At 44.2% G+C, this 72089-nt stretch overlaps 1 protein-coding gene and 1 long non-coding RNA gene across 2 annotated transcripts; one reads left to right on the plus strand and one right to left on the minus strand.

The window, feature by feature from the left end:
* The first annotated feature begins 2268 nt into the window (after positions 1-2268).
* On the plus strand, positions 2269-40722 carry LOC147442897 (uncharacterized). The gene is made up of 3 exons (XR_015190216.1): positions 2269-2384; positions 2457-2527; positions 40605-40722. It is a non-coding gene; the product is annotated as an uncharacterized LOC147442897 (long non-coding RNA).
* On the minus strand, positions 38845-42113 carry LOC147442898 (putative protein phosphatase 2C 66). Its single transcript, XM_086528894.1, has 6 exons — positions 41460-42113; positions 41115-41349; positions 40850-40992; positions 40626-40743; positions 40010-40233; positions 38845-39523 (listed from the first exon to the last, which is right to left on the minus strand). Exons 1-6 carry the CDS (start codon positions 41664-41666, stop codon positions 39143-39145), a joined length of 1308 nt encoding a protein of 435 aa, XP_086385020.1. The 5' UTR covers positions 41667-42113; the 3' UTR covers positions 38845-39142.
* Positions 42114-72089: the final 29976 nt, after the last annotated feature.

A 72089-nucleotide genomic window follows, 5' to 3' on the forward strand; every position in this document is an offset into this window, starting at 1 on the left:
TTTTTGCTTTTATTTTTATTTCATAAAAAAATTAAATAGTTTTATTTTTTTGAATACAATAACTAACCTATAGCTAAAATAAATACAGATTACTTTCTTGCACATAAACTAACATGCAATCAAAAAACTAAAATAGCTTTTAACTAATAAGTAAACTCTTCTGTGTAGCATTTATTTAATTAAACTATCTAAAATTGACTCAATTAACATTATCATATACACAGAAATACATGCAAATACACTAAAATCATTTAAACAAACAGCCAATTCAATTCACTTAATTTTAAACAAACAAAATTTAATCTAATTTTTGTAGTGTGAGAGTGTGTGAACATGCATGTGTAAGTGTGTATGATGTAGGTAATGCATTCACATGCACTCTCCACAATGTGGAGCTCTTCTCCCCACTTGCAAAACTCACATCAAATCTGCAACCCCTCCCCCCCCCCAAAAAAAAGTCAATTACTTGTATATATACATGCACAAATCAACAAATCAGAACAAACCCTAAGCCTACCTAGCACAATGATGCCACAAAATCAGTGTGTGTATGTAAGAGAGAGAGAGAGAGAGAGAGAGAGAGAGAGAGAGAGAGAGAGGGTGCAGATTCGAAAAGAAGAAGAAGAGCAGGGCGCAAGCAACAATCGAAAAGAAAAGGGACAATTCTATTAGGTGCTTAATTTTTGGCAAGGCACCAATATTTTTGCTGGTATTATCGTCGGTATTTACACTGAAATAACAGTAAGTATCTTTTGTGTCAAAAATAACTTCTTCAAAAAAAAAAACCTCCTCTTTTGAACTCACTCTTCGTCGAACATACCGACGCTATGATTCGATTGTTGATAATCAAAGCGTCAATATTTGAGCAACCTCTTGTTGTAGTGCGAATATGCGATCAATCATAAAAAAAGCATTGGGCAAGATACATGTCAACTCAAAAAAGGATGGCATGTCTCATGGTCCTAACTAACCCGGGGTATAAACTAAGGGTTACCATATGGTATCACATAAGTGTACAATAGGGGGGTTTTATAAGGAAAAAATGATAAATTTTACAAACGAGGGTCCTATAAATAGGGGTCAAAACGGCAATTTTGGTGCACAAAAGAGACATCTCCTTAATACTACTAGTGATTCCCTCGTGTAAGGATTTAGAGATAACATGCGGCCTAAGTGCCACAAACTGAAGTGTCTCTCACCCATCTACTCTTTAATTGTTTTGCTTACTCAAAATTATTGGGTCTACTACATCAAGCTGAACCCTTCACCTGGTAGGAAGTCCCTCTTGGGGAGTGTAATGGCTTGGACATCCCCTTATGAAACATCATTAGCTGTCACTGGCTTTGGGCCATATGGAACCTTTACGGGTCCAACAGTCCACCTTCTCTCTCATTTTAGAACCCTATATTCCCATATCTATTCAAATTGAGGTATGGGATCAAAGATACTGCAAGTGATAACTTATATAAGTCTCTGTCTCATCCATACAATTTTCCCATAGGTTATAGACTGGAACATGAAGATTATAGAAATTTAGTCCACTAGAAGGATAGAGTTGGTGGCTACTCTTTTCCATCTACTTAATGGCTCCTAGATTGTAGAGTATTACCCTTGCTATCTTTCTCATGTCGAGTGCACTCCTTTGTATCCTCCTAGTTTTTGGTCTTTATCTTAGTTGCTATAGGTTTCTGCTTGGTCCTTTGACAACTAACTATATAGAATGGTTCATCACCTCCCCCTTTTTTTTATACTCTTTTCTTTTAATCTACAACTTATTCAACAAATTTCTCTAGAGAAACTACCAAAATGCCCATGAAATTTGGGAAAATCCCAAAATACCCCGCAAATTTCAAAAATAGCCTTATCCATTTTGGATGGATTGCTTCAAATTAGCATAATTCAGTCTTTCGACAATAGAGATATATCTTTAAGTGTCTTATATATTAATTTTATCACCAATGAGCTCTCAAATAGAGGCCTTTGTGTCTAACAATAATAAGTCATTTCAGCTTAATAGCCCACAATGCCATCCATAATCCTAGTTCTATCATCTATGGTTGAGTGAGATCAAGGGAGAACTAATGTTCCTATGAAAAATTGGAAAAAGGAAAGTGTATGGAGATGTTTGCCAAAATGGCAAGGGATATTTTGGTAAATTTAAGGGCATTTTGTGATTTTTTTAATAAAATTCCCCAAATTTCAGGGGTATTTTGGTAAATTCCCCCTTATTTTTTCAAAAAAAGAAAGGAAATACTCTTCCCTCGCTCTTCAGAACGTACAAAGCTTGTCATCCAACACCGAAGCAACACACGTGCGCGCGCAGTGGGTAGATCCAAAACATTTCTACCGATTGAGGTGCTATGACAGGGAAACCACAGCCATGTGTGAGCGACTTTCGTTTATGCACCCACATTCATTCCTGCAGCTATGGGACCTAACTCACTTACTGGTTGCAGGGGTTGTTGTTCTGTTAAATAAGGATGTTCCAAGACGGTGTGCCTCTACAGCTTCCTCACGCTTTCTACAGGTATTTGTATATTAGAGCTCTTAAAATTGTGCTGTTGCTTCATGATCATCTGAATATGACCTAGAACAATGGCCCTTTATGTGCCAAAGTCAAGCAAGGAAATGGTGGGACTTAGGTGCCTCCAGGGGTTACGAACCTTCCAATTTGTGTATGTGTGCATGCAGTGAGGTGAGGCTCCATGACCATTAGAATTTTTTTTTTCGACACACCATAGGGCCCACAGGGGGAGGTGCTTATCCCTTCCAAATATTAGCCATGTTACATGGTCGGGCAAGGGCCGCGTACCATCGGGCAAGAGCCACGCGTAGGCTCCATAACCATTAGAATTTTCTCAAGTGACATTTGTGAACTGCGTCCGTCCTACTGACAAGGTCTTGATAATCGCATGATCAATTTTTGTTTTATGTGGGAGGGCTCTGAGTGCGAGACTCATCTCTACCATTCATGTGTGGGTGAGGGCAATGAAGCAAGCCTCCCCAAAGCTTGGTGAAGGGGTAACAAGCACATTTTGGCCATATCCAAGCAGATATGTATGACGTTGTGAGCGGGATGAAAACACACACAACGCCTCTATAACGACTCGACACACTCTTGGAATGATATACACACACACTATGGGGCACCACTCGGCTTACACAACTAGCCTGGCCGAGACAGGAAACACACAGACGGAGTGAGAAGAGAGAGATTTTCCACTTGCCCACTCAACACTCACACACACACTCTCAATTCAGCTCAAAGGAGACAAATTTCTGTTGTTTAGACTCAATGAAGCTCAGCCCAACACCAATGGGGCAAATAGTTTACACAGTATTGAGGAAATACACCAAATACAACCACAAAGTTAAGCAGAGGCTTCACTCACCGGAGAAGATTACACAGAAAAACAGCAGAAAATCTGTGAGGAATTTGGCAAAATGGACAGCGCCATTGTGTCCGGAACGCCCAAAAACCCCAGTCTACAATGTCAAAGTGCTCAAATCCGACCGCAGATGAGCAGTTTAGGACCAAAAAATGCTCTAAAAACAGCAAAAACACACTTGCGGCTGTTCCTCCTCTCTTCTCCACGTTTTTCCTGGTCTTCTCTCAGTTTTTTCAGTTCCCATACTTAGCTTTTTTAGTTGGGCACCCTTGGCCTTTTAGATGACCTCAAACGGATCCCGAACAGGCCAAAAACTGACCTCGCAGTGCATAGTTGTCACCTTTTTGCATCATCCGCACACCTGGCACTCAGTTTTTCCAAATAATGCATCCCGCAACCACGTGAAGTGGCCCCAAAAAGTGGTCCTTATGATGACCTTTTTGCATAAGTATCACAAGAAAACACCCACGCCGTGTCCATACTTCTCCGCGTGCAAGTATTGTCCCCATTCGCCGTCCTGACGCCACTAGATGCCATATGACGCACCTGCTTACCTCATGTCGTCGGCCCGCGGATAGCTTCCTCGTGAAGTTTTACGCGCTACCAACTCCTCATTATTATAGAAAAAACACACTGGTACTAGTAATAGTGAAAATCGATGCACTATGTACATGCTGCCCTACCTGTACACATGTGGGCCCCACGTAACCACCTGGCTCTGGAAAATGGGCAATCCTTTATTCGATGCACCATGCATGGATATGTACATATGTGCAATTCCTTGCTCCAAAAAACTCCTGACATAATTTGCCCACCCCCTAGTCTGCTAGAGCATTCATGCTCAGCAGCAGCACTAGTAGATGCTCATTCCACCTGGATCAAAAGGCCAAAGGCATATCGCCTGATTCACAAGAAGCATCATAACACCACACCTACATTTGTCAACAATCAACCAAAATGCACCATAGGAATATCCAACTAACACATCCGCCTTGTCTGGAGTTCCAAAAGCATAAATATTGCATGCCACATTCAACCCAACCGATAGAGACAACTCAAGTGACTCATCACCTGGCATCTTGGCTTCACCAGCCATAGCAACAACCTGCAAATCATGCACCCAAGTAGCTAAAAGCATTGTGTGAAGGTAAATTTGTTGATATCCAAAGCACAAAAGTATCCCCGCAGCACACATATCCCTAGCATAGGCATCCACATAGCTGAGATTGGACTCATATATGCCAAACCCCTTCTCATCATCATAAGCATACTCATCATCACACATAACTTCATCCACATCATAATCATGGCTATCACCACTATCCATAGCTTCTAGCATGGGTTCATCAGTCTCCAAGAATACAGATCCCTGCTCTAAACCACAATCATGGTCACAAATCGATTCAATCACTGTACATCCATCAACATATGGCTTCAAAACAGGCTCCACATCCAACAAATCCACAAAATGGCTCTCAACCTTGCCCTCTTCCCTAATTTCCAAGGAACTAGTATCCAAAGATACGTGCTCATCATCAATAACCTCAACCTCACACTCACACTCAGAATCACAAGGTACACAAGTAGCCAATGCATCCTCTTCAAGACTTTTCAATCCTGTACCCAAAGCATTACTCACCTCTTTAGGCTCTTCCAGAAACCTGTCAACCTGCAAGACCTCTTTACGCTTCACAATAGACCTTGGGAAGAAACGAGAAACATCATAGAATAAGCTACTTTTCACCTGCTTAGGCTTAACTTCATCTTCCATGTCAAATCCATCTTGCACATGCATACCTGTACGGATACCATGTTCCTCAAGACGCTCAAACTCCCATTCCTTGTGCTTTGCAATGCATACCGCATCTTTAAAAGACTCGGGCGTTTTCAACTCAACTTCGAACCACAACCAAGGTGAAACCATCAACAAAAGAACTTTTCTTCAATGAACAAGGGGGGGTCTCATGCTTAAGAGCAACACACCGACGAGTCCATAAATCTGTAAAACCTTGTACATAGGCATCAACACCTTGACAAGAACCTTGCTTAAGAGTATTGAGCTCATTCCATACTGCATTTGCATCTTCAAAAACCTGGAAACGCTCTAAAAAAGCTTCTATAAACTTGTCAAGACTCAAACTATAAGAAGAAGCCACTGCTTCTTTAGCTTCCAAATCCATGAACCAAACACGGGCCTCATCTTTCAAAAGCAATCCAAATAGCCTCAAAATCTTGTCCTCATCACACATATTGTTGCTTATGCATGCCACCTCGACTTGCTCCAGAAAGTCTTCCGCATCTTCACCACTTCTTCCATGAAATTCTGGATAAGAGAAAGCCATGGCTACCCAAGTTACAATGCTTTGAGAACCCCTTCGAACACACGTGCAAGAACCCAAGACTTTTGACTACCCAATCCCGAGAAACTTCAATGGAGCTCAGCTTTAGATAAGGACAAACACATGCACATCAAATGAGTTTTCATAATTAATCATCGGAATTACAACAGGCAAAGGACATTCGAGGATCTCTCGTAATCTTCTTGGCCCAAACATAAAGACTATGCGCTGTTGGAAAAAGATCTTCCTGGACACATGAATATTAATCTGGATTCTTTGAGTTAAATGAAAAGGAGTGAACTGAGGTCCATTTTGATCATCCATTAAAGTCAACCATGCAACTCCCAAGAAAGCACACTTGACTTATCCTTTGATTTTGCCAAAATTTCAGCAGCATAACAGCATAAATGGCTCAAAAGACCAAAAACCAGCCATCATAACTTGGAAAAATTTTGACAGAGTTTTCCCAGAAATAGAGCAGTAGGAACCCAAAATATAGACTGTATATGTATGCATAAACTGTCAACAATAGAACACGAGCATCAAATAGGACTCACTAATACATAGCCTATGGCGAGGTCACGAAAAGGGTGCTCCAGCTACCTGTATCACCGAAAGGATCTCCACATTTGAGAATCCCCCAGCTCAATAAAACCTCACGCTATCGACCCTCACACGAAGGCTAATGCAAATCGCGTATAGTCAAGTCTCAGAAATGACTATCTTCCAGACCAAGTCTCAGAAATGGTTGGGACTGCCAAATAAAACCCAAGTATGGCTCCACAAATACGTACAATGGCAGTTTCCACAAGTAACGTACAATCCAGCAGACAATGCGCTCAAACAGGCGCCAAGTGATGCATACCCACAACAACTGCAAGTGACACCAATGCTAGTATATCACTGTACTCCAGCTACCTGTACCTGTACCTGTCCCTGTAACCCCGAATCTCGAAGCTCGAAGCTCGAAGCAGAAGGTACTCGAAGAAGATCCTCCGTGGGGGCGCCAAAAGAATGTGAGCGAGATGAAAACACACACAGCGCCTCTATAACGACCCGACACACACTCTTGGAATGATACACACACACTATGGGGCACCACTCGGCTTACACAACCAGCCTGGCCGAGACAGGAAATACATAGACGGAGTGAGAAGAGAGAGATTTCCCACTTGCCCACTCAACACTCACACATACACACTCACACACACTCTCAATTCAGCTCAAAGGAGGCAAATTTGTGTTGTTTAGACTCAATGAAGCTCAGCCCAATACCAATGGGGCAAATAGTTTACACAGTATTGAGGAAATACACCAAATACAACCACAAAGTTAAGCAGAGGCTTCACTCACCGGAGAAGATTACACAGAAAAACAGCAGAAAATTTGTGAGGAACTTGGCAAAATGGATAGCGCCATTGCGTCCGGAACGCCCAAAACCCCAGTCTACAATGTCAAAGTGCTCAAATCCGACCGCGGATGAGCAGTTTAGGGCCAAAAAATGCTCCAAAAACAGCAAAAACACACTTGCGGCTGTTCCTCCTCTCTTCTCCACGTTTTTTCTGGTCTTCTCTCAGTTTTTTCAGTTCCCATACTTAGCTTTTTTAGTTGGGCACCCTTCGCCTTTTAGATGACCTCAAACGGACCCCGAACAGGCCAAAAACTGACCTCGCAGTGCATAGTTGTCACCTTTTTGCATCATCCGCACACCTGGCACTCAGTTTTTCCAAATAATGCATCCCGCAACCACGTGAAGTGGTCCTCATGATGACCTTTCTGCATAAGTATCACAAGAAAACACCCACGCCGTGTCCATACTTCTCCGCGTGCAAGTATTGACCCCATTCGCCGTCCTGACGCCACTAGATGCCATATGACGCACCTGCTTACCTCATGTCGTCGGCCCGCGGATAGCTTCCTCGTGAAGTTTTACGCGCTACCAACTCCTCATTATTATAGAAAAAACACACTGGTACTAGTAATAGTGAAAATCGATGCACTATGTACATGCTGCCCTACCTGTACACATGTGGGCCCCACGTAACCACCTGGCTCTGGAAAATGGGCAATCCTTTATTCGATGCACCATGCATGGATATGTACATATGTGCAATTCCTTGCTCCAAAAAACTCCTGACAACGTGTGGAGTGCAAAATGCCAAAAAATTTATTGAATGAAATATATTAAGATACATTTTGGCATGTGGAGGGAGCACACATAGTGAAGGTAGAAAGGGGCAACAGTGGGGCAAGAGGACCCAGGAGCTGCAGTCAGCAAGGCTACAAGCCTGAAGAAGTAGGTAGGGCTTGGATTGTTTGTTGCAAACGAGGACTTGAAGGGTGGAGATAACTGTTCTTTTCAAGCACAGTACATGGTGTGCTTGGTGGTATGGAGGAGGACAGCTGTAGGAAGGGGCATAGATGGAGTCTGAAGGGTCAACAAGAATCATCTATGTTGAGGAGGTGGATGCTTGTATGGCTGGCTTTAATGTGAAAGAGAAGATTGAGGTAGACAAGTTGTTGTTGTGAGAAGCAACAACAGTGGAGCAATAATAGTGGAACAATTGTAGCCAGAAACAATATCCAAGGAAGGGAAACAATATCCAAGGAAGGGGCTGGGGATCGGTAGAATCAAGGGAGTCTTCATCATTGATTAGTCTACAATTGAAGAAGAAATGTCGATCAAGTGTACAACCGGTACCCCTTTACATCTTACTTGGTTTTAAACTCTTCTTTGTGGGTATGGGATATATGCATACAAAGGGGAGCCAGAGACCCTCGTGTTGGACTACTTTGGAAGGTGATTAAATTGCATATATGGGGCATGGCATCAGAACTCTGGTGATTAATTCTGGCCTCCTATAGGCTAAGCTGGGTACAGCAACTATGTATAGCAGTTTTTAAGAAGAGCATGATTGTACGTGAAGCAAACCCATTTTGTTGGAATAGAGAGAACAATATCAAACCATTTGGTTCTGTCCAATCTCAATAAGAGCGGAAACATGCGCTGTCCCTTTTGATGATTGTGATGCAGTTATTTTTGAGATCTACTCGTGTTTCTACTGGCTCACGATATGCTTGAAAGGCTTGAAGGATGGTATGGCCTCATATATTATAAAAGAGCTTGACAACGGTAAAACAGATTTTAGTTGTCAATTTAAATAGTAGATGTGATTGCTGTTGATACAGGAGATAATAGAAAGAGGCCAACAGAGGTCAGCTTGGATTAATTGCGGAGGCTTAAAATTGGTTCATGAGCTTTGACAAACTTTATCTGACTTTCATCTGAGCAAGCTTTTCCTAAATGCATTCTTGATGACCAGGATGATTGATTGGCTGAACCCTGAGTTGGGATATTGAGATGCCCTGAAAAATCATGGATAGCAATGTAGACCTCATCTAATGAGGGTGTTTGGCCAAGGACAGCACAAGAATGACCAATAGGTAGTGTGCGTTTCACGAGGCAGTGATCAAGAAAAACCTCAAAATGTGGTAATTAGCAGAAGTTGGCAGAGAGAATATTTTTTGCAGCAATGGGTGCATAATGAGTAACTCTGAATTGTGGTAGAAAATCAGTTTGTTGGTTTTATAGATTTAAGTTCGTATCATAGACTAATGATAGACAGAAATTCGAATGATAAGGCTATGAATATATGTTTCCGGGGTACAATTTAGAAAGCAAGGTTTAAAGATTGTATCATCTGCAACCAAAGCATATGTGATTTGTTTAGATGCAACCATTGTGGAAAATGGTGTGCACCCTTTGTTATCACGTATCAAAGAGATAGGTGTAAGTAAGATGACTGAACATTCTTGATATGCTTTAGCCTTTGCTCAATGTTCAGAATTCAAATGTACGTCTCAATGAGGCAGATGAGCAGCCTATGCAGAGTGCACAGATCAGCGTTTTACAGATGCTGATGTTTAAGAATTATCGAATGAGGGCAGAGCAAATAATGGGGCTTTAGGTCAATGCCAAAACGGTTGGTGCAAACTGTGTGTGAAAACAAATTGTATGTTCCTTTGTCTACACGTTTTTGTTTTGGCTCTCAACATGCTTTACGTGTATTGGGTTGTCTTGCGATGATTGTTTCAAACCTATTGAATGTCCAAGAACTTATTTCTTTTGATGATGCACATAGCTCAAGAAATTGGCAAGTTGAGTATGGTGCAATTGTCAAGAATGGCACTTTGTATTTATGTGACATGTTCTTGTAAAAAAGCCATTGGTACAAAGCGTGCTTATAAGCTGAAACATAAGCCAGATGGTAGCGTTGATCTTGTGTCATGTGCACATCTAACCCTATGTGCATGTGGACAAGCTAACTTCTACTTCTAGGGTCTAGGAAAACCTAAGAAGTGTTCTGGCATCCTTGTGAGCCTGTACGCACGACGTGCATGCCTAGACCCTTTAGAGTAGTTGCATACCCTCTGATTGCACATGAGTACAGCCAGTGTGTGCTAAGTGTAGGCATTGGGGCGTGTTCCCATATAGACCGTTAGTACCCAGCTTAGGTATTTCATTGCATATGAAGCACCGCTTATAATAGGATTTTAGCTTATTAATAAGTGACATTTAGCCCAATTATTAGAAGTCGTGGGTTTTGTTATTGGCATTGCCCGACCGAGCTATAATTCCCTGTAAAAGTGACCCAAAGTGACCCTATGGGTCACTTCTCAAGTATAAGTCAAGTACCCGCAGTAGAAGCACCATCAACACCATGCCCTGGCGTTTTCCCCGGCAGTACCATCATCATCTTCTGGCGTTTTTGCCTTCATCAGCCCGTAGTACCATATCAGCCCTAGCGTTAAGCAGTTCCCAATCCTTTAGCAACAGGTTCGACCAAGGTTCCTAGATTCAGCCCAAGGCCATTGGATCAGCCAGCGTTTTCAGATTTCAGCCCTTCCCACCATTGTCATTAGCACCCTCCACATTGTCATCAGCAGATCACCCCATAGCCTCGTCATCGTCATTAGCATCCTCGACATCATCATTAGCAGATCAGCCCATAGCCTCGTCAAGTTGCAGATACCCAGCAGATTCCCTAGCGTACTGCATTTTCATCCTTAAGTCGCGCAGATCCAAGCATCCACCGCAAGATCCCATGAGCATCTCAACATCCATGATCATTGTAGTAGCATTTGTGCAATCTAAAGCAAATACCTCTCTAGCGATAGAGAGGGACCGCCCTTGGAGGGGGGTTTCGGATCTCATCCAGTGTTAGTCTTTTTCTCTCTCTATCACTCACAAAACTTTCACTCACATCATCTTCTCTCTTGTCTTTCTAGTCTTTTTGCACATTCCTCACATGAAGTATAAGGAACTCTCATGGAGTAAAAGGAACCTTGAATACACATCAATTACTCATCCTGAGCATTCACCATAAATCACTTCCGTTGCACATAACATCTTGCAAAAGGTTATGCTCAAAAGATGGGCATGATTTCGAAGAGACTTTTAATCCCACTTACTTTATGACAACAATCCATGCTATTTTTGCTTTGGTAGTGTAGAGTTGTTGGAATTCATCTACGTGAGATATTGTATGCAATGCCATCTTCTCATTTTGTTGAGAAAGGGAAGGCTGAAGAAAGTATTGTTTGCACTTAAAGAAAGCAGCACACTTACTATGAGAAGATTTATGCATCCCTGATTTCTCATGGTTTTTGCAACAATCTGACTAAAGCGCCTTCTATAAAATGAATAGGGATGTAGTTCTACATTTAGTTGTATGGAATGAATGCTGCTCACGTGTGCAAATGAGACACATCATATGAAATCTAAGAGTCATCAGAACACATTTTTCGAGATGTCAAATTTGGGTCTGATGCATTATTTAAGGATTAAGTTTGAGCATCGTGTGGAGGTATTGTTTTGTGTCAGACAAAGTATATTTAGGCGGAGATTGGATTTTGTTGATTGCAAACATGTCACAAAATGGTGACATTCACTACTGAGCCGACAGGAAGAGGGAGAAGCAAATCAAAAGCTGTTGACATAACAATTTGAACTCTAGAGATTCTTTCGGACGAGTTATTGATAGCAGCTTTTAAGCACTTATAACTTTGGAAATTGAGTTGCTTTTGAGGCCAAGGAGCCATTGTTAGAGTTTGTCACGGTTCACCTCTTCGGCCAGGCCTGGCGGAGCAGCTAGTGCCTCAGTATTTGTTTTGTGGTTATATCTGGCCTATGTGAGGTAGTTTTCTCACTATTGGCTTGTTTTTGCCATTGTTTTATCCAACCTGTACTCAGTACTGCTGGCAGTGTCATATAGTTTGCCTCTTGGCATCCCAGGCTTAGGGCATTTATCCATGAGCCGTGTTCCACTAGTTTTCACCTACAAACAAGTTTTCTGTTTTTCCCAGTTTTTTTCCTACTAGGGTTGTGGGGTTTTTAAGGGAGATAGGGCAATTTGGCTGCCTCCCTATATAGGGAGGAGGTGTGCCCACCCCTTGGTTAATCCACCTGCATCATCAATTGTTGCATTAGCAGAGTTGGCTAGCGTTTTGGTTCTCTCCCTCTCTAGCAACATTTTCTTTGTCTAGCATCTTCTCTCTCCAGTGTTTTTGTTCAAAATCTCCCTCTCCTCTCTCTTCTGCCTTTGCGTTTTTTGCGAGTACCACTCCTATTGTATCCTTGGTTGCCCTAGGCGATCTCCTTTTACTAGGTACCCTACACATCTAGGAGATTATCACGACAGGGTGCTATCGGAGGTTCCATATTTGAAGGTTTGTGCTGTCCATCATGAGAGATTAGAGGTTGTGTATATGTTTCCCGTTGTTTTTAGCCATGTTCACCCATCCTCCGCTGCCACTCTTGACATGGTATCAGAGCTTCGGTATTGAGATCCGACCTTGAGGTGTTTTTGTGGCGTGTTTGATGCTTTTCTTGAGTTTTTGGAGAGGAGTTAGCATTAGGAAGTAAATGGGTATAGGAGGGCTTCTTTATTTGATACTCTAAAGAAATACTCACAGCTTAAGTTAGCTTTGATCAAGCTTAGAAGAGTGGGGAAAAAGGTCTATGGTGGCCTTATCAAAAAAGCTTTCCCTATATTTTTGCTTTTAAAATAGGTAGGTTTTATGAAAAAGAGAGATGAACAATTTAATTTTAAAACATATGTATTTCAATTTTAGATTGTCTTTGTCCCACCATGCTCTTCTCTCTTTTACATTGAAACCTCTCTCACTTGGAGGTTATGAAAAGTAGTACTTTTCAGCCCTCTACTTGTCACAAAGGTTTTTGACATTCTCTCTCCGCATTCTCTCTAAACGTGAGCTAACATACTCTCTCTCTCTCTCTCTCTCTCTCTCTCTCTCTCTCTCTCTTTCATATCAAAGTTGCTTCTCTCTTCCAATCATTGAAAGAACATTCTTTGCTATTTAGATCTGTAGATCTCCTAAGGTTGTAGATCTGCTCACTCTCTCCTACTCTCTCGTTCTTTATTATCTCACTCCCTTTCCCCCCCCCTCTCTCTCTCTCTCTCTCTCTCTCTCTCATGCTTCTCCATCTCCAACTTAGAGCAATGGGAGTCTCTATTCTACTTATTTAGATTTGACAGAAAGTGGAGATCTCCTACGGTTGTAGATCTGCTCACTCTCTCCCACTCTCATCCTTTATCGTCTCTCTCTCCCTCATGCTTCTCCATCTCTAACTTAAACTTAAAGCAATGGGAGCCTCTATTCTACTCATGTGTAGCAACATTTCTCTGTCTTGTACAACTTTGAGCAACCATTTGAATTCAAAGGAGGCTACTCAACATTCCCTCCCTTTCTTTCCTTCACAACATCATCTAAATCTTCTATCTTTGAGTTCTCTCTGATTGTTCCCTCCATAGCCAACATCTTCTGGTTGTAGTTGCTATATTGTGAATCACAATTACACGTTGTTTCTCTAATTAGCTTGATGAAGCTCACTTTGAATGTCAGTCAATCCACTTTCATTTCAAGACATTACTGTTAGGCCAAAACGGTATCATCTTAAGGGCAAGAATATGCAACCTTGCTGCAGATTAACTACAGAGCTTGAGTACAAAGCAATCAATTTATGAGTTGATGGTCATAGAAAGCTTGGAAGAAAGCTTGAAAAATGACTGGCGAGCAAGGTGGAACCAAACGTAAAATATTGTACGTATTCGGTACGTAAGGTACGCAGTCTGTATGAATTGAGGGTTAAGGTACGTAAAAATACGCACTATTGGTAAAAAACTCTTAAAAATTAGATTTGTTTTTTGAAATTTCACAAGAGAAGCCTATAAATATATAAACTATCAATCTATATGGCTAAATGAAAAGGCTTACTTGCATTAAACATCAATCAAGTGAACTACCATGGTCCATGATACGAACATGGGACACAATACCAGATTTCAGTAATAGCATGACAGACTCAATACCATAAGCTTAAAAGCAACATAGCATTGTAAGGTAAGAGACAATGTACATCATACAAGAGTGAAGATCCAAAGATTGACTAATGATTATCAAAATACTGCAAATACAAAACTCAACACTACAATCATCCCGACACGAGAATGACTTATCAATCATGACCAATGTCTGATGCCAACTGCAAAAGATCATAAACTAGCAAGCTACAAATGCCAAAAGTTAAAACTAATACATAGCATGAATAATACTGGAACAAACCCAACGGAGTCCTCGGTCAAGAGACTCAAGCCTCTCTCTCTCCCAAGACAACTAGCCTAGAACTCATAATCGGATGAAGATGAGCTCTCTGCAGAGGAGAGAATGTCTCATGTGTCAAGACATTGCCCTCGTCATCGTACTCTGGCTCCACAACCATAGATACCTGTGGCTGCTGTGAAACATCCTCAAGATCCTCCTTCTTTGTAGCGTGAATGAGACGTATAGCCTCATTTGCACGGCCCCATGCTTTGCAGAAGCTTTCCTTTGCGAATGCTCTCCCGTCGTGCAATATCTGGATCTGGAACTTGCTCTAGGAGTGGAATGCTGTATTCCCGTGCTCGCGATTTGGTCACATGTCGATCCACACCCTCCAGCTCTCTATGAAGGAGTCGAAGAATCTCCTGCTCATCTCTCGGTTAAAGTTTTGGCATCTCAAGTGAACTGCCCAATGTGATCCCATTATTTAGTTTGGCTTTTAGGTATTTATTTTACTTATTTGTCAAAGTCTTGGATAGGGCAATTTACTAGGATTGCTATATAAGCAACCCCTTGTCTCCTTTGTATACATATTTAGTTATTCATTGCCAAGGTTGATTGGTTCAGGAGACTCTCTCTCTCTCTCTCTCTCTCTCTCTCTCTCTCTCTCTCTCTCTCTCTCTCTCACTCCACTTGGTCTCTACGCTTCCGCATCGTCGATTTTGACATGGTATCAGAGCATCTTGGTGAAGCTCGTGCCTGAAGGCCTTGGCGTGGAGGAGTAGCCCAGAGAAGAGGAGCGGAAGAAGAAGCAGCAGCGTTTTAAAACGCTGCCCCCCCTCCCAGCCCGCCTCCCTCCCTTGCCGGAAATCCACAGGCTCCATTTTAGAACGTTGCACCCAAAAGGCGGCCCTCTACACTTACCCCCCCTGCAGTTGCACGTTGTGCGTTTTAAAACGCAGACAGCGTTGCCCGCTTCCACTCCCTTGCCGGCAGTCACCGAGTCCCCACCCCCTGTCCCTTGTGTTTCAGAACGTTGCCTTATCGACGGCGGGAGGGTAGCGTCCAAACCCTTGCGCCAGCAGCTCCACTTCTCCCTGGTTCAATGTTTTGAAACACCAAGATGGGACCCATTAATTGTGGCTCCTTCCACCGTGCATAGCGTTTTAAAACGTTGTATGCAACGGTGTATTGGAGCACTCCTTGGGCTGCTGAAAGCGAGAAGGTGGCACTGAAAAGGCAAAGATTGGAACTCTTGGGAGGGGCAGAAAAGTGCTTTTCGACGAGCAGCTTGGGAGAAGCAGAGTTTGCGGAGCCCACTTCGTGGGGAGCTCTCTGTAGAGAGGGTGTGGAGCGGCTTGGCAGAGATGAGGAGCTTGGATCTTTTTCGGCTTGGTTTGTACGGCCATTTTTTGGAGTGCGAGAAGGTACCCGCTTACCAGATCCTGTAACTTCAATATGTCCCTACCTTGCTCGAGGCACAACGACATCGACCAAAGACAACCAAAAGCTATGGATAACGGATCGTCAACCATTCATTAAGCAGCCCATGCATTGGCACAATTCTCAAGGAACTCGGAAATTTGTTTGCCTCGAGTTTGTGAATTCAAAAGCAAATGGAGGAGTTTGCTAGAGGACAGCGACAAAGGTGAGTTGGACAAGGATGGCAGTACCAATACTCAGTTAGTTGCCTCGTCGAGAGGTACGACTACAGTCATGAATGTGATTCAACGCTTTGTTTGGCTCGAGAGTTTGAAGCCAAAGGCAAAAGCAGGAACTCACGGACAGACAAGGACAAAGGCAAGCTGGACAGAGATTACGGTAATAAAGATTTGGCAGAGGAGATCGACATGGCACTCGTGGCGGTGGCCAGAGTGGCCTCGACGTCAGATTTCTAGTCAAATGACAAGTGTCACCACTAGCTTCAGCCAGAGAGAGGCTTTTGAGTGGCAGAGAGGGGCAAGCACTGCTCCCTATAAATAATTTGGACCCTTGTGTTGGAGTTCAAGTTATTGGTGTTTGGACCCGTAGGTCGGAGTTCAATGCACATGCATCTGGCAGGGAACCAATCAGACGTCTAAAACACTATGGATGGGCGCGCCAATTCATTGTTGTTGGTCAGATTATGGACAAGATGTGTTCCAACAGTTCATCATTATGTTGGAGTCTTATATTTTCGACGTGATGTGTTCACAGTTCACGAATGGGGATTATTGGATGTGGTGTGGTCTACAGTTCAAAGTTTCTACAAAGGCAACCGATGCTCAAGATGGCATTACTTTCCGGTACAAAGTTGAGGAGAGCAACACCGAGGTGTATCCAGTTGGTGGCCACCACTGGGGTGTCCATGATAGCTTCTTCATCGACTTGGTCTCACTATTGATGTCCACTATGAGCTGCAGAGAGGATGTTAAAGTTTTGGCATCTCAAGTGAACTGCCCAATGTGATCCCATTATTTAGTATGGCTTTTAGGTATTTATTTTACTTATTTGTCAAAGTCTTGGGTAGGGCAATTTACCAGGATTGCTATATAAGCAACCCCTTGCCTCCATTGTATACATATTCAGTTATTCATTGCCAAGGTTGATTGGTTTAGGAGTCTCTCTCTCTCTCTCTCTCTCTCTCTCTCTCTCTCTCTCTCGTGCTCACTCCCCTTGGTCTCTACGCTTTCGCATCGTCGACTTTGACACTCGTCTACTGCTCAATGTATTTTGTAGTGGGATCATGCACCATCTTAACCTGTGTGGGATCTACCTGCTCATAGACAAAACCAAACGTACCTTACAAAGAGTTTGATCATAGAGTAAAATCGGCGAGTTAACAGAACCACATATTTAATATTACCTGCTTTGGTGTCCCTAAAGCATGGTAGGCTCGCATAAGCTTCATGTTGGCTCTACAGTAAACCAACCTCTCTAGTTGTGCAGTGCTCAGCAATGAGTAGGCACTCTAGTTGCACTCACAAGCACCCGCAGAGCAATCCTTCAATTAGGAAATTACAATGATTTAGGGTTTAGTATTTCACCTACAAAAGTGGCAATGGTTTAGGGTTTAGTATTTACCTGCGAAAGTAAGCATAACACAAGATCTGTAAGCTTTGGAAGACCCTGTCTCCCATAGCTCTGCCACCAAGTCAGAGGAAACTTGGTGGCCTCTTGTCTCAGTGCCACTGGCCGCACAAAGGAAGGGCCTAAGCTGTTGATGAAGCTCGTCATCTCAGCATCAATCTCCAGTTTTGTGTCCTTGTCATACCTCAAGGGGATGTATGAATCGCGTAGTGCAAGCAAATCTCTTATCATGGAATAGTTTTGGCTTTTTGTAGAGAGGATGGAGACATGCAGCCATTCCATGTATAGGACGGTTCATGAATGTCCACCGACTCTCCACAATAGCTAATATGCTATCTCGTTTGCACACAGTCATAAAAAAACAAGCATCTCAATGTAGTAGCTCTGAGCTACCTAAAAAAAAACAATTGCCAACAATTGTCAATGATGCAATCAAGGAAACGTACCGCTGCTGAGACAAAGATGGACACTCTGCAATGTGGCTCTTCATTTGCAGAACAGATGGTAAACCAACCCCAGTGTGGACCCCTCCATATCCGTGACACGCAACAACACGTGAACAGGCTACAAAGCCAATGTGAGAGATTGCACCTCTGTCCAAAAGCTCTCATCAAAACACGTCTCTGGATGTACTTAGTGTTCTCCGCTAGGAATTGTGCATGTCTCTCCATTTGGGATCCACCACAATTTGCATAAGGGAATCCCTCAACTCGAAGAGCCTATGGAGCACCAAATACATATAGGCAAACCTGGTTGTTGAAGGCCGTACCATATCCAACTGGCTCTGGCTCCTGAAGATGGCAAGTGCTTGGTGCTTCTTGCGGGAGAAAGTGGTGATCTTATCATCTTTGTTGCATCAGACACAATAGCAGCACCCAAGGGAGTTCCCCTATCCCCTCCATGAGTAAATCAAGGCAATGTGCAACACAAGGGGTCCAAACTATGGATGGAAACTCTGCTGAAATCAAGTTACCCATTGCTTTGCAATTTGATGTATTATCAGTGACAACTTGTACCACATTCTCTGTGCCAACGTCTTTAATGGCGTGCCGAATGTGCGTGTAAATGAACTGACCTATGATATGTTCCCTTGCCTTCCCTGCATCCACGGCTCGCAAAAAATAAGTGCCAAGGCAAGATGACACAAGAATGTTGATGATGTGTCGTCGACGTATGTCACTCCAACCATCTGAAATGATTGTGCACCCAAATTGTTTCCTGTTGGAATTAGGGTTGCAGAGAAACGCACACAGCTTGGAGAAGACGAAGGAAGCTCAAGGCACACAATAGAAAGTGTGTTACTTAGTGTGCAATGGAAAGATAGATAGCCCTAGAGTGATGGGCGTATATACAATGCTCGGGGGAAAAAACCTACTAAAGAGGGAAAAAATGCCCCGGTGGTCCTAATGTGTTCACACACATCACTACCACATGTATATGGTAACAAATCCTCCCTGGAGTGATGCGGTGAACGAGAGCTGGCACATGAGTAAAGGGAAGTGCCATGCCCTAAGGACATGATCAATCCACAAAGGAGAGTAAGCCTAAAGCTTTGCGGAAAGCTTCAAGCTTCTCAAGAGACAATGCCTTTGTGAAAAGATCTGCAAGGTTGTCCTGTGTTGGCACATAAGCCAAGCTGATCTCTCCTGCTGAGAGCCTCTCCCTGACATAGTGGTAATGCACCTCAATGTGCTTTGTGCGAGCATGAAAAACTGGGTTCCTCGCAACTGCCAATGCACTCTGACTGTCAGTGTAGATAGTGTTGGCAGTGTCTTGTCCAACACCCAAATCAGCCATAAGGCGTCTGAGCCATACACATCCAACCGTAGCTGTGAAGATTGCCCTGTACTCAGCCTCACAACTCGAAGTGGCCACAGTAGGTTGCTTCTTGCTCAACCATGATATACATGAACTGCCAAGCATGAAACAAAAACCACTTGTGGACACTCGCGTGTCAAAACAACCAGCCCAATCTGAGTCCGAAAAAGCATGTAAGTCTGGCGGCAATGATCCCCCCTTGGGATAAAACAAGCCAAGATGTAAAGTGCCACTAAGGTAGCGGAAAATCCTCTTGACAGCCTGCCAATGCTTAGACCCTGGGCTATGCCTAAATCTGTTGACCTGTGAGATTGCAAACTGAATATCCGGCCTCGTGTTGCATACATAAATGAGGCAGTCAACAGCAGTTTGATAAAGAGTGACATCAGCAGGATCACCAGCATCATGTAGACTCAACTTCAAACCTGTTTCCATGGGAGTGGCAATAGGTTTGCAATCCTCAAGTCCAAACTTACATAGCAATGTCTCTATTTAACTTTTCTGACACAAGGCAATACCACCATCACACTGCTTAAACTGTATTCCCAAGTAATGATGCAACAGCCCCAAATCTTCATCTTGAAAGTAGCATTCAAATCAGCCTTAAATTCAGCAATATGTCTCTCATTTGGTCCAGTGATCAGCAAATCATCGACATAAAGAACCACAATGAGAAGTACATCATCCTCACGCTTTACATACAATGTGCTTTCTGTTGGACTGTTATGAAAGCCTCGTTTGACCAAATGAGTGGCAGCTTTCTCATACCAAGCACGAGGAGATTGCTTCAACCCATACAAAGCCTTCTTACATTTGCACACTTTGTCCTCTTGTCCTTTTATGACAAAAATATGTCACCATTCAAGAAAGCAGTAACAATGTTTGATTGATGTACATCCCAACCAAAATGAGCTGCCAATGCACATAGAAAACGCACAGTAGTCATATGACAAGTGGGAGCAAAGGTCTCTTCATAATCTATGCCTTTTTGCTGTGCATAACCCTTTGCAACAAGTCGAGCCTTATGGCGATCGATCTCACCATCCGGCTTGCGTTTCAACTTGTAAATCCACTTCGTAACAATGGCCTTTTTGCCAGGAGCCAAATCACATAAAGTCCATGTGTCATTTTCTATAAGTGCATCATATTCTGATTGCATGGCAGCCATCCAATTTTGTGAATTCTGTGCTTCATCAAAAGACAGAGGCTCCTCAACATCATGTAAGCTAGACACAACCAAAGCATAACAATCTGATGCATAAGATGCATGGCGAGAGCCTGAACGAGTACAACTAGACAAAGGTGCATCCAATTTACTATCACGCAAAGTGTTCACGAGCCATTTTGGCATACTTCTAGCCTGCTCATTTTCAGCCCTTTCCTCATCAAGTACATCATGTACATCTGCATCAGTAATAGGCTGATCTGTAACATCTTCAAAAACCCCCATAGGCTGTACATTTGCCTCATTGGAACTTACATTCGTATTTCCACCACTGAAAAGAGGCAACAAAGTGTCATAAATGTCCTGTGAGCTTACATTACTGTCTCTAGTACATGACAGCAAGGGCTGAACAGAATCTTCCACAAACACTACATCCCGTGGAACCAGAATACGTTTTGGTTGCGGATGATACAATCTGTAACCTTTGCTTTCAGCACTATAATCAACAAAAATACATTTGACAGTCTTACTGTGCCTCTTGCCATGCGTGGTACCAATTGATGGCATCACCTGCAAGGTACATAGCTACTGTCAAAACCCTGCTATTGCTTGTCTTCTTAGTTGTCGCAAAATGAGCATTAAATTGATGCAACTAAGAATAAATAACCGTAGCATCCATGTTACCATCATACTTATTGAACTGGATCTTCTCTGTGACTGGGTTGTTGGAGTCGAATCACGGCTTGTGCCACTTGAGGAACTACCAACATCTTTGGTTGGTTCGGACTTCGGAGCAAGAACTTGTCGAACCAATTCTTGAGTGCGGAGGTCCCTTTGAACCTCACGATCGGCCTCCAAGGCCGCTCGTCTTGCTTCGACTTTCTCCTTTCTTTGTGCTTTTCTTTCTTTTCGTGCATCGCGCCCACGTTCCAAAGCAATGCGAGTCGCTTCTTGTTGTTCTGCTTTTCTTTCTAGTTGTGCCATCGCAACACGAGTCGTTTCTTGTTGTTGTGCCATCATCTCCAACATTGACTTGACCATCGCCTCCATAGGATTTGGTACAACTCGTGGCGTAGATGGGGAAGGGGGAGGGTCAGAAAACCTCCTGGTGGGGAAAATTCTTCGTCGCCTCTCTCGTGCTCATTACCTCCATGCGAAGTATCCATGCCGCTTTGAGTGATGACCATACACTGTGATCTTGGGTTCTTAAGTTCACGAGGAACTTGGGTTCTTCGGTTCTTGAGGGTCTTGAGTTCTTGAGGTTCTTCTTTCGCTTGCAATCTGTGTTCAAGAAGGATCTTCTCTTCACCCGAGATCTGCTCTTTTCCGCGGGCGCCTTGGCGGCCTTGCGCTCACACCAAGGTTTCTTTTTCCTACCTCATGTCGATTGGCCGGTCCCTAAGTGCATGGTCCTGTCTCAATGAGTGAAAAGAGGCACAAGGGGAGGCTGGACAAGCCCTTCTTTCTTGGGTTTCCTGTCACTCTTCAAAAACACGATTAGGAATCGACACGCCTAAGTGAACTTGGGTTCGTGCGACCTCAAAAAGAAAAAAAAATATTGAGGTTCTTGTGGTTCTTTCCTTGAGTGATACAGAACACTGCTAAAGCTCTGATACCAATGTAAGGTGTAGCGGAATGAATGTTGAACTTTGCTCAAGATAGTGCTCCGAACTGTGCTCAAGGTTCCTTTTACTTATGGAAGGGAGAGCCTTCCGTTCTTAATGAGAGAGTGCAATGGACACAAACAAAGTGAATGGACACCGTGAATGGAAGTGCATGAGATTGAGAGATAGAGAGAGAAGAGAATACGACACCAGAGACGTTGTAAAACCCTCCTCCGAAGGCCCCACTTTCTATGGCGAGAGCGGTCTACTTATGATTGCACAAATCTCTACAATGCTTGGACTTGCCGACGATGTCGACGACGACGAGACGAGCTGAAATCTGAAAACGCTAAGGGCTGAAATCTGTAAATCTTTATCTGCTGATTTCCGAGTCTATATCGGTGACGATGTCGATGGCGACGATGCGACGATGACGCGCTGAAAATGTAGATGCTGAAATCTGCGTTTTCCGGGCTGAAACTGCAAACTTTGCGAGATCTGACCGTGCGGCGAGGATCTGCTGCGGGAAGGTGAGATCTGCGAGGTTCGGGACTTGTTCTGTGACGTCTAAGTGCTGAAAACTGAAAACGCTGGTGCTTCTGCTGCTTCCGTCGCGGAGGAACTGCAAAACGCTAGGTGCTCTGCTGTCCCAAAAACGCTAGGGCTGAAATTGGTCCTGTTGCTGCCGGTTGTTCTGCAAATGCAAAACGCTAGGTTGATCTGTTGTGTCGTGATGACGCCAGGCTGATTTGCTGAACAAAACCGCCACGGCTGGTCTATTGATGCAAAAACGCTAGGGTAGTTGCTGTGAGGCAAAAATGTTAGGCTATTTGGGGGTGTCCTATTGCGAAGTTGCCTGTTGAGCAAGGTGCTCCTGCTGCCTCTTCTGCGAGAAAGTGCTAGCGCTAGGTTTTTATTATACAAACTTAGCAAAATTGCCCTACCTACTTTTCAACAAAAGTCACTTAAAAATAATAAGTGAAAAATGTCAAAAATAGGGAAAATAAGTCTATGCACTTGTAAAAATGCTACTGATGGGATCTGATGGGAATCTGATGGTCATGCTGTGTGCAACCAGAGGATATGCATCTAATCTAAGTGTCTGGACATGCACGGTCTGCGAACAGACTCATAAAAGTGCCAGATCACTTCCTATTCTAGACTGACTTGACGGAACTGAACCTTGGTCATGCTGTAGCTTGTCCACGGACACATAGGGTTGGATGTGTCACATGACAATACTAGAATCCACACACTTTTTGTAGACATGGTATTAAAGAACCTTGTTAAATAGTGATTCTCAAAACAACTTTGTAGTGTTTTTCTTATGTAGTATACCCATGGGGCAAGTCACACATTATGTAAGTTGGTAGATATTCATTATAATTTTGCCTTGGTATTTTTTACAAAATGATCCAAAAAGGACACTATAATATTTGGTTGTGGTACCAAAGTAGTGTTAAAAGGTGTAAGATTCGAGTCGAAAGAAACGGTCTTTGCCCCTAGTGCTCTTTGCTGCTGTTCATCCCTCCGCCCCCTTGCTTGCCATTGTGCCCCCCTGCCCCCCTGCTCGCCATCGCCCCCCCTACCTGTTCACTGCCTGCCTTCCTGCCCGCTGTCTGCGTACCTGCCTGTTGCTCTGCCCGCTTGTCGTGTCCGCTTCCCGCCCGCCAGCCCGCCCGCCTGCCCACTGTCTCGCCCCCTTCCCACTACCCCTAGTCCACCTCGTCCATTCCCAATCCTGCTTGACTTGTCTCGACAGCACCTTCGACGTGCTCGGTCCAGCAGGAGGTCTTCGTTCGCCGACGCCTCTTCACCCTTTTTCCACAGCAGTAGACACAGATGGAGGCTCAAGCTCTACCATAGAGGGACTCCGATGAAGTGCCCTCGCTTGACCCCGCTGAGCCCACCATTCGACTTGCTCTCACAACGACAGAGCAAGCCAGCCTAGCCGCAAAGGTGGAACGCCTTCAGGCGACTTCTGTCATCTGCAAGATTCTCGGCACCAGACCCAGCACAGGAGAGCTGCGTGATCTTCTCCAGCCTAGCCGCAAAGGTGGAACGCCTTCAGGCGACTTCCGTCATCTGCAAGATTCTCGGCACCAGACCCAGCACAGGAGAGCTGCGTGATCTTCTCCAGGCCCACCTTCTTGCAGAGGTGGGCGAGATCTTGGATGTTCAGTTCCTTGGACGCGGCTACTATCAGATAGAGTTTGAGACCTCCGAGATGGTGTCCAAGGTCATCGCGATGAGCCCCTTGGCCATCCGAGCAGTTCGAGCCCACTTTCGACAGTGGAGGCATGGTTTTGATCCAGCTACAGATGTTCTGGTAGAGGAGGTAGACCTTCCCATCTCCGTCTGCTTTCCTGGTTTGAAGAGGGAGTACCTGCCACTCTTGTCCAGGATAGGCTCAAACATTGGGACTGTCCTGGAGACACCTCGCACGGCAGCCTCTGTAGCTGCCAGGGCGGTCGGCATCCTCTTAGTACGTGTTCTGGTTCGGGACACCCACACTCTCCCGAAGGTCATCCTACTTTCTCGGGTGAGTGGAGGTTGGTTCCGACAGAGCGTGGAGTATTCGGGGCTCCCGAATCAATGTTTCATTTGTCGACAGATGGGCGATCTTATGAAGGCTTGTCCACAGAGGAGACCCCGATCTACAACCCAGCCCCAGCCCCAGCCCCAGCCCCAGCCTTAAGGGCTGGCCAGAAGCAGCAAACAGAGTCACAAAGTACGCAGGCAGAGCCATGCTCCGAGCCTAGGGCTCAGCGGAGGAGGGGTTGGCAGCAAGTTCGTGGTCTACGTCGACAGGGGCCATCGCACCAGCTTGGCACTCAGAGTGGTCCCCAGGCTCTTGCCTAGCAGCAGTGGGTTCCCACAGGGAACCGATTCAACCCTCTTCAGCAGGACGAGGTCCCTGCTCCAGCCTCCACCTCAGCCTCACCCTCGACAGCCCCTTCTCCCCCTGAGTTCCCCTCTTCCGTCCCTCCCCCTCCACCTTCTCCCTCTGCCTCTCCATCTCGCCCTCCTCCCTCTGCCGCTCCCCCTCGCCCCCCCTCTCCCCCTTCTCCCTCAAGCCCCCCTGCTCCCACATCTCCTCCCACTTCATCCCCGCAGCCGTCCCAAGGGGCAGGACCTTCCTTGGTTGCTAGGAGATCTCTTGGCAACGCTTTTGCCACAAGTCGCTTGGCGAGAGAGGGACAACCTTTCTTGCGACTCTCTCTTCTGGTGTCGAGGTCCCCCTTTGCAGCAGTTCCTCGTGGTCTGACGTGCTTCGACATTCGTCGTCGTTGGGATTTCTTTGCCTACGAACTTTACACGGTTTCTCGGCGATCCCTCACCAGACCTTGAGACAACTTGCTTCACAGTGCATGTACTGTTCCTTGCAGTTAGGGGGATAGAGGCCTTGGACTCAACGGTTGGATTCTCTTTTCCCTATGCGGTAGGGATCAGTTTGAGTGGACTCTAGACTCAGTGTTGGAGTGGCTGCAGGCACAGGCCCTAGAGTTCTCTTATCACATGGGAGACCTAGGGGTTACAGACTTGGTTTAGACTCTGTGGCCATTGGCCAAGGTTTCTGTGACACCTCCAGACTCAACAGGATGTAGACACATTGTGGTTTACTTCTTTGTTGACACGCAGAGCCCGCCATGTTATGTACACATACATGAGGACTCCTGGACAGAGGAGGTTGCTTTGCGCACGGCTCGTTCTACTTGGGCTTGGGCTAGACACTTTTGCAGTCACGCCTATCTCGGGGACACTCGGATGCGGATTACTCCCCATCCAAGCTTGCCTTGAAGATAGCACGGTTAGCTGCTGCTGCAGCATCAGTTCCCTCTCGCTCCCCATGAGGATCGTCTCATGCAACGTGTAGGGATTAGGTGGGTCCCAGTTTCAGCGTCAGAGGGGCGTGAGGAGCTTCAACGATGCCTTGTGGGAGGAGAGATTAACCTTCTTATGCTACAAGAGCATCATCTGTATGAGAGCCGCATCAGACGTTGTGGTCAGCTTTACAATATGAGTCTTTTTCGTCAGCTGCATTTGGACCTGGAGGCGTGCAGGTCCCTGGAGGTGTCCAGGGAGGGGTATCTATGACTATTGCCGATTCTTTGCAGCAGGCCATTGTGGGCAGAGAGATTATTGTGCCAGACAGGGCTCAGTGGATCACTATGCAGGTTCAAGGTTGCCTCGTGGGCTTCCTGAACATCCATGCGCCCAATGTGGCGAGTGCACGTGCAGAGTTTTGGTCTCAGATTGTTCAGTCTCTGCTGCAGGCAGAGCAATGGTGCATTGGGGGTGACTTCAACATGTTGGAGGATCCCTTTGACAAGATTGGAGGTAGCCATACTACTGTGCATGGAGTTTGGCAGCTTGGGGGAGGTTTTGTATGACTTTGCGGGTTTCAGATGTGTGGCAACATTCTAGCTTTGTGAGGCCCCCAGGCAGCCTGGCCTTCTCTCGTTCGGACCGCAGAGTGGGAGGAGTGAATCTATCTCGGATAGATCGCTTCTACACTAGTAACCACTTGTGTGACTTGGGTGGGACAGTTTGCATTCTAGCTGGGACTTCCTTTTCGGACCATGCACCAAAATCCTCATAGTGACTGATAGACAGAGGAGGGGGAGCACGATGCTACGCATCCCTGAGAGGGTCTTGCTGGACTCTGCGCTTAGAGAGCGAGTGGTGGCTCTTTGGACAGAGAGCTTAGACATGCAGGACTCTCCTGCTGGCAGAGTGGCCTCAGGACTTGCTTAGCTTAGTCGTTTCTTCATACAAGAGTCTTCGGCCCGCCTGGTTGCAGTGAGAGAGAAGCAGCAGCGTCTCCGATGAGGCGCTGCTTCCTTGCAGAGGATGCAGGAGCAACATCCAGACAGTCCTTGGTTGGAGGAGCAGTTGCAGTAGGCTTGCCAGGAGCTCGTCAGCACAGAGGAGAGGCGCCATGAGTTTGCTTTCCATCGACAGACATCTCATTGGACCCAGGTGGGTGACAGAGTGAAAGGGGCTTTCTTTGAGGCAGTGGGACTCTGGCATATGCATGCCAAGTTCAGGCAGTTGAGGAGGCCCGACGGGCAAGCTGCTTCAGAGCCAGAGGACATGCGTGCAGTTGCTACTGACTTTTACCGGGACCTACTGTCTGCAGAGCTGCAGTCAGGATTCACGCAGAGAGCAGGTGTGGGCACAGATGCCTTGTCTTGTGACTGAGGAGATGCGCCAGAGGCTTGAGTTGCCTCTTCAGCTAGCGGAGCTGCACGTGGCCCTCAGAATACTTCCCCGAGGTAGCTGTCTAGGTGAGGATGGTTTGACTCCTGATTTTTTCTTAGAGTACTGGGACTTGCTTAGCTAAGAGCTCTGTAGCACTTTTCAGTACATCCTGCACACAGGAGAGATGCCTAACATCATGAGTGAGGGCTTGATTTACCCCATTCCCAAGAAGGGTGGCTCCTTGGATGAGATTCGACAGTAGCGGCCCATCACCATCCTTAACTCATCCTACAAAATGCTTGCCAAGGCTTTGAGTTTGAGGATTCAGCCACTTCTAGAGAGCATTATACATGGGACACGGAAAGGAGCGTAGTATCCTTGACAACATCTTTACTATTCGGGGGCATTTGCCCTTGCGCGTCTTCATGGTGAGGATCTGGTGATACTTCTTTTCGATTTTGACAAGGCCTACGATAGAGTTGACTGGGACTTCTTGGAGGGCACTCTACGCAGGATCCGCTTCTCAGATGCTTGGATTAGAGATGTGTCAGCTCTGTAGAAACGGGCACACAATCAATTACTTTTGTCAGGAGGTAGAGGTGATCGTTTCATGCTCACACGTTGGGTCAAACAAGGCTGCCCTCTTTCCGCCTTTCTTTTTCTGTTCTATGCTGAGGCGATGAGCAGGGTTTTGGTTTCACAGCAGGTTGATTTACGTGGCTTAGCGCTCCCTATTCGGGGAGATGAGCTACTGGATGCTGAGTTTGCAGACGACTCAGCCTTGTACTTGCATGGCCAAGAGGCCAACCTTCAAAGGTGTGAGCAGGCTCTTGAGACCTTTTGCTGTGCAGCAGGCGCACTGATGAACTGGAGAAAGACAGTGGCTTTCTCAGTTGGTAGTGTTCCTACGCCTGATTGGCTGCCACGTGAGGGTTTCAGATGGATTTCCCCAGGGACTGCAGTTTGATACTTGGGCTGTTAGGTTGGCTTGGACTTGTCTCCTGAGCAACAGATTGCTCCCCTCCTCCTGTCCATCAGGAGGAAGTTGTTACATTGGAGCTCCGCACGACTTCCTCCGGCAAGCAGAGTTGTAGTGGCCAACCAGGTGTTGTTGGCTACTATGTGGTACATCACTTCTTGTTGGACCTTTTCGAGTTCTTGCATCAGCCAGGTAGAGATGCTGATCAAGAACTTCCTTTGGTCAGGGTGTGACACTCAGATAGCCCGGGCCAAAGTGGCATGGTAGGTCATCATTCTTCCTTGTTCTTAGGGAGGGTTGGGGATCATAGACCCAACACAACAGAGCAGAGCCCTTCTAGGGAAGTTTTTTGTCAGAGGACTTCTTCCAGGGAAGGAGCCCTGGAAGGAGTTTTTGCTTTAGCGGCTTAGTGCTACAGTGCCTCAGGCTGGAGGCCCCTGGTGACCTTCGACCAGATGGATTTTCACAGAGATGCGTAGAGTTGGCCTGAGCAGGAGACTGGAGGACCGCTTCGCTGTGAGTTTGCTCCTATCCTGGGAGCGGAGAGACCTGGAGCAGCGTCGGCCTACTTGCACGGAGGAGCGTCTGAGACAGCCCCTTGTTTGGAACCCCATGGTTAGTACTCAGAGAGGCCACTTGGTTGGTGGTAGGCCTCATGTTTCTTGGGGTCCCATGGCAGAGGGTCCAACACGCACTTTAGGTGACTGGCTACAGTTCTCAAGCTTGTCAGAGGAGCTTTAGGACATCCAGCTACAAGGCATGAGAGGGTGCAGAGCATGTGTCAGGACATCTCAGAGGCAGTACCAACTGAGTGGCTCACACCTCTCAAGTCAGCAACGCCCAGATGGATGGGGACCTTCACGCGACTAGAGGTTCTCATCTTAGTTCGGGTTCGCTCAAAGACTGTACCCTCCATGTTTTTCGAGCTACAGGGTGAGAGACGCTTACGAGTTTCAGTAGAGGCCCCACAAGTGGCAGAGTGCTGTTTTCAGAGGATCTGAGAGGATCCGAGTTGTGGGCATCTGCGGGATCACTTGTGTCATAGATCCTGACCTAGCAACTCTTGAGACTGGGCCATTGGAGGCTGTGGGCTTGGGAGAGCTGTCCACTGGCACGAGTGCAATGGGATCCTAGAGAGTGGTTTTGGAGGGACCTTTTCTCCTCATCAGACCATCCAGGTGTCCCTTTCTTTTAGTACACTGTTCAACTGGGACGTAACATACTGGCAGCACTGAGAGAGGCTCATCCTGCTGTAGCACCTCATTGGCAGGAGGAGGGTCGCACAGCTGAGTTCTTGTCAGCTTTTTGAGAGAGGTTGTGGGACCCAGACAGCCGAGGCGAGTCACTTTGTTCCAGTGGCTGGTTGCACATCGAGCTATAGCAGTTGGGAGTTGGCTAGTATGTAGTGGTCTCTCGGCAGCATGCGCAGCCTGTGACCATCTTGAGGAGAGTCAGCGCCACTGTCTTTGGGAATGTCCTTTGGCACAGCAGGTTTGGCTTTGTGTTCTTTGATTGATGCCATCTCTTTCCACAGCTCGGCAGTACACTTGGGAGGCAGTTGCTTGGTCCACTCTCACGGGCCCGACACTTCAATTTGAGCTATCCCCCACGAGCAGATTGATAGTGATGCAAGGGGGTCGACCTACACTCCAGCCTGCTATAAAGCTTACTCCACAGGAGGGGTGCAGTGAGAGAGAGGAGTGTTGGGAGTTCATCTACGGCCTGACACTCTAGTTCATTTGGCGGGCCCGCTGCTTTCGCATCTTCGAGGCTCGCCCTGTACCACCGGTAGAGGCAGTTTGGGATCTTTGGCTAGAGCTGATCCATACTCTTAGAGGATAGTTAGATAGACTCCAGGGCAGCTCCGACCACATGCGGGAGCATAGAGAGGCTTTCCTTCGACTCTAGTGCCCTGGCCCTTTCTTCACTATGGTCCAGGGGGTGCTCAGATGGCACTACCATCCACCTGTGTGGCTTTTCCCTCCTCCCATCTCTTGATTTAGCCTCATTGTACATATGCTGTTTTTTCCATTGGGAGAGTCTCCCCCTCATGATTGTTGTAGTCCTCTCTTGCAGAGGTGGTTGTAGCCCTATGGGTAGTTTCATTAACTAATAGAAGGATCTTTCTCTCGGAAAAAAAAAAACTAGTGTTAGAAGAAGAAAACAAACTCTCTCTCTCTCTCTCTCTCTCTCTCTCTCTCTCTCTCTCTCTCTCTCTCTCTCTCTCTCTCTCTCTCTCTCTCGCGCGCGCGCGCGTGCGCGTGCGCCAGGAAAGCAAGGTGCCTCCTTGTGCCCCTATTTTGGGCAGCCAGCCTCTCTCTATTCTTGCTGGGCCCTATGCCTATAAAAGCAACCTAGCGCCCCAACTTTAAGAGGTTGCAGAATCAGTAAAGCCAGTGCCAGAGTTCAGTCCATGCTGTTGCAGATTTCAGCCAAGATGATGATGTCGCCAGAGTAAGAAAGCAAGGTGCCAATGTTTCCCCATGTTGCTGCAGATTTCAGTTGCTAGGATGATGATGCCGATGACTCCTACGGCTGTCCCAAGTGTTTCAAATATCGCTAGGATCAAGTAGGCACGAAGAAATACCTTCCCAGATTGTTTCCATCGCAACAAGCTGCTGTTTTTCTCTACTTTCAACCCATAGACGTCGTAGATGGGGCTGATTTTATGAGAAGAAACCCGAGAGAACACCTCTTATGTGTGTAGGATTGAAAGAGGGTTGCTTACCGATAACTGAGTTGCGTTCTGAGTTTGAAGCCTTCAGAAGTGATGTTTTTCCTATTTTGAGCTATGAGTGTTTTGTCTGCGAGTGCACTTCCTCTGCACGAGGAATTAGGAGCAGAGGAAGACATGAGCCTATGCAGGAGAAAAGCACTCTGTGGAAACAAAGCCAGATCAGCCCAATGGTTTTGCACTTTAAGTTTGGGAGTAGATCCACAAATCTAAAAGTGGTAGATTCTCGAATTGGGATCTGGGAGTAGAGATTCCCGAGAAGGGACTTCGTGTCTAGGATAGCAAAGCTGATGCTAAGATCTCTATGGAAGAGGACCCTGAGAGTAGAATCGGAATAGAGTTTATAGGGATGTTTTGAGTTTGGAAGGTTCCAGAGGCGAGAACCTTGGTTCTTGAGGATTCTGAGTGAACTAGAGAGGTTTCTAGGAATAGTGTTTTGCCTTGAGATTGGGAAGCCGAGGATTCCGAGTAACATCGAGTCTGATCTAGAACGGCGATGTGATAATACGTTTAGTTCAAGTGCTTGTAGCAAGACTTTTTCCTAGTAATAAAGATACTCTTATTGGGGGGACGGAGAAGTGGGGACTAGCCCATCTTTTGGTCCTAGTACTGTTTTGTTAGGTGCAGCGGAATGAATGTTTGAACTTTGCTCAAGATGAGTGCTCCGAACTGTGCTCAATGTTCCTTTTACTTACGGAAGGGAGAGCTCAGAGCCTTCTGTTCCATTAGTGAGAGAGTGCAATGGACACAAACAAAGTGAATGGATGTTGTGAATGGAAGTGTATGAGACCGAGAGATAGAGAAGAGAATACGACACCAGAGACCTTGTAAAAGCCTCCCCGAAGGCCCCACTCTCTATGGCGAGAGCGGTCTACTTATGATTGCACAAATCTCTACAATGCTTGGACTTGCCGACGATGTCGACGGTGGTGGGGACGACGACGAGACTGGCTGAAATCTGAAAACGCTAAGGGCTGAAATCTGCAAATCTTTATCTACTGAATTCTGACTCTATGTCGATGACGACGATGCAACAACGACGCACTGAAAACGCAGATGGTGAAATCTGCAAATCTTTATCTGCTGAATTCTGACTCTATGTCGGTGACGATGTCGATGATGACGATGTGACGATGACGCGCGGAAAACGCAGATGTTGAAATCTGCATTTTCCGGGCTGAAACTGCAAACTTCGCGGGATCTGACCGTGTGGCGAGGATCTGCTGCGGGAAGGTGAGGTCTGCGAGGTTCGGACTTCTTCTACGAGTGCTAGCTGCTGAAAACTGAAAACGCTGATGTTCCGTCGCGGTAAATCTGCAAAACGCCGGGGTTGATCTGCAAATCGAAAATGCTAGGGCTAAAAATGGTTCTGCTGTCGTCGGATGTTCTGCAAATGCAAAACGCTAGGCTGATTTGCTATGTTGTGATGACGCCGGGGCTGATCTGCTGTGCACAAATCGCCAAGGTTGATCTGTAGATGAAAAACGCTAGGGCTGTATTGCTGATACAGAAAACGCTAGGCCTCTTGGGTTTTGCTGAGAAGTTGCCTGTTGAGCGAGTGCTCGTGCTGCCTCTTTTGCCAATTAGTGCTAGTCTAGGTTTGCTTATATACAAACTTACTCAATTTGCCCTACCTCCTTTCCAACAAAAGTCACTTAAAAATAATAAGTGAAAAATGTAAAAAATAGGGAAAATAGGCTAAATGCACTGGAAAATTTCCCTGAATGATTCTGATGGATTCTGATGGGAATGCTTATGATCATGCTGTGTGCAACCAGAGGATATGCATCTACACTAAGCGTCTGGTCATGCACGGTCTGCGAACATACTCACAAAAGTGCGAGATCACTTCTTGAAAGACTGTGCATGCAATATAGATGAACAAAGAGACGGAGTGCCAAACCGTTCACCACACACACGCAAACAATGAGAGCGAATCTTTCTCTTCTGATCTAAATCAATCAACTGTGGCAATTCACAACGGAAATGCCCATGCTTGGTGCTCATTCTTTCTTGTGCTCTTTTTACAATTGTGTCGTGCCAAGGAAGAGACATGGAATTGTGTCGTGCATTTCATCTTTTCATGAACAATCCGCATACATTCGTGCTCATTCATGAGTGAAACGTGCTCAACGTACAATATGTCATGCCTAGGAAAAGGGATCACATAAAGACGCTGACTAAAATATAGGAAACAATCACGAATGAAACACCCGTACAATGCATGCGTATGAATCATGCAAACACATAATACTTCTCGTAAGGGTTCTTTGGACCTAGGCTCGAGAGCCAAGATCGATCCTTCGTCGGGATCGATAGAATCTCCTTGTGGGGGTTCTGTGGACCTAGGCTCGAGAGCCAAGATCGGTTCTTCCTGATGGGGTTCTTTGGACCTAGGCTCGAGAGCCAAGATCAATCCTTCGTGATTGATCGTATCTGCAACGAGGTTAGCTTCGCTAGAAAAAGCATCAACTAACACATCATCCTTGTGAACAATCACATTATCTTCATGCAACTCATCATGCTTGTGAGAAATCACATCTTGATCATACAAATCATCATGCTTGTCAGTGTTATCCAAATCATCATGCTCATCATTATCATTCAAATCATCATGCAAATCATTGTCATTCAAATCATCATGCAAATCATGTCTGTCATGCTTGGGAGAAGTAGAGACTGAGAGAATCTCCTTTTCCTGATTCTGTGCAAAGTGCGCCTACACTTGAGAAAAGAGTCCCAAGAACTTTGTCATGTGTTGGTCGCTCTTCTCTTGTCTTGCTTTGTTCTCGCGGTGATATTCTGCTTGTCTTTCGTTGTTCTCACAATCAAATTGTGCTTCTCTTTCTTTGTTCTCGCGATCCAATTTGGCTTGACTTTCTTTTTCTTCCAAGTCGTATTGACGCTCTATAGCTGCTATTTCTTCTTCGTAGGCCTTTCTGTCTGCTTCTCTTTCTGCTTTTCGTGCTTCGCGGTCTAACTTCATGTCCATCACCATCTTGTCGAAAGCCTCCATAGGAGTTAGTGCAATCCTTGACATAGATGGGGAAGGGGGAGGGTCGGAAAAACCTCCTGGTGGGGAAAATTCTTCTTCGCCTCTCTCATGCTTATCCCCTCCAAGCGAAGTATCCATTCCGCTTCGAGTGATGACCATTCCGAAGTCGTGGGTTCTTGTGGGTCTTGAGTTCTTAAGTTCACGAGGAACTTGGGTTCTTGGGGGTCTTGAGGTTCTTGGGTTCTTGAGGTTCTTGAGTTCTTGCGGTTCTTCTTTCGCTTGCAATCTGTGTTAGAGAAGGATCTTCTCTTCATCCGAGTTCTACTCTTTTTTGCGGGCGCACCTCTTGGCGGCCTTGCGCTCACACCAAGGTTGCTTTTTCCCACCTCACGTCGATTGGCCGGCCGCTAAGTGCACGGTCCGCTCTCAATGAGTGAAAAGAGGCACAAGGGGAGGTTGGACAAGCCCTTCTTTCTTGGGTTTCCTGTCACTCTTCAAAAACACGATTAGGAATCGACAGGCCCAAGTGAACTTGGGTTCGTGCAACTGCAACAAGCAAAAAAGAATTCTTGTGATTCTTGTGGTTCTTTCCTCGAGTGATACAGAAAACTGCCAAAGCTTTGATACCAATGTAAGGTGCAGCGGAATGAATGTTTGAACTTTGCTCAAGATGAGTGCTCCGAACTGTGCTCAAGGTTCCTTTTACTTACAGAAGGGAGAGCCTTCCGTTCCTTTAGTGAGAGAGTGCAATGGACACAAACAAAGTGAATGGACACTGTGAATGGAAGTGTATGAGACCGAGAGATAGAGAAGAGAATATGACACCAGAGACGTTGTAAAACCCTCCCGGAAGGCCCCACTCTCTATGGCGAGAGCGGTCTACTTATGATTGCACAAATCTCTACAATGCTTGGACTTGCTGACGATGTCGACGATGATGAGGACTAGACGAGACGGGCTGAAATCTGAAAAAGCTAAGGGCTGAATCTGCAAATCTTTATCTACTGAATTCTGACTCTATGTTGATGACGACGGCGATGACGACAATGCAACGATGACGCGCTGAAAACGCAGATGCTGAAATCTGCAAATCTTCATCTGCTGAATTTTGACTTCTCTCTCTTCTCTATGAGCAGTATGTTATGCCCCTCTAGTGGGCTTTTCATTTGACCAATGTACAGTTATGTGGGTTCATGTGCGATTGCCGAGGCAAGAGCCTCTTGCACAAGTACTGGATTAGCTAGCTGCTAATCCCCCGCAGGTACAGGTGAACTCGGAGAGGTTTCTTGTGAGAAATCTCGTCTGATGCAAAGGGCAAGTAGGCCCTATAGCTGTGGGAGCTCGAGGTCTTGCTACAGATGCAACCGGCACGTGAAACAGAGCCCAAAACAGGGAATTACAGCTTGCTGTGTATTTTTGCAGGTTTAGGGTTTTGGCCCTAAACGGACCCTAATACCCCCAAGAGGTTTGGGGACGTGAAGGGACTGTTGTAAGGTGATCTGGCGCATTTTCGGGGCAAAAAACAGAGAATTCAGCGTGCTGCAGATTCTCGCCAGGTTTTGCAAAGTGTCCGTATGCGTCGGGAAAGTCATCTACTGCGTGGGGATATTGACTGTGAAGCGTCCTAGTGCAGTTATGTTGCCGAAATCGGGCCAAAACAGGTGTTTCTTCGCTTGGATTGTGCGGGGCAGCTCGTAGGAGATCAGAGGTTTTATTTCCTCTGTTAAAGAATAAAGAAATACCGAAAGGGGCGCTAATTTTGGGGCCTACAGGTTGTCGGCGTCTGCTCGGAGCATTCTAGCTTCCGAGCCGTGTGTGTACTTAGGTGTTAATCCCCGTTACAGGTTACCTTTGCAGAGTGCTCTGTGTGTGTCTAAAGTAAAGAATTTCGGGTGAAAGCCAACGCCTACCGCCCTACGGGCCGGTTTCAGGTACAAAAATAAAATGAAGTTAAGTGAGACTAAACGACTAAAACTGAAAGACTGAAATCGTCATGTATCTCCACGAGAGAGAGAGAGAGAGAGAGAGAGAGAGAGAGAGAGAGAGAGAGAGAGAGAGAGAGAGAGAGAGAGAGAGAGAGAGAGAGAGAGAGAGAGATGAAAATATAATGAAATATTTTATTAACGTCTTCTAGAGGCCAAAATGACATATGAGACCAAGAGTTACATCATGGTGAATCTGATACAAGGTTTAGATAAAAAGAAGGAAACTAAAGAGAAACACTACTAGAACTGTAAAAGATGGGTATCAAGAGCTTGAGGGGTACCTATACAAAAGTTGGGTGTGTATCTCAAAGAATAGACACAAAATGGTGGATGTATGTATGCGAATCGTAGGTGGCTCGCATCGGTTGGTGCATGATTGTGTCAATGTCCTCCATGGTGAGAGTCTGCACAAGGTGTCTCCCTTGTCTCGCCAACATAGATTTGATCCTCTGTTGCAACCTCCTTCGGAGAGAGAGAGAGAGAGAGAGAGAGAGAGAGAGAGAGAGAGAGAGAGAGAGGGATTTTTTTACGTCAGGCCGAAATCGGCCTATGAGACAAAACAATGTACATGATAGGGTATCATCTATGTATTGGCAAAAGGGTAAAGGTACAAATAAAATGTAACTGTACTACTGATAGGAAACTGCTAAGGGTAGTGATCCATGGGTGTCCAATACAAGTTATATTGGGGGGGGGGGGAGCTCTATCTCTAAAGGAGAAAAAGGTGTAAGATCTATATGCTTAGGGAAGAACAATCATGAGATGCATCAATCTATCTAGCTCCATCCAGTGCCATAATATGGCTGTAATATATGGTGCATGGGAGGGTCGGGGATGAGAAGCCCTCTGAGTATGGCTGTAGGATTTGCTACCACTCTCTCCATGTCGCCGCTATGGCTTGATAGTGCCGAGTTTGGATCTCGTGGATCTCTTGGAAGTTGGAACTCTTGGTGGTGATTGTTGCAGACCCTGAGCGTGCCTGAGGTCCTTGTCTAGTAGGTGTACAGGTGGCCAACCACAACCAAGGGCCAATGCATGTGCAATGAGAAGCCTGTAGGCAAGAGGAAACGGATCTTAGATGCCTGTAGACCACTCCAACTATTTGATTCTGGGAAGTTGATCTCCTAACAAAGTTCAAACATTTGTATAGAGTTAGCACAACACAATATGAGGAGACGTTGAAAAGCGCATTCTGGTGAGATCCCTTGAATGCAAAAAGGATCTAATGGTTGAGATTGAAGCCCACTCCCCCTTACCCCCTTCCTCAAATTTAAAGTATCTTGTACCATCATGTTGTTCTCTATTGTCCAGCTGTCACCTCACTGTCACACTCCCTTTTCCACATCTTAAAGGCTTGTAAGAGCATGGTATTCTCCTTTAAAAGGTTGTTTCGACCTAGGCAAACCAAGGGAAGAAGGGGACAAACAATGACACACCTAGCTCCTCCTAGTTGTAGAGTGTGGCTACCACCCTCTTCCTATTGGCTGGCCTCTAATTAACCCTATTCGCAAAGGCCCCCTAGAGGGGCTCATATTTTTCCTAGTGTGAAGCACTCGTTCTGGAGTTGAGTACTCCGCACTTTGGCGGATCCAACCACCATTCACCCTAGGAAGAAAGACCACCTATGGGAGAGTGGGTGTTTCGAACCAAAATGCGTACTCTAGGTATACTTGTTGCCTTGGCTTGGCAGCAACTGAAGCTGTCGTGCGAGGGGTCTTCAAGACTGTCCCAACCTCGGAACCAATCTTTGATAAAAGTAGGAGGAACTCTCTCCTTAGGTTGGGGAAGCAGACTTGAATGGGTGAATTTGCTTCCTCGACAAGAACATTAGAAGCTATTGTCGAAAATGAGCCTTGGCTGCTCGGATGGCGACAACGCGCTCATTAAAATGACCTTGCAAGCCATCTCGGGAGTCTCAAACTCAATATGGTAATAGCCACACCTGAGGAGCTATATGTTGATGATCTTTCCCACCTCCTCGAGAAAGCGGGCGTGTAGGAGATCGCACACCTCGCCCTTGCTGACCAGGTGTATAATCTTGTAGCTGACAGAGGTGGCCTTAAGGCAATCTGCCTCTGCTGCAAGGCTCGCTTGCTCTGTTGGCGATAGAGCAATTCAGATGGTGGACTTTGCAGGGTCTGGTGAGGGGGCTTCGTGTGAGTCCCGATTCCCTCTAGGACAGAGCCGGAGCCTCCATCAATGTATGTTGCTGTGGAAGAAAGAGAGGATGGGTCGAAGGCGAAGGAGGCGGGTCGAAGACGAAACCGCTTGAATGGATGGTCAACAAGGGGGGGGGGATAGTGCGAGAAGGGAGGAAGGCAATAGGGAGAGCAGCAGCAGTGAGCAACGCATCGCTTTATAGCCTTTTTTAAAAGGTCCCCTGCCCATGTGCCATATGGGCAGGACCCTTGTCCTTACACTACTGATCCCCCTTGGAGAAGAGTTTTTGCCCATGCCGATATGCCATATGGGCTCTTTGCCTAGCACCCTTGCCCTAACACACGTTCATCCTACACTTCCACTCATAAAGAGCAAATTTGGTGTGAATGTTGAAGCCACGGCTTGCATTTATTTTGTATCTTTTTAAGTCAGTGATTGCAATAGAAGAACAGTGCCTTGAATTGCACGTGATAGGCAAGCACAAGAGACGCAATAGGAGGCCTACGTATGCTTCATATTGATTAAACGTCGGTCTTAATAAATGTGTCCCACTTCATCTCATGTGATACTGCATTCAATCATCCCAAACATACAAAAATCAAAGTCAGACATGACAAGGTGAGCTTAAGTGGCATGCATCATCATTCCAATTCTCTCCATGGTGGCTGTCTTGCAAGCTCTTCTTTGCCTGCCAGATTATTGTTTTAAGTCTGGAAAAACCCTAGCAAAATTTGCATTCTGCGGCTGTTGAAATGATGGTATGCTTTTTGCGGCCTAATATCAAATGAGAAAAGCTTCAAGTGCTTTCAGGTTGAATTCCTCTTCTTACTATTTTACAGAATGATCAAAATCAATCAAGAAATGGTAAAGAAACCATTTCTTGTACAAAATTTGAAGTGCTTGCCAAAGGGGGTTTGTATAAAACAGTTGGACATCTTGGTAAGTGTTTTTGAGGTATGAGGTAAGCTAGTAGTAAGTACTATAAACAAAGCCACACAGAAGCTTATTTTGAGGAGGGGAAAGCACTGAAGCAGGTAAAAGTATCACCATACTTTTATGCATGGGTTGATATAATAATCTACACTCCCCTGTCTAGGTGTGGGCTAGGTAGTGGCGATTCGGGCTCTGCAAGCTCGGCGACCGTGGTCACGAGTGTGTCGTACCGGACTAAATGTCGATTGGTTTCTGCTTGTCGAGATGTATCTGTCTCATGCTTGGTATCTTCTTCTTTTAGATCGTTTGCTTTGGTTTTTTCAGAGAGATCCAATTTTGAGGATAGGCCAGGCTTTATATCCTTCAGAAAATGACACACAACTGCACAGTCATCCATTCTGCTGGCTATATTTCTTCTTTTCCATGCGTTTGTTGCCGCGTCCACGACACTCTTTGCCGCCTCCTCTTTGGAGCTGGATGACGCGATGGCATCCATTACCTCCACATTGCTAAGAACATCCCAGACCTAACAAAAGCCAAGGGTAAAAGATTTAGCCTACTTTCATGTCCAAATAGGAATGTATACATGCATGAGTGGTGTAGATCTGTTTGTGTGTGTGACAGTCCTAAGAGTTGTTTTTACAAGAATGTGTGTGTGGGAAGAGAGAGAGAGAGAGAGAGAGAGAGAGAGAGAGAGAAGAAGAAGAAGAAGAAGAAGAAATCCCAAGAGACCTCAAAGATCTATCGGTCGAGTTTTGAACTCAAGGATACTCCATAAGGAATTGGGATAACCAGTCTACCACACTCGGGTGACAGACAGACAGAATTATTCAACGTCGTAGGAAGTATCCCAAGCGACTCCATAGATCTATCCGAGGAGTCTTGAACGCAACACCTGGTACTCAAGAGGGAATTGGGAAAACAAATCTATCAGAGAGAGAGAGAGAGAGAGAGAGAGAGAGAGAGAGAGAGAGAGAGAGTGAGAGTTTTTAGACAAAGAAGATGAGCCTACCCCATCAGTTGCAACCACAATAAACTCATCCTCCTCAGTGAGCTTTCTATGGGATATCTGAGGGGTTGCAATAAGACCATATTCTTTCAAGCAAAAGTCTCCGAAAGCTCTTGCCATAGCCAACCCTGGTGTATTTGCATGTGGCAGCCATAATCGCGGAATGTGGGGCTCATCCTCCAATGCAAAAACGCGGCCTTGACATTTTTCGATCCTCTCTATTTCTCCTGCAAAAGGTGACAAGTTGCAGTTTTGGTTAGACTAAGGACTGCATTCTCTAGAGCTTAACATTTCCTATTTATGCACAATATATTTTGGCAATTGTGAAGGAAGCGAAAAGATCAACTAGAGGTCCTCCCGAAACCGATGACAAAGCATGCAGGCACATAGTAAATTACATGTATAGCTATGGTGAGATGAATCTGCATCTGCTATTTATGAGCATAGATGCATCTGAAATAATAAAATTAATGCATAAGAAAATACTGTAGAATGCCAGTACTTTTGGGTCTTTTGCAAGCATTTTCAATCATAGATGCATCTGATAATTATGAGATAACTGCATGACAATATACTCTAGAATGGCTTTATCTTGCAGGGATTTCAATCATGAGCTTACCTGGTGAGTCAGGCTTAAGGTCCATGGTGAGCTGATGAGCTACCAAAGAACCGTCTGTAGATTGCGTAGCAAGAATTGCTCGAGAGTCCCCTACACTCCCCACCAACAAATCTTTTCCCTGTATTTACGAGAATTCGAGGGCATAAACTGTCAGACCTCCTTTACTATTTGTAGTGCCAAAGAGAGCTTCTCACACATGTATGTGATAGCATAAGGACCATTACCTGCACAAGTATGGTTACTGCTGTGGTGCCACTCGACATGCAGCTAATTTTAGGGTGCATTTTAAGGCGTTCGTCCATCTTGTGAAATGCAGCAGTGACTTTCTCTTCGATCCAAGCCAAATCTTCATCGTCTTTCACGTAGCCTGTCGATCAAGAGAAGTATTAGAGCCCAAAATTGATCGCAAAGATGATGATCAAGTTGATGATGCCATCACCTGTCTACTTACATTTGTTTCTAACTGCAAAGCAAATTGAGTAAAAGTACCTGGAAGCTTAATATCGTAGGTATGGTCAGCTATTTTGGAGTCGTCGATGTCTACCATCTTAATGGGTTTCTGGATGTGATGATGAGGAGTGCTGCAGCCTTCAAGCAGAGACTCGAGCGGCAACGTCAGAAGCGACGGTAGGCAGTCCCTTACCTTGCTGGCCACTAGGTGCCCATTTGGCCCATGCCCATCAAACACACCCAAGAACACACTCTCCTCCTCTGCTGCAAACCCCTGCCATTCAAACATACAGACACACAAAGATCAACCCACAAGTTTCTCTCTCTCTCTCTCTCTCTCTCTCTCTCTCTCACACACACACACACACACAGAATGTAACTCACCTCCCAAGCAAGCATGGAGTCTTGGTTGATCCCCTTGCAGCCTTGTTTGGTATAAAGACAGCAAGTCTTTGTGGCTCCATTGAAGCACAATCTGCCAGGCATCTCTGCGAGAAGCTGCATGGCTTTAACTTCAGCGCTGAGCATCTCCTTGTCGAGTCGTTTCTGCTCCCTCTTCTCCTCCCCCTCCATGGACATACACATCCCCATGATGCTGGCCTCTCTCACTAAGATCAAACTGTAACTTAAAATGTACTATTTTCTGAATTTCACTCTCTAATGCAGACTAGCTTATCATTTGCCAGTGATTAGCCTTAAAAAGAAGTTTTGCTTGATAATTAAGCTTGCAAGTTACATAAACGCTGAGCTTGCGCCACGCGTGTTTTCTGTTGGTTCTGATCAAATCAAAGGAGGAGGTCGAAAATTAGGATCAAATAGGAGGACCCAAAACCAAAATGGAGGTAATGCAGCTATGGATGTGTGCTAGGGGAGAAGACCTGCAGTGATTACAAAGAAATGGGTGAGGATTAAGAGATGATTAAGGGGTAATTAAGAGGAGGAGGGGTGGGGGGACTCATAGCAAGGTCGATGCTCTGCAGAGAAGGGAGGGCTGACGATCTCTACATTTGCAGAAGAGGAAATCAGAAGGAGAGAGGGTGGCAACCTCGCACTCTAATTTATATTATTTTGCGCATGTAAATGAGTCCCATTATAATGGAGCAACTTTTCGGATGCATCCTACTTGAGACGCTGCGTAATGTGCAGTGCCCAATTATCGACGTGGTGAATAATGTGCCCACACATGTACATTTGACCTAATAATTCAATACACTTTTGTATTATTATGCACATAGATGGGATGTTGCTAAGAGGGAATCCCCATGGTCCTCTAGAACTGGTCGTCTAGATCGGATATTTTAGCGAGATTCATCTTTGTACAATGTGCACATTAGCAATGGACGCAAGGCTCCCTCAAATTTGTCGATTTCGGCAAACTCATGGTCACTATGAAATGCTTTTTAGGTGAGCTTTGACTCGTTGAAATGTGTTTCAATGAGTCCGTACAGGTGAAACGTTTTGATCAAGTGAAACATATGCGGTTTCACTAACAAGAAGAACTAGTATATGTGGACGATTTCAGAAAAGCGGTGTAAGTGGAGAATGCGTAGAAGGTGCTTTTAAAAATGCGAAGGAGAAGGGTGCTCTCGGTAGGTCGCAGGTGGTGGTGAGGGAAGACGAGAGAGCTTTTTAGGGGCAAATGTGCCAGGTGGCTCTCTCTCTCTCTCTCTCTCTCTCTCTCTCTCTCTCTCTCTCACTCGATATGCTAGTATTTCGGTACGTTGTTTACCTTTTAATCTTAATCCAGGCCTTGTGACATAGTTTCAAGTTTTAGGGCCTTTCAAAATCCATGTATGCACAGTTTGGTCCCATGTTTCATATGCTCTAGCACAAATTGAGCCCTTTCCATGGCTAAACAACACATTTGGAGGTAGAAACATTTAGCGTTGACGTTGGGCCGCAAAATTGTGAAAACAAAGCCTTTCATGAAATAAAGTTGTCATAGTAAGCACAATGCTAGCTTTACCACGTGGGAGTCAGCTCTAACACACACATTTTTTTGTTGCAAAACACACACGGTCTCTCTCTCTCTCTCTCTGGACTCACTTGAGTGGGACGTGAAAAACCATGTTGCACCTTAACATAAAGAGCAAAGGTCACTTCTGTTTGTCGCCCTCTTCAAATATTTTAATGTGAAAGTATTGTGGCATAAAACGGGGTGTGACCTGGAATTGATCCAAATCCACGCTCCTTGTTATTAACAATGCCTGCATATGACTTCACTTTCTCGTCCCTTTCTCTTTCCACTTGGCATTGGGATAACTATTCAATTTCCCGGTCCACCGTCCAATACTCAGCTTTCCTTTTCCTAAGCCCCAAGGATTCCTTCAGATTCCACTCATGGCACCACCTATAGTTGGTGAGAAGAAAGAAGCAAGCTTTGGTGAAGAATGCAGAAGACCTACCGCTGTAGAAATGAAGGCAACGAAGGTGCTCTATAGCGCGGATGGCGAGGCATATGAGATTTGCAACCACATATGGTAACTCTTGTGTGGGTTCTCAGGCCTCGGCCATATCTCAACCAGTGACAACTATCGGCACTCTGTTGTGGCGGCTCTTCGCTTGCAACCTGACCAACGATGGTCCCTCTGCCTTGTGAGGTCCCCCCCCCCCCCCCCCCCCCCCCCCCTCTCTCGTCACTATATGGCACGGCTTTAGATTTAGAGGGGATCTAGGGCCCAAATTCGGGGGGGGCGAGGCGGCTTTAATCTGAGCCGTCGGATCATTCAGTGAATTGGGGGTGAACTAGGGGTGGGTGAACTAAGGGTGAACTAGGGGCGGGTAAACTAGGGTGTGATCATTTGCTATGCCAACATGGGCAGTGACGCGCTAGCGTGGTGGTAGGGCATTCGTGTGGCAATCGAGAGGTCTCGGGTTCAACACACACCCCCCGAGGCGGGTGAACTAGGGGTAAAGTCGGGGTGCCATTTTGGCCCCTAGTTCACCCTAGTTCACCGAGTCGATGGACGGCTGAGATTGCATTGCGATTCCCACTTCTCTTTCCCACCATAGATCCCCCTTGACTGGAGCCATGCCATATAGTGATGAGGCTCCCCCCCCCCCCCCCCCCCCCAAGCGATGGGATCTACGAAGTAGGTTGAAGTGAAGGGGGGGGGGGGGATCTCGAAGACGACGGACAATGGTTGAAAAGTCAATTGGGATACATGAGCATGATTTGAACCCAGACGACTGCAGTGAGAGGCTCACGCTCTATCCACGTGCATGCAACATTCGGTTGTCCAAAGGGTGAAAACAAAAACATATGAAGTAAACCAAAATTTTGAAAAGTAAACTCGAACTTCACAAGTAAACATATCTGATGGTGGAGCAGCGTTTCACGTTTCATGCCCTTTCCTCCCGTCGATCCCATGGCTCACGCTTCCTTCAATACCCCGAGGTACACTGGTTCGGATTATGCGGCTGTGTGGACACTAGGCGATCCACATCTAGCTACGTTTTCTTGTTCGCTGGAGCTACAATCTCTTGGTCTCTAGAATTTCATTTCGTCTTCCACCACTGAGGCAGAGTGTGTTGTAGTTTTCAGTTCCAGTAAAGGAAGTCGTGTGGTTATCTCGTCTAGTGGGAGACCTTGGTATACACTAGACTCCAGTGCTACATTGCGACAGTCAGAGTGCGATTATTAGCAAAGAACCCCGTGTTTCACTCCAAGTCGAAACACATAAAGGTCAGGTATCATGTGATACGAGATATTTCGGCTAGCAAACGCATTGAGTTAGCCAAAGTTCACATAATGAAAACCCAACGGATGTTCTAACAAAGCTTAGCCTCAGAACGGTTCGCACATTGCATAGAGATAATGGGCGTAATGTAAGGTGCAATGGAAGTGAATGTTGAACTTTGCTGAAGATGAGTGCTCTGAACTGTGCTCAAGGGTTCCTTCTACTTACGGAAGGGAGAGCCTTCCGTTCCTTTAGTGAGAGAGTGCAATGGACACAAACAAAGTGGATAAACACTGTGAATGAAGGTGCTGAGATTGAGAGATAATGAGAGAAGAATATGACACCAGAATGTTGTCAAACCCTCCTCCGAAGGCCCCACTCTCTATGGCGAGAGCGATCTACTATTGACTGCACAAATATCTACAATGCTTGGACTCGCCGACGATGTCGACCACGATGAAGACGACGACGAGACGGGCTGAAATCTGAAAATGCTAAGGGCTGAAATCTACAAGTCTTTATCTGCTGAATTCTGCCTCTATGTCGATGACGATGTCGATGGCGACGATGCGACGACAACGTGCTGAAAACGCAGATGCTGAAATCTGCGTTTTTCGGGCTGAATCTGCAAACTGCGATGGATCTAACCGTGAGGCGAGGATCTGCTGCGGGAAGGTGAGATCTGCGACGTTTGGGACTTGTTCTGCAGAGTCTGACTGCTAAAAACTGAAAACGCTGGTGCTACTGTGGATCTTGTCGCGATGGAATTGCAAAACGCTAAGGGCTAATGTGCAACAAAAAACGCTAGGACTGAATTCTGCTATCTGCGGGGGATTCTGCTAACGCTAGGGAGTCTGTTGTGTCTTGCTATGGATCTGCCGATTTGCAATGCCAAAACGCCAGGGGCTGAATTGCACGCAAAAACGCTAGGCTGGATCTGGGGTCTTGATGCAGAAAACGCTAGGTAAACTGCTAGCGGGGGTTCTTGTTGAGAAGTTGCCCGTTGAGCAAGTGCTCCTACTGCCTCTTCTGCTAGGATTGCTAGCGCTAGGTTTTCTTATATATATTCATAGTCAAATTGTCCTACCTAGTTCCCAACAAAAGTCCCAAAAAAATAATAAGTGAAAAATGTCAACAATACGGAAAATAGGTCTATGCACTGTAAAAATGCTCTTGATGGGTTCCGACTGTAATCTGATGATCATGCTGTGTGCAACCAGAGGATATGCATCTAAATTAAGTGTCTGGACATGCACGGTCTGTGAACAGACTCACAAATGTGCTAGATCACTTCCTATTCTAGACTTGACTGATTGAACTGAACCCTTGTCATGAAGTAGCTTGTCCACGTACACATAGGGTTAGATGTGTCACTTTACAAGTAGGGTGAAGCTATGGTCATGCTTCACGTTTGTACAATTGTACATACTAATCCCTACATTCTTTAGCCACTTGGGCCACGTTGGCCTTCAAATGGGAGATTGTTAGGTTTTAGGCCACGTGGTCGGTGGCCAGTTTGGCAGGGCGTCCGTCCATTATTAGTTATTGGGTATAATGATAACAATAAGGAGATGAGAGGTCTTCTTCCTCTCATGTGCTCCACCAAACCCTCCTATGTATTGTTCTCCTTCTTCTTCCCCCTTCTCTCCTTCCCTCTCTTGCACTCACCTCTGCGGTTCCCACAGGGATCCACACGACAAAAATGATTTTTTCAAACGCTTAAGACTTGGAGGATGCTCATACCAACAATGTGGCAGAGTATGTTACTTTGCATTTGGGAATGAATAGTGTGTGGAATTTGGCATTTCCCGGTTGGTGGTAAAAGGTGATTCTTTATTGGTCATCAAGAGAGTATCTTACTTTGCATTTGGGATTGAAGCAGTGTGTTGAATTTGGCATTTCCTGCTTGGTGGTAACAGGTGATTCTTTATTGGTCATCAAGCAGCTGTTAGGCCAAAGGAAAGTAAAACGGGATTCACTGAAGCACTGGTTTTATGCCATTAAAAACTTGTCGAATTTTTTTGAGGGAGGTTCAATTCAAACATGTTAAAAGGGAGAAAAACCAAGAAGCGCAACAGCTTGCGAGCAGCAAAATGCAAGTGCAGGTTACATGTATATATGTGGCCCCAACCACTTATGCAGGTCGCAAAACTTTGAAGGAGATTGAATATTTTTTGGGCTTAGGCTAGTGTCTAGAAGGGTTGTCTAAGCTGCAAAAACGGAGAGTAGTGCAGAAGGCTTGCAAATTTATCTTGATAGGGGAGGATCTAATGACCTTGGACGAGATGAAGTGTTGCGAAGGGTGCTTTACAAAGAGGAAATCGGCATGATATTGCAACCGTGCCATGAGGAAAGACACACATCAGGGTAAAGACCAGGTTTTGGTACGAATTTTGAGAGTAGGTTTTTGGTGGCCTTCGGTAGTACGTGATGTGCACTATTGGTGGAGAACACCTGCCACGAATGCCAAACTATGGGTGAGAGGAGGCTAGTAGAGGAGTCACAGGGGGACTATGATTTCCTAAAATGCCTTTGAAAAGTGGGGTTTGGACGCCATTGGTCCACTCCCAAAGTCGACAGGTCGGAAGAAATACATTGTGGTAGCTATTGACTACCTTACCAGGTGGGTAGAGGCGAAGGCAGTTAAGGAGGTAAATGCTCATGTGGTAGCTCACTTTGTTTTTGATAACATTTGATGTCGTTTTGGAATACCATGGGTGCTCGTTTCTGATAGAGGACAGGGATTTAGAAGCAAGCTTGTGAAGGCTTTAGTTGAGAAGCTGAGCATCCATCACCGGTTCTCTTCACCCTATCATCCTCAACGCAATGGTCTAGTAGAAAGTGCAAATGGGCAGATCATAAATATTCTGACGAAGTATGTTTATAAGCAAGAAACACAATGGGAAGTGAATCACGAGAAGTGTTTATGGGCGTAAAGGACATCCTACAAAGTGACGACGAACTTTACTCCATTCGAGTTGGTACATGGCAAGGAGACAATGTTGCGAGTATACACACAACTAGGTGCTGTGAAAGGGATGTGACGAGTCAATGCCACCCATCATGATTGTCAATCTCGAAGATTTGCAAATAAGTATGGAGGCAACAACATACTATAATGTAAAGCAGCGAGAGAAGCGAACTACCAAGTTCAACCAAAGCTTGCCGAATAAGAAGATAAAAGAAAGGGATTTGGTGATGAAATACAAGAGCTACTTGATTTCACTTTCCAAAAGAAGTTCAAAAAGAAGTGGTAGGGTCCGTACAGGGTACAGAAAGGCTTTCCAAATGGGACCTATTAGTTGGTGAGGTCGAATGATAAACTGCTTAGAAACAGGGTGAACGGGGTGCGGTTTAAGCTGTACTTCAACAAGAGTTTGGTACCTGACGTGAATCAGACTGTAGCCAGGGGGGTTGTGCAACGCACCTGAAGAGGCTTGAGTGCGGTGGTGGACACACAACTTTGTACATACTATACATATGGTTGTGCTTTTTCAGTGTGCTTGAGTGTTAGGAAGGTGTTACAAGTTACAAGTTCAATAAAGCTGCTTTTGGTTAAACATGAATGTTTAACAGGAGCTGAGAAATGATGGTGCATACAAAGTTGGTTGAAGCTAGAAGTGGTGCCAAGTAGTGCCATGGGTGCCTACAGGTGTGGGACCAAATGTTCAAGCTAGTATGTGAGACCTGGGCAAGCGAAGGCCAATGGAAATGCATGCATAGTGTGGTTTTTTGGGCCAAAAAGGCTCCAAGGGAGGCCAATCGGGAAGACAGGGTCCAAGTGTTCAAAGTGTTGTGCTAGTGCTCGGGAATGTAGCGTTCAAAGTGCTCTAGAAGTCGGTCGAGACAGCTCCTCAAACAGAGCCACGATGTGAAAAATTTTGAAGCTCAAAGTTAGAAGGCTCGGCAGATCCCCGACGGGCTCGGAGATAATGATGATTTCGTTGTAGTTTGGGACTTATTTTAGGGCATGTTTTGAATGCAACAAGTTCGGCCACTTCGCTAGAGATTGTCCATTGAGACCTAGAGCATGGGAGGGAGAGAAGAAGGGAGATGTACAATATGCGGAAGGAGAAAAAATAGATTGTGATAAGAAGCAAACAGTAAAACTGAAAACTCATCCTAGTCCCTTATGCCGAGTTAGCCCACCATTGCAAATCCATCTCAAGCCCCTCAAGAAACAAACAAATGATTCTAGACTACAAAACCTCGTCTACTTATGACTGCCTCAGATGCACAAATCACAATTCCAAAACAAAATACGACACATAGCAAACAAAAGAGTAAAAGTTCTGGCAAGAGGGAGGAGAACATACTATGCTACCATAAGAAAGGGTGAGGAGAAAAGTGATCAAAACTCACCTTCCGACAAGGGGGAATCCACTACGCCCCTCCACAACGCTTTTTAGGCACTGCAAGACATGATACTCACGGACAGCCAAGAGTCTCCCCCGATAGCAGCAGAAGCGAGGGAGTCTACGGGCCAGAGTGGATCTGAGGTTGAGGAATATGTAGATGGTGGGAACGACCGTTAGTATGTGATTGGACGTTTGGCTGGACAGGAAGCTTCCAAAAGCAGTAACTACGACAATTACCACATTAATTAGTACAATGCGCAGACAGTCAGAGCCCATTTGGAAACTTATTAATAGGGGCCACTACATCATTCTTAGAGAGATCTATCCCTCAACTCTTAGTCTTGGCTTGAGTTTATGTCTCCTATAGATACTGAGCTTATGTCTCAACATTGTACTTGTTTCCATCTGAATATACAATCCTAGTTCCAATGTTCATTTCTAGTTTCCAATTATTCTAGTGTTCATTTTCTGTTTTCAGTCTCAATGTTTATTTCCATTTTTAGTTTCAGTCTTGACTTTCAGTTTGTCTTGTCTGATCTGGTCTTTACTCATCTCAACTAACTCTAACAGACGTGGAATATCTTGCTGAAAGTATCCAACTCATTCTATTTTGGCGATCACAGTGGCTTGAGCTAATTTGCTCTTGACAATTGAACTATCTCCCAGTTGATGTTAGAGCCATCACAATCAGTCATGCCACCCCAAAGGAACAACACGAGACAGAAGACCAGTAACGAGGTTCATAGAAAATGTGGACCGCGTCAGCCCAGTCCTAGAAGAGTCAGAGTGAGGCTATGATACGGAGAGGGAACCTAGGAATAAGATCGATCTTCCTCCAAGACCAGGAACAATTGATGAATCAAGGGATTCTCATCATTCATCTCATTCTAGGCAAAGACATGTAGAGAGATTAGAATGAGACAATCGGTTCCATGGATGTCAACATAGTAAAAAAGGTGCTAAAGAGAGTGAGGGCAGCAAGAGAAAGCATCATTCAAATGGACACAAGCCAGCGAAGAATAAAGTTGAAGATACATCGATTGAAAACAAAATAGACAATGAATTGGAAGTAGATACTGACCATTACAACTAAGGATAAGAAATCAATTTTTAGAACCATAGCCAACAATCACGAGCATTCCACTTATTTGAAAATTTCATTTCCAATATTCAAAGGAGGTAAAAAGGATGATCCTCATGTTCATATCCAAGGATTTGAGCAGTATGCTGAGCTTAAGGATATAGATGAAGATTAATGGGGGGAGTGCTTTCCCAGACACTCAAGGAGGTAGCATTAATTAGTACAATTGCTATTTTCAAGAAATATGGACACTTGGTAGCCTAGTGCCCAGTTGCTCCGAAACCAAAAGTAAGGTTGACCAGAAGGCACTAGAGCCAGTGTCCGTCGGGGTAGCCACTAGAAGCAAGGGTGTTATCACTGAGGAAATCCTAGATCAAAATGAGGGAAAGAAAATTATTGAAACGAGAAAGTGGACAACGAGCACTCTGGGAGGCAAAGGGCAGTGAGAAGGTAGTGGATGAACGCCAAGAACAATGTGAGCTTGCGGCGAAGATAACTGAAATTCTAGCTAAGAAACTGCTAGAACAACGAGAATGTTCTGAGGCTCGCACTATTCAGAAGCTACCGCCCCAGTCTTCAGAAGTGTAAGATCTCTAGAGTGAGAAGGCAGTTGAGAGCGGATTTTTTGGGATAGGGCTCAACTCAAGGCTCCCACCAGACAACCACTCCGTGAGACCCTACACACGCATATTTCTTAGGGGCACCACCCTCTTTTATGGAGAAAGAAGGAAACCAAAACAAACCATATACAACACACACACACACCCACACACACACTCACACCTTCCTTATGTGCTTCAACACAAAATGCCCTTCAACCATTCAACACACACTCCTTAAGCAATCCCTTTGAACACTGCACATACTCACATGCAAAGATTGACCTTCACCATATTAGTGCTCATATACTTCTAAGAAAAGCAAGCACAAAACCTCAAAACTCAAAACACCATAATGCACAAATACTTGACAACTCCTTTCCTTTCCCAAAAGAAGAGACTACTTACACACATAAGGCGGCATGCATAGAGAGCTCTTCTCCATCTATGCAGCCCCAAGACTTACTTACACACAACATAAGGAGAGAAGCCAAGCAAATAGACACCATGGTGCACAAAAAACTTTCTCAACAAACAAGCAACCCAATGAGCACAAAATATGAGAAGCTGCCAAGATATGCTTTCCAATTTTACATGCGTTTAGAGCAAAAGTGTGACGACGACACCCCAATTTTTGTTGATCAAACCATGAGATAGATCATTGAACTTGATATCCTTGCTCTCATATAGAATCTACAATCCTTATTTAGGGATGAGTATGGTAAGAGAAATGTTTGCAAGAGAATGGTAGCAATAGCATATTGATGCTCTCTTTATGGTGCCGCTTATGATAGCGAGCTTAGGAAATGGATAGGGAGACAAGAGGAGAGAGAGATTAGGGCTTCCCTAACCTTAGAGGAGCTTATTTGCAGCAATGGAGTATGTGTGTGTATTTTTGTGCTTGCCAAAGGGCCTTTTTATAGCTGTACAAGACCTTGGGTTATGTTAAACTTGAATAGGGTAGGTAATTAACCATAGTTAGGTTCCCTTTTGACCATTCCTTCAATTATTCAAATAAGGGACTTATTTTTCATTAAAAATAGCCTTTTAGGTCGTGGAGGCTCCATAAGGGTTGATAATGTATGTGGGCCCCACCATGATGTCCCTCGAGTGGCTCCTGCAGAGTGTCCCCATCCTGTTTGTTGTGTCTCTGGAAGCATCTTGAGTCGACCCCTCCACATGCAAGTGGTTTTTAACTCCCCATTGGTATTTTAGAATGTTGGAGAAGTCAAGAAAACTTTTCACCTTTGTGGTTTACCTGATTGTAACTTTGACCTGCAGTAACAGTGTCCGCAGCACCTTGTTTTCACCATAACTTTCAGCCTGTAACTCAGAATTGGGTGCTGTAAAAGGAAAAGTTGACCTTCTCAAAGTGTTTAAGCTGATTTTGGAGTGTTCCTCAAGTATACCCACGAGCTAAGGCGTTCAAGAGGCATCCAAAACACCTTTTGAACCAAGTCTCTTTGTAGGGGGCCCTTTAGCATGCATCCAAGGTGTAGCATGCTTTTTCAAAAGAGAATCCACCTTAAACAAATGAGGTAGGCTCCAATAAATTTTGATTTATTGGGGATATACATTATATTTAAGATTTGTTGACCAACACAAGTAAATGATCCAAGAGTTGGGTCACATAGTGGTGGGGAAGGGAAGGCCTACAAGGTTAACCCTACCCTTGAGAGAAGATGGGTAAGATAAGTGCCCATAAATTATTTATTTACAAATTATGGGATGTAGATAGCTATTTAAATTAGTAAAGGTAATTAGTTAAAAGAATATGCAGTAAAAAAACTAGGAGAGTAGAATTAAGTTTACTATTTACATTTAGCATGAAGAGAGAAATATGATGTAAATGCATAAAGATCTAAGAAGGGTAAGGTGTTTGTATGGAAAAAGGCTATTACGGAAAGAGAGAATGAACACTAGGTTAAAACTTTGATAAAAAATATATACATTTGAGTAGAAATGTAGTTCAAATGCAAAGTTACCATTTAACGCTACTCATATTAGCCCTCCCTCTTCATCTAGGATCATTCATGCTCCTAGATGAAACAAAAGAGTTTTTTCCTTTTTCTTTTCTTTCTTTTTTTTTCCTTCTTTTTTTTCTTATTTTTCTAAAAAAAGGAGGAGTGATATACACTCTTTTACTCCATTAGACCTGCTTTTCATTACCTCAATCCCATAAATCGGAGATGGGAGGGTTGCCTTGGGTATGTTGAGATTCCAAGGCTGGTTCTTCTTTGCACATCAAAGCTTTAAAAATAGGTGGAGCATTTGCCAAGCCGAAGGGAGCCATGCCAATTTGGAGCTTAGACGATGTAGGTAGATGACTTCCTATCAACGGATTGATACGTTGCAAGTAGGGCTTTAATCTCCATCCATTGACTCTGGTCTTGTGGAGTTTTCCTGATAAATCTGCTAATCTGTGACTACCATTCCCAAACTTTGTTTTTATCATGAAAGGTCCCTCCCATCTTTGCAAAAACTTTTTGTCAAGTCGAGTATCAAGTCGCTTATCATAGCGAAGAACCAACATACCTTCCTTCAATCCTTTCCCCTTGAGCTTCTTGTTGATTTTGTCCCTTTGGCTTGTGGCTTGGGCAATGTAATAGTCGATGGACTCTTCTCTATCAAGCTGAAGTCGTTGAAGATCTAAAATTATTTCCTGCAAAGCTTCTTTTGGCCTCTTTGCTCCCCGTGAGAGAATGCGTAGGCTTGCAATCTCCACCTCAATAGGAAGGAGTGCCTCCTGTCCATATACCAAATGAAAAGGAGTGAATTGAGTGGATACCTTGAAAGCTGTTCTGTATGCCCATAGAGCTGCGGTCAAATGACGATCCCAGTCGTTTGGTCGATCTGCAACCTGCTTAGAAATGATCTTACATATCATTCCATTTACCTTTTCAACCAACCCATTGCACTGAGGGTTGTAAGGTGTAGAATGCAAATGTTTGACTTTTAACTTTGTCAAAAGATTATCTAGGAGCTCTACTCTAAACCCTGGACCACGATCTGACAAAATCTCTAATGGTGTGCCGAATCTACTGCATATGTGATCAAAGATAAATTTTGATACCTCCTCGGCTGTAATTCGTGTTGTACTTGCTGCCTCCGCCCATTGTGTCATGTAATCTACTCCCACAATGATGAAGACCTTCCCGGTAGATGTGCGAGGTAAGGGGCCTATTGCATCCACACCCCACTTCTCAAAAGGACCATACGAAATTATTGGAACTCGAGGTTCGTAAGTGAGTCGTCGATTTCCAGCAATTTGACAACCTTTGCATGACTTACACCAATGCTGGACATCACGGTGTAGACTTGGCCAAACAAACCCTGCTTGCAAAATCTTCCTGTTTGTAATATCATGAGAAAAATGACCCCCACAGACATCATCATGGCATGAAAAGAGGATTCTCTCTATTTCTTGAACAGAGGGCACCCTTCTTAGCACCAAATCTTTCCCTTTATGATACAGATCATCTCCTATGAGTTGGTAAGGAGTTGCCTTTTTTACCAACCTATGCCTTTGCACTTTATCCAAGTGTTTAGGGCACTCACCAGTTTGGAGGAAAAATATGATGTCCTTCCATTCCTCTTGGCCTTGGTACTTTGGTTCGTAGAGCTTCACACCTCCCACCATGATCTGAAGTTTCTCATTGGCGAGATAATCTGCTTCCTTGTTGAGGGTTCTCACAACATGCTGTACCTGTGTAGCTTCAAAGTTCTTTATCAAAGCCTTCACCTGTCTAAGCCACTCCACTAGAGTAGGGTTCTTGCACTTCCATATCCCTTAGATTTGCCTAATAACTAGTAAGGAATCACCTCTTATTATAAGTCTTTCGATGCCAAGTTTTCTGCATTCTTCAAGCCCCAACTTTAAGGTGACATACTCAGCCTCATTATTAGAATGAACATTTTCCAAGGTGATACCTTTCTTAACAAGAACTTCCCTTTGTGGACTTAGAATAAGAACCCCCCCTGCTGCCTGATCGTGTTGTCGTCGGTAAGCTCCATCAAAGCACAAAATGTGTGCATTGTCCATCTCCTCCTCATTATTTTGTGGTGTAGCTTTGTCTCCTGCCTTCGGTGACTCTTTCCTTTCTCTCACTTTGTATGTGAGAATGTCTGCAAGACCTGCCCTTGTGCTATCTTCCACAAGAAAAGTGTATTCGAACTCTTGAAGTTCTAGAACCCATTTGGCTATCCTAGATGAGAGGCTCATGTGTTGCACAACATATGGTAAATTGTTTTCCATGGTGAGAATGACAAATGGTGCAGGTAAGAGATATGATCGGAACTTTCTTACCGCAAACATAATTGTGAATACCACCTTCTCCATATCGGTGTAGCCCTTCTCTGCAGCGGTCATGACTTTGCTTGCAAAGTATACTGGCCTCATGTAGCATGTTTTTGGGTCTTTTTGCATGAGAACTACACCGATGGCCTCCATTCCTACACTTGGCGTGATGTAATATGTATCCTTTGGATTTGGTGGCATTATTGTTGGAAGAGAGTTGAGAATACCCTTTACTTCAGTAAAGCATAATTCGTGTTTCTCTCTTCATTCAAATGTGGGTTTGTTTGCTAGCTTGTGCAAAGGTGCAATAGCTTCCGCTAGAAGGTGAATGAAACGAGACATGTACCTTACTTTGTGGTTGAAAGTCATGAGCTCCTTGGTTGTCTTTGGTGGTTGTAGTGACAAGAGAGCATTTACTTTTGATGGATCCACTTGAATTCCTTGCAAAGAAACCACATGACCTAGCAATACCACTTGTGACTCTGCAATGTGACACTTCTCAGGATTAAGCTGTCCCCCAAATTGATGAAGCCTCCTAAGCCCCTCCTCAACTTTTTGGCAATGAAGTCTTTGGCTACTATAGATACAGAAGTCATCCATAAAAACCCTAATTGACTTTCCAAAGAAGGGCTGAAAGACAAGAGTTGTAAACCTTATAAAGGTACTAGGAGCATTTGTGAGCCCAAATGGCATCACTCTATAGGCAAAGCAACCCCAAGGTGTGATGAAAGTGGTTTTTAACTGATCTTCTTCTGCTATTCTGATTTGAAAATACCCTGAATACCCATCACACACTGTGTAACATTCATAGCCGGCTACTTCGTTTAAGATTTCATCTTGGAAAGGAAGAGGAAAATGATCCCTCTTTGTTGCAGCATTGAGCGGTTTGTAGTCAACACATACCCTCCATTTTCCGTTCTTTTTAGGGTTACTACAATTGGGGACACCCACTCAGAGTTAGACACAGGGTAAATGAAACCAGCTTTGAGGAGTCGGTTAACCTCTGTCAAAAGTGCCTCTTGTTGTATTTTTCCTAGGCGCCTTAGCTTTTGAGCCACAGGTTTAGTACCTGGTTTTAATTCTATGACATGCTCTATAACATCCACACCTCTAATTTGTGAGTAATCAGTGATAAACAAATTGGGATACCTCTTGAGCATATCGATGTAGGACCGCTTCTCCTCAGGGGTAAGATCTTTTGCAAGCATCCTCTCAAAGTCTTCAAAGTGCTTGTGGTCACCTTTGTCATCCTTTGTTTGCTCCTTTGTTGGGTCAACCTCTATTGATGGAGTTTTTGATGTGTTGAAGATGATTCCCATTACCTCCAAAGATGATTCTTCTTCGCTATTGGATGTAGTGGTTGAACTTTCCTCGTCGCTTGAGCCAAAACTCTCTTCACTTTCTTCATCAGCCGTGGTCTCATAGTTGATGTCGAGCTGCTTTTCTTCATGCCAATCGTATACTACATGTTGCCCCTTTTTGAGAATCAATTGTCCTCGTCCCCATTTTTGATCTGCATTCACAGCAATGAGCCAAGGCCTCCCTAGGATGATGGGATAGCCCTCCCCCTTGGCTGGCATAACATACATGTCCACACGTGCATCTATATTACATACAGAAACTTTTACATTCTCGATGATCCCTAGGCAGTTCACACTTGCATTGTTGGCCAGCCTAGCTTGACAATTAGAGGATTTAGTGATTTCAAGCCCTAGTCTATTCATGGCTCTTTCCGTGATCACACACATTTGTGCTCCACCATCAACATACACATTGGATACCTTCCTACCCCTTACATAAGCATCTACAATAGGTTCCACATCTTGTTGTGGCTTTGAAGTCAATGTCTTTACTGTCACCTTTTCTTTCTTTCTTGGGAGTCTTGTGCTTACAAGTTTGGACCAGTGCTTTCTCACCTTGGGTGATAGATGTAGGAGTTGAGGCCAAGAAATATTGGGCTTTTGAGTTTGCAAATCTTCTAAGATGTTGTAGGGTTCCATATTCTTTTCTAATGGAAAATCGTTGATGCCGATCTCCCTTCGCCTTGACCTCTGCTTCTTGCCTCCTTCCTCCTTCTTTGACTTTTTCTTCCTCTCCTTCCTTGCAGGTTCTGACTCTTCATTCCTTGTGTCTTCATCCTTGTTGTGTGCTCTTGTGCGCTTTTCTGCTGGCATAACATCAAAATGTATAGGGATCACCACTATCTCCTCTTCCAGCTTTATGACGTTTACTCCTCTCTCTTCCTCCACTGGTGGGACAGGAGGGATGTTTGCCACTGGAGGTGGTGGTGGTCGACGAAGAATTTGCGGGGCTTGAGCATGCTCTTGCTGCACCATGAGCGGAGGGGGTCTAGGAGGGTATATGTCCCCTGGAAGCCTTCGAGGGTGAGGGCAATTATACATGCCATGACCAACTTCGTTGCAATTCCAGCATCTCAACTCTTGTGCTTGACGTCGTTGATTGCGATTCCCTTCTCTTGGTTGTCGTTGTTGGGGTAGGCCCTGCACTAGATTCAAGGTGAGACTCTCTAGTTGTTGAGTTAATCTTTGCAAGATCTCTTGTTGTGATCCTTCCCCTATTTGTGAAGTTTGGGTAAGAGAGCCCCTAACTTGTGCTCCCATGCTTGGTGAAGAATCCCTCTCAATGACTTCATTTAGATCCCTTGTTCTATGTGCTTGAAAATTTAACTTCTTGAATTTGACCATGGCCACCTCACGTGCTTCCTCAAATGTTGATGGGAATTTTAACTCTACCTTGGTCTTCAAAATTGGATACAAGCCAGCCATGAACCTATCTTTCTTTAGAAAGTTTGGTGCACCACCTTGGTTTTGTAAGGTAGCCTCCCATCTATCCCATAGGTTAAGGAAAACGGCCTCATAAGATGGGTAGTCTTCAAGGAATACCTGTTTATGTTGAAGTAGACACTTCCAAAGACCCTCTGGAGTATCTCCTTGCCCAAATTTGGCAAGAAAAATTGCACGTAGCCTCTCCCAATTGGTTTTGTTTTTTTTTTGAGGTTGCAAGGCCTCGTACCATGCCTTAGCCTCCCCTTTGAGAACGAGTGGAAATGCACGCAGCTTTACCTCTTCTTGATCTCTCCAAGAGATGAGGTGTGCCATCTCCAAATTATCCAGAAATTCTTGTGCATCCTCACCATTTTTCGAATGAAAGGTAGGAAAAGTGCTTGACATTTTTACAATACAAGGAGGCTTGTGTACCACAAAGTTTTGACTACGATGAGTGATCACATCAAAATGAAAATATATACATCAAGTGTTAGTTCATAATTTATCATAGGCAAAATAAAAGGGTTGATTGAGGCATTAATTTCATTAAGGCGAGTGGGTCCAAAAATTCTCCTAATGGTTGCTTGAGATCTAAATTTTGTAGCAATTATGATGTGCATAGATTGACGAGCTATGGGTGTAAAAGGAGAAGCAGCTCCAGGTTGGTTCATGTGACAATGTGTTCTCCTTTTTCTTTCTCTTGAAGAAAGTTTCCTTTGAGTGGATCGCTATCTAAGCGCCTCTTGTCCCTGCCTCAAAACAAAATAAAAACATCGACATCAAATGAATCATCATAATTAATGAATGGAAGAATGATGGGATTTGGAGATGCCAAGATTTCACCAAGTCTTTCTGCTCCAAACATAAAAACAATGCGTTGTTGGTAAAAAAATTTGCGATCTACACAAATGTTAATTCTGATGCGTTGTGAAAAATGAAAAGCATATGGTGCAACTCTATGGTTCATGAGGAGAATAGAAGGCAATTAGAAAAGTTCCTCAGTGGGGGCACCACTTTTATGAGAGCGGATTTTTTGAGATGGGGCTCAACTCAAGGCTCCCACCAGACAACCACTCCGTGAGACCCTACACACGCATATTTCTTAGGGGCACCACCCTCTTTTATGGAGAAAGAAGGAAACCAAAACAAACCATATACAACACACACACACACACACACACACCCACACACACACTCACACCTTCCTTATGTGCTTCAACACAAAATGCCCTTCAACCATTCAACACACACTCCTTAAGCAATCCCTTTGAACACTGCACATACTCACATGCAAAGATTGACCTTCACACTATTAGTGCTCATATACTTCTAAGAAAAGCAAGCACAAAACCTCAAAACTCAAAACACCATAATGCACAAATACTTGACAACTCCTTTCCTTTCCCAAAAGAAGAGACTACTTACACACATGAGGCGGCATGCATAGAGAGCTCTTCTCCATCTATGCAGCCCCAAGACTTACTTACACACAACATAAGGAGAGAAGCCAAGCAAATAGACACCATGGTGCACAAAAAACTTTCTCAACAAACAAGCAACCCAATGAGCACAAAATATGAGAAGCTGCCAAGATATGCTTTCCAATTTTACATGCGTTTAGAGCAAAAGTGTGACGACGACACCCCAATTTTTGTTGATCAAACCATGAGATAGATCATTGAACTTGATATCCTTGCTCTCATATAGAATCTACAATCCTTATTTAGGGATGAGTATGGTAAGAGAAATATTTGCAAGAGAATGGTAGCAATAGCATATTGATGCTCTCTCTATGGTGCTGCTTATGATAGCGAGCTTAGGAAATGGATAGGGAGACAAGAGGAGAGAGAGATTAGGGCTTCCCTAACCTTAGAGGAGCTTATTTGCAGCAATGGAGTATGTGTGTGTATTTTTGTGCTTGCCAAAGGGCCTTTTTATAGCTGTACAAGACCTTGGGTTATGTTAAACTTGACTAGGGTAGGTAATTAACCATAGTTAGGTTCCCTTTTGACCATTCCTTCAATTATGCAAATAAGGGACTTATTTTTCATTAAAAATAGCCTTTTAATTCGTGGAGGCTCCATAAGGGTTGATAATGTATGTGGGCCCCACCATGATGTCCCTCGAGTGACTCCTGCAGAGTGTCCCCATCCTGTTTGTTGTGTCTCTGGAAGCATCTTGAGTCGACCCCTCCACATGCAAGTGGTTTTTAACTCCCCATTGATATTTTAGAATGTTTGAGAAGTCAAGAAAACTTTTCACCTTTGTTGTTTACCTGATTGTAACTTTGACCTGCAGTAACAGTGTCCGCAGCACCTTGTTTTCACCATAACTTTCAGTCTGTAACTCAGAATTGGGTGCTGTAAAAGGAAAAGTTGACCTTCTCAAAGTGTTTAAGCTGATTTTGGAGTGTTCCTCAAGTATACCCACGAGCTAAGGCATTCAAGATGCATCCAAAACACCTTTTGAACCAAGTCTCCTTGTAGGGGGCCCTTTAGCATGCATCCAAGGTGTAGCATGCTTTTTCAAAAGAGAATCCACCTTAAACAAATGAGGTAGGCTCCAATAAATTTTGATTTATTGGGGATATACATTATATTTAAGATTTGTTGACCAACACAAGTAAATGATCCAAGAGTTGGGTCACATAGTGGTGGGGAAGGGAAGGCCTACAAGGTTAACCCTACCCTTGAGAGAAGATGGGTAAGATAAGTGCCCATAAATTATTTATTTACAAATTATGGGATGTAGATAGCTATTTAAATTAGTAAAGGTAATTAGTTAAAAGAATATGCAGTAAAAAAACTAGGAGAGTAGAATTAAGTTTACTATTTACATTTAGCATGAAGAGAGAAATATGATGTAAATGCATAAAGATCTAAAAAGGGTAAGGTGTTTGTATGGAAAAAGGCTATTACGAAAAGAGAGAATGAACACTAGGTTAAAACTTTGATAAAAAATATATACATTTGAGTAGAAATGTAGTTCAAATGCAAAGTTACCATTTAACGCTACTCATATTAGCCCTCCCTCTTCATCTAGGATCATTCATGCTCCTAGATGAAACAAAAGAGTTTTTTCCTTTTTCTTTTCTTTCTTTTTTTTTCCTTCTTTTTTTTCTTATTTTTCTAAAAAAAGGAGGAGTGATATACACTCTTTTACTCCATTAGACCTGCTTTTCATTACCTCAATCCCATAAATTGGAGATGGGAGGGTTGCCTTGGGTATGTTGAGATTCCAAGGCTGGTTCTTCTTTGCACATCAAAGCTTTAAAAATAGGTGGAGCATTTGCCAAGCCGAAGGGAGCCATGCCAATTTGGAGCTTAGACGATGTAGGTAGATGACTTCCTATCAACGGATTGATACGTTGAAAGTAGGGCTTTAATCTCCATCCATTGACTCTGGTCTTGTGGAGTTTTCCTGATAAATCTGCTAATCTGTGACTACCATTCCCAAACTTTGTTTTTATCATGAAAGGTCCCTCCCATCTTTGCAAAAACTTTTTGTCAAGGACTCAATTTTGGGCCTTGTAAGAAATGCCATGTCAGCATAGAGAGAGATAATCGAAAGTCCCTATCCATATTTGTTTTCCAAATACCCTGAAATCACCCATTCTGTAGGGTTTGTTCAATAAAAAGCTCAAAAGGTGTGAAAACCTATGACCGCTCGGAATTGAATATCGAATATGTCAATCTTTTGCTTTTTTCAAAACTAATACCTGCCAGTGATAGTCTTGCATCGAATGTCTTTTCTCCATCCTCCTTTCAAGTTTCTCTCATTCGCACTCTTGTCTACTTTGGCCTCTGCTCGTTCTTCCAGTGGTTTTGATGCTACCATCGTCTCCTCATAGAAGTTCTACCAGGAATCGGAGAGACGTGTATCATTTGCATATAGAGCTCTTGCAAGAATATGAGCCCCTCATCAAGAAAAACAAGAAATACACCATTTCTGAAGCCTTAAAGGAGAATTTTAGGATAGAAGGCAAGAAAAGCTTTGGGTCGATGGTAGAATATAATTTAAGCATCCTTTGGCAAACTCAACTCCACCTTTCACGGACATAACTTCATTGGTGAACTATGTGGAAGATGGCCATAACGGTTTGTACGAATTTACCAGGCACTTGGTGAGCATAATAATAGTTTGCATCTTTAGAGAGACATTGCATACAAAGAAAATCTACGCTTGAACAAAACTGTAGAGCACTGTGCTCAACAACTCAAAGGCAACAATGACATCATTACGAAGCTTACATAGAAGCTTACAGTAAAAGAAATTGTGTGGGGTCCACGACAAAGATAAAGAAGACTACGGGACATTGAGCTACAGGCTGGCTTTGGGGGAATTAAGAAAAGAGTCCGGGCCATCAAGTAAGTTCATCTATTTTCATATGCTCTTTGTCTTGTATCTTACTCTTGACTTGCTTGCCTAGATCAATGCTTCATCCCGAGTAGAATGTCGAGCGCAACACATCCACTTCGTCTGCTCCATACAATCTCATATTGATTCGGAAAAATATTGCTCGGTTGCTGGACGACAAGCGCTATGGCAAGATCATCGCCAAACAGGTTGGCAATATTCTTAAAAAGAGTGAGCTTCCGGCAGGGGATGTTCAATCTATTTTGGATGAAGCTTGTATTTCAAATAAAGGATATTTTGCAATTTTCAAGCATGTAATGTTATGTGGATCTCTCTCACACTATAAGGGGACTCAAATTACTTAACTCTATCCTTCTCAGGTCCATGCAGAAACAGGGTAAGAAGTTTCACTGAAGTACACGATGCTGCCAAACCCTTTCTCCATTCAAAAGACAAGATAGCAGGTCAACAAGGAGGTGCTGCAAACATTAGGGAGCCCTTTCTACATTGAATCGACATATAGATCGCCATCAACGGAGGAAGTGGTTTATGACAAGTACAACAATATTTTTTATGATATGATCACTCCACATACATACAGTGTACAACTGTTTGAAGTTACTCCCCAAGAATGCGATGGTATTCTTAAGTTTGTGATTAAACTACATGAGTGTGAGCTTGTGAAGGAGACTAAGGTTGAGCGAGTCACAATAACATCAATGAACAGAGCATTGGATGGAAGCATTGCAGTTGGCGATCCTAGAAACCTTAGCATGCAATCTGAAAATAATCTATTCCTTCTCGTCACATTCAAGGTGTGCTGATAAAATTAGCTTGGATAGCTCACTTTTGAATGTGCAGTTGAACTCACTAAATATCTCTATTGCAGGTGCATGTGGAGAACTTTGATATATTGAATTGGGTTTTTTTATCAAATAAGCATCCTTTAAGTAATAAGCATCCCTGAAGTAATAAGTGAGTAGATACATGAAAAGACAATCGATGTTTTCAGAATAGGATCCTACACAGTGGAGTGGCATTTGGCTGGAGATTTGAAGACCTTGAAGTGCATGGGAGGAGTCCACAAACTTGAAAAAAGGTATTGGATGAGAGCACCAGACAAGCACCTACAAGACCCTAGCTTCCTGCGAGTGTTGGACATTCTGCGAGCTAGGGGTCCATTTTTTTGCTTGGACCACTTGGTCCGCATGTGCAAAGTAGAGGGCTATCTTGGCTCAAGAAATTTTCTTCTCAAATATGGGTGTGCATGGAGGGCATGTAAAGATAGAGCAGGATGAGAAGAGATCTAAGAATGGTCGGGATATTCCGAAGAAGCTCTCTATTGGCGGTGTGAAAGCTCGTCTCTTCTTGTCAATGTCGACAAGTGGCAGATAGCGTAAATGCCAAAGTGCACTAGAAAGGCAATCATTGAGATACAATAGGTGGAAAAATATCCACAAAATGCAATGGTTGACCATGCAGACAAGGGTGCAACAAGGACTTGCAAGGCAAATGTGTGGAAAAGCTTGGATGCAATATTCAAGTTTCGTGAGCTTAATACATGGAGCGATGTTGACTATACACTTTTTGAAGAGGCTTTAGAGACCCTCCACAAGTGTTTCATATCTGTTAGGGTAAACCTCCTCATGGGAACCATCTCTTTCCTATGACACATAATGTATGAGGCATACATGCATGCATACATCCATGACCCATGAAGACCTCATTAAATGAAGTTCAAAGGCTGCATTGAATGAAGGTCAAAAAGCTTACACCTCACCCACTGCATCAACAGATGCTTCAACCTATTGTTATATAAGCACACACTTTTCATTGTACAAACTCTCTCTTACATCCTTATAATCAAGTTTTTTTCTTTGTTAATGTACACAAGCGTTAGCTAACGTGAATGCCACTAAACTCTATCCACCCTAACAGGAATTTCTACATGTGGTATCAGAGCCATTAGGGCTAGTCTCATTTCTAGAACCACCAAGGTCCGTTAGGAATCGTCATCAGCTCTAAGCTAGATCAAGTGTGGACCCCTCTTATCACCTCCTGTGATTGAATCCAATTGCTTGCATTATTTAGTATTTTTTGGGTTTTCATATTTAAAGGTATTCGAAATATTGAAGGGAACGTGGGTTTTCGGTGAACTGAGGCTAATTTTGGATAGATTTTGTTGGAAACTAAAGTCGTGCTAGGTACCACTCATTATTGAAAAAAGAACCACAACCCGCTAGCGGATCACCTCTATGTTAAACATTTTCCAGCTCTACCCGTTCTCTGCTCGTCCTCACTTATCCCCATCTGCTTGTTGATTTGCTGTTGACCTGTTCATTGGCACCTATCCAAAATATTCACAATCATCTCGCTACCCCTGCTGCCATGGTCTTCAAATCTAGCACATGAGTTGAGCCTACAGTCCATAGACCTTGCCTTGCCTCTACCTCTACTTTTTAGCAATTAAATCTTGCCTTTGCCATTTGCAGCCCTGCTAACCTAAGGCTTTTTTTTGTGCTTATAATCAAGCCTCTTTACGAATTGAAGAACCTCCTTGGAGTTGGCTGCAACCAGAGACCGCTTACATGAGCGCTCTCCTCACAAGATTGATGCCATCACATTTTTCTAAAAGCTCTCTATATCCACAAGCTTGCGCTATCCTCACAAGCTTGCCGCCCCTAGGCTGGTCTCGGCCTTTCCATCCCCACATGCCATCATCATCAAGCCTGCAACATGCTCCTTGTTATCTCGCCCCTAGGCTGGTCTCGGCCTTTCCATCCCCACATGCCATCATCATCAATCCTGCAACATGCTCCTTGTTCTCTTGCATGCCGCTTCCTATAGGTGCCATATTCTCTCCAATCCATACCTGTTCAAACCTCCATCGACTCCTTTTTTGGAAGTTTTTCTTTTCAACCCAACAGACCCCCTTCCCATGCTTTTCGTGCTTAGGGTCTATGATGGCATTATCCTCTTCTAAATTTTGTGCCACTTTGGTGAGCCAATAGTCCTCTCACAAGTCAAAAAGCTCCATGATATCATTGAGCATTACATACTAAAAATTACCAATAGGGATGGTAGGAAGGATACTTGTAGGCAAAGCGTCTTCCAAAAGCTGTACACCCTCCAAAACATGTAACGCTCCACTTCAATGAGGAACCAACTCGTCACCCCTGCCAGACGGACCATCACCGGTGCCTGTTCTGCTACATCGACATGCTCTCTTAAAATAATGTACAAGTATAGAATGAAACATGCATAGTATTTAGCCATCCAACATTTGCGGTTATGCAGGGCGCATTTGATGCCATTTGTTTGCATATGCATTGGAAGCTTTGACCAACTCCTAGAGAAGATGTGTTTCTTTGAGGGATCAGAACCTATGTCCTTCGTATGTGCAAAGCGTATTCCTTCATCTCAACTATTCCGCTAGCAGGTTATTGCTGGTAGGCGTGCTCAAATTCTTTAAAGAAGCTGTGCTTGACAGCTATCCATTCTTGCAACAAGAACTCCCGATTAAACCTTGGCCCAAATTTTGCCTCGTGATGATGGAGGCCAACACGGTAGAGAAAATTAGATAGCTTGTTGTCTGGCATTTCCTTAGAGGAAGGCACCTCCTCTTCAATCTTGATCTGGAAAGGGTCCATTGTGGATGATATGGTGCACAATAAGAAGATGGGAGTGACTAAAAAATATGATGCAAGAGATGGGTGTGCATGGTCAACTCACTTAGACTATTATGGGCACATATGCAGTTCTTATTGATAGGCTTCTCACAAAAGGTCATGATGTCCATTGATGTGACGACCTCCCTCATCATTGCCATTGACATCACGGCCACCTTCATCATAACTTTGAGTAGATTGCAATTAATACCCTACACATATACATATATTTAAATATATGAGAAAAATATATGAGAATGTATGTATATGTGTATATATCTATACACACATATGTGTATATATATATATATATATATGTGTGTGTGTGTGTGTGTGTGTGTGTGTAAATATTTACATACTACACACACATACACATACATACGTACACACATAAATAAATAAGTGTAATTATATAAATACGTAAATGTGTGTGTGTATATTGCACGGTCGCTGTACACCACACAAGTGTGGTCGCAGTTAAAATATGAACAAGGTTGCGGTATAGAGCGAGGACATGGTGACCAAAAAATATACACAGGGATCCTCACGTTGTGCCGCGACAGGCAGTTGTGCCACAACGCAATGAGGTGTGAAATGTTGTAACAATCGTGCCACAACGCGATGGGACATGGGTATGTTTACCATTTCATATCTCATCGCGTTGTGGCACGACTACCATGTGTACCAGTCGTGCCACAACATGAGGGGCCATGGGTATGTTTACCATTACACACCTCATTGCGTTGTAGTGTGACTGCCTATTAGAGCACAACGCGAGGAGTCCTGTGTACATTTTCTGGTCGCTCTCTCCTTGCTTTGTACCGCGATCTTGCAACACATGCAAATAAAAAAATATGTATGTGTGTGTACATATAGCCCCACAATGTCCTGCCACGTGTTATCCATGCATTCGACCGGGCACTTCCCAATGCACCAGGACCTGTAATTATGACCATCATCATGACATCAATTGTCCTCTCAATGTCATCATTATGTGTGTTTATTCTATACAACATGTCTAGCTCACTCTTGTCAAGAACTTTTCGCTATTCAGTATCTGTTTTCTTTCTTAGCATCCACAATCCTGTTTGATCTACCTTGACACTCATTTGAGATGTTTTCTTCCCCCCCCCCCCCCCCCCCCCCCCCCCCCCCCCCCCCCCCACCCGCGCGATTCCCATGTTGTTAGTCGTTTCTCAATGGCTTGTATGAACTACACTGCCAGGAAGGTTTACCAAGGTGAAATATCATCTAGCAGGGCTCAGTTTGATGTTGGTCAAGCATCAACGTCACGTGTTCCAGGAAAGAGTCTGCTTCATTTACGTGCGACCATGAGAAGTAGGAGATACGAGCAAAATGAAGTGCACATGTTATTGGAGCTTAAAAAGCTCCAAAAACATATTTCCATGGCTATACCAAAGCTACCTTTTTAGAGAGTTGTCGTGAAATTTGTGACCAAAACAATCTTAATTTCAAATGGTCTCACAGTGCAATGGGTTGCCTCCACGAAGCAACAGAGTATTTTTTTGTCGAACTATTTCAAGACAGCTACGTTATGACTGCTCACGCCCACATATCAACACTCATGCCACGGGATTCGACCTTCCTTCAGCTCATCAGGTTTAGGTACGACAAAACATATGTTCCTGTGAATATATTCCACAAAAAGATGGACAACATTTGAGAATCTGCCACTAGGAAACGTCAAGGTGGTTGATATTTCTTCAGATATCCATCAGTATAGCACTCGTCTAAATACAGAACGGGAATTTCAAAGACAAGAGGAAGCGTGGAAATCGGACTTTCAAGTAGAGGAGGAAGCCCATAACGTTCACCTCCATGAGCAATGATTGGCAGCGTTGTAGTAGGAAGCTAATGTGGACGTTGTCATTGTGGTATGGAGACACATCCTCTATTTCGGTTTTGAACCCATATGATCGACATTTTGGGGGACTTTAACAGGAAGCTAACAAACTCAATATTAAGTGTTTTTTTGTGGTCAATGATTTTTTTCCCATCTTGTGTTGGTTGCAAGTTTACTGTGTGTTTTGCATGATAGAATATTTATTTGCTCGTAACTTTGTGGTTTCAAACCTTGCATGGAGTGTCGCAAGCTATTTGTGAAATTGTTATGATACTTAATTCCAATTGTTTAAGGTCTGTTCCAAAGATGGTAACTGCTCTAGAGGCGCTGACCCAGGAGGAGATATGGGAAGCCATGACCATTTTGAGTTGCAAGGTCCCCAAACAACAAGATGAACATTCTTGTGGTGGCTGGAGACTGTTAATGAACACGGAGCTCCTGTTGGACCGCATGTATGGGGAGGAGCGCAAAAGCGTAAGCACCTGCTTTTTGTTCATCACTATCCATGACTTATAACTTCTTAAACTAACGTATGGGGTTAAATGATTTTGCAGTTTAGAAAATTAGTAGATTATATAGATGTGCATATTGATTTGTTCTTGAACACATTGGTCGAGAACATGATCAACCTTGTAACAACGCTCCCGAAAGGAGTGCCCGATGCATTCATGCCGCTAGTGCCAAGGCCCACTCCATGACCTCAACCTTGGAGATACCCCCAACTCCTTCAATAATGCAACAGCATGTCCCTATCACCATTTTTCTAGATACCTCTCCTAGGCCCTCTTCCCCTCATCAGCCTCCACCCATGTCTGATGCCCCTGCCTCTTCTATACACCCATCCCCTCCAGCCTCACCCTCTATCCCTCATGCCCCTGCCTCACCTACTGCTGCTGAAGATCATTAAAACACTCACTATTGGACACAAATTTTGCTATGTATTGATCATTGTATAATGTTTATAAAGGTGATGTGTACAACTTGTTAAGAAAACGTCATTCATATGCTGTCTTGGGTTTCGGGTAAAGTGTTTTGTTATAGCGATATGTGAAACCAGTCTTTATATCAAGCTATGCAACGCACAACATTTGGTCTACCATCTACAAACTGTGCACATACTACCATAGTTTCATTTCTCTTGGGTACCCCCAACACATCAATTGAGAGAAGAGTTAACATGATCACAATGAGAACGTAAATTACATAGACACAATAACTAATGATGTTCAAAAGAGTACCTTTTGTATGTTGCACTTGAAATTTTGCAGGCATGTTGAGGTCAATATCATTAAGCAAATCCTCCTGCACCTGTCTTAGGGTGAAATTAATTCTAACATTAAACAACTTTCACGAGCTCATTTTCACACATTATTTCAATCGCCCTCAAGGGATTACTAGCATCATCATATAGGTCCTGGTCCATAGCTACCAAGTGACCTTTTACTTGATGCCATCCTATGTAGGAGAAAGAAACTATGAAGTTTTCGGATGCTATCATACACTTGCGCAAAATTGATTGTTTGTCCACCTTGCACAAAATTCCCTCAGAATTGTGGATATCCCAACCGTCATCCAGAAAATCAAAGCAAATTTTCAACTTGCATATGAACATGATCTTTGTATTCCTAACCTCTTCGTTGTGAAAGAAGTCTATAAACACATGTAATGGCATGAAGATAGAGACATGTACCTGCCTGTTTGCAACGTTTGGTTGTAAGAACTTTTGAATTTCCTGATGAAGCTCGAGTCTCAAACACTCAAAGGTTTTAGAAGCTGGGATTGGCCACTCTGGACCATTATGCGGGGGAAGTGGGAGATGACTTAAGGTACCGAAACCATGGGTAGAGTGGGGAGCATTGTAGATGGTCGTAGAAGAAGACCCCCCTTTCTGTGAGCGCTCTTCTAGTGCTAGTTTTATATAGATGCTCTGCAAGTGATGCATGAAAAGCATCAAAGGTGCCGATTATGCACTCCACTGGCTACCAATCTTCATTGTTGGAGGGATAAATATTTACAAAAGCAAACAATAAGATAATGATCTTAGAATAAAATTCACAAAAGAGAATGCTATCAAGTATAGTAAACGCACAGTTAGGTCTATTAGCAAGAAACCTCAATGCTGCCTCTCACAACCGTAGCTCATAGTGCATATATGCATGCTTAATGAGAACTTCCTTTACCGGCTTCCCAGTCTGAGACATGCAAAGATCTTTCACATGTCCTTTGTAGCTATTGATGAATTTGTTACCCGCTCGCTTTCTTCTTCTTGTCTGCAGAAGAAACCAGTTGCCAATGGTTATTGTAGCGGATAGCCACCAACCATGGTCCAGGTGGAAGCTGTTGAATATTTCCACTTACGATAGGTCTAGATGGTCGACGAGGTCTTCTGCTCTCCATTGTTGTTTTATCTATGGCTTTGTGATGGAACACATAGAAAACGAGAAAAAGCAAGGAAAATACCAGGAAGAGAGTTTCACCTTTGATATATGGAAACTTTTTGTAGAAAAGTACACCTATATTCAATGTGATTTATGCCACATTTGGCCTACCTCTATCCAAGAAGAAGGATGATTCGTGCTAATCACGGTGTATCTTTTATTCCAAGTTTTTAAAAGCAATTAAAACATCATTTCTAAAAATGCAAAATTTTGAGATAGAAATGAAATAAATCAGAGCTACCGTTACGGTAGGCCAAAATTTATTGCTTGGATGGCATTCTCTTTCTAGCACAAAAAGGACCAAAATTGAGTCCAAACTTTCCCTAATGATAGAGTCTGGTAAATGAGGTACAATAAATCAGATCAGACTTGGCCGTGGCTGGAACCACTGGTTTGATGAAGGACCAATCAAGGGATCCATCTTAGATCCAACCAGCAAACCAGATAAGAGAAAACAGTTGAATGGAACTGTGAAGATAGTCATGAAGAGAAATCTTCCAGTTTAGATTGCTGTTCTGGAAATGACCAAGATGAAATCTATTGTGAAGGTCTGTGAACACATCCAAAAGTTGACGGTAGAGCTGGATGATATCAGACGCACATTACTAGAGGCTGTGAAGTTTATCAGATAGAAGAGAAAAGAAGAGGGTGAAGCCAAAGCAATGGACCTGGTAGCAATTCGAGACGATGAGGTTCTGGTTAGCCAGGTGGACTACAAGCTGAGAAAGCAATGGGAACCATTGTCAAGAGTCATACTAGATGATGGTGGCGCTGGTGTCAATATTTGGAGGGAACATCTAAGGAAAAAACTAGGAATCACTCAGTTAAAACCAACACCATTCATAGTCAAGATGGCTCACCACAGAGTGGTTCAGACTACTGGGCTAGTTGTAAACATGCAGATCCAAGTTGGTAAGGAAAAGTTTAAAATTTGCTTCCTAGTACTAGATGCCCAAGGAGTATATGGAATGATTATAGGCAGACCATGGCTTAAAATTGTTGGTGCAATACACGACTATGCCAATCAAACACTGACATCCAAGGCACACTGGTAGAAGAATTCAGATAAAAACTGACAGTACTAGAAGCTAAAAGAAGGCTTTGTGACCTGAAGAGCCATGCAAGAAATATGAGACAAGGAAGATATAAAAAATTCTTGATTCAATAAACATCTTCCCACTCACAGAGATAGACCTTAGTGTTGTGCTAATGCATGAGGAGCAGGCCGAAAGACAAAGGAAACAATACCTAGGCCAGTTCTCTAAGTTGGATTCTAGGGAAAGGTTAATTCAATTGGACGGTCAACCACCAAAATAGCTAGCACCAGATAAATTTGATTTCAGACCAGTGGGAGACAACAGTAAAGAAAATGCTAAAGAGGGGAACCCAACAACTAAGGAAGGAGAGATTTAGAATGGCCTGTTGGAATTAGGTAATCCCTTCAATGATTATGCGGATGGTATTTGAATAGAGAAGGAATCTAAATCCATGGCTAAATGAAAGGGAGGAGGCCCAAACCCTCGACGTCCACTAGGAAATATATAAGATAGTATACAAGTAAGGGATTATTAAATACCTCTTGTTCATATGTGCTATATGCAGTTTTTACATAGTGGAATCCCCGGGGGTCCTAATTTGTTACTCCTAGATGACCAGGAAGGTAAAGAGTTTAATCTTAGCTCAGAAGAAAACCTTTGCATGATTGAAATCAATAAGAATTTGAAGCCAGAGATCAAAGAGAAGGCGAAGACACTATTCCAGAAATACGAAGACGTATTTGCCTGAGAACATATGGATCTGAAAGAAGTGGATTCAGAGATGTGCTAGCAAATGATACTACAGAAGCCAGATGCTAGACCAGTCCGATTACAGATATATAGGATGGAC

This window comes from Adiantum capillus-veneris, chromosome 14, assembly GCF_014529385.1.
Source record: "Adiantum capillus-veneris isolate H3 chromosome 14, ASM1452938v2, whole genome shotgun sequence".
Lineage (NCBI taxonomy): Eukaryota > Viridiplantae > Streptophyta > Polypodiopsida > Polypodiales > Pteridaceae > Adiantum > Adiantum capillus-veneris.

What these genes read in the sequence shown, in the direction of transcription:
- LOC147442898 (XM_086528894.1), bottom strand. Translation starts at nt 41,666, where the DNA reads ATGGGGATGTGTATGTCCATGGAGGGGGAGGAGAAGAGGGAGCAGAAA. An exon ending in CAGTAACCATACTTGTGCAG is followed by an intron (nt 40,744 to 40,849) that starts GTAATGGTCCTT and finishes TCGTAAATACAG; the next exon opens with GGAAAAGATTTGTTGGTGGG. An exon ending in TTGTGGTTGCAACTGATGGG is followed by an intron (nt 39,524 to 40,009) that starts GTAGGCTCATCT and finishes GGCTTTTGTTAG; the next exon opens with GTCTGGGATGTTCTTAGCAA.